At 41.0% G+C, this 71,441-nt stretch overlaps 2 protein-coding genes and 3 pseudogenes across 3 annotated transcripts; 3 read left to right on the top strand and 2 right to left on the bottom strand.

Moving 5' to 3' along the window:
* Positions 1 to 14,805: 14,805 nt before the first annotated feature.
* tor2a (torsin family 2, member A) lies at positions 14,806 to 22,114 on the bottom strand. Its single transcript, XM_074639479.1, has 5 exons — positions 21,918 to 22,114; positions 19,417 to 19,682; positions 19,158 to 19,333; positions 18,903 to 19,030; positions 14,806 to 18,215 (listed from the first exon to the last, which is right to left on the bottom strand). Exons 1-5 carry the CDS (start codon positions 22,036 to 22,038, stop codon positions 17,971 to 17,973), a joined length of 936 nt encoding a protein of 311 aa, XP_074495580.1. The 5' UTR covers positions 22,039 to 22,114; the 3' UTR covers positions 14,806 to 17,970.
* Positions 22,115 to 23,236: 1,122 nt separating this feature from the next.
* On the bottom strand, positions 23,237 to 70,017 carry LOC141769944 (SH2 domain-containing protein 3C-like). Of its 2 annotated transcripts, XM_074639477.1 has the most exons (12): positions 69,892 to 70,017; positions 65,539 to 66,265; positions 54,865 to 54,907; positions 53,538 to 53,666; positions 51,195 to 51,577; positions 49,682 to 49,785; positions 30,214 to 30,656; positions 29,979 to 30,094; positions 29,247 to 29,418; positions 27,320 to 27,431; positions 27,017 to 27,223; positions 23,237 to 25,201 (listed from the first exon to the last, which is right to left on the bottom strand). In XM_074639477.1, the coding sequence occupies exons 1-12, from the start codon at positions 69,908 to 69,910 to the stop codon at positions 25,032 to 25,034; spliced, it is 2,625 nt and encodes an 874-aa protein (XP_074495578.1). In that variant the 5' UTR covers positions 69,911 to 70,017; the 3' UTR covers positions 23,237 to 25,031. The 2 variants fall into 2 exon arrangements, with proteins under 2 accessions (XP_074495578.1, XP_074495579.1); XM_074639478.1 differs by lacking the exons at positions 65,539 to 66,265; positions 69,892 to 70,017 and adding an exon at positions 64,360 to 64,661.
* Positions 31,961 to 41,862, top strand: LOC141769946 (UDP-glucuronosyltransferase 2B31 pseudogene; annotated as a pseudogene).
* On the top strand, positions 31,978 to 36,833 carry LOC141769947 (UDP-glucuronosyltransferase 2A2 pseudogene; annotated as a pseudogene).
* On the top strand, positions 45,305 to 48,520 carry LOC141769945 (UDP-glucuronosyltransferase 2A1 pseudogene; annotated as a pseudogene).
* Positions 70,018 to 71,441: the final 1,424 nt, after the last annotated feature.

The following is a 71,441-nucleotide window of genomic DNA, read 5'->3' as shown; positions in this document are numbered from 1 at the left end:
TGATAATTAAGTATTTTACAAGCTGGGGGTATTTTTTCTAAGTTGTTGGAGTGAAACTAATATTTGTGAGGCTCCACAGCTTCTCTTCTTTTATTCTCACTTTTTCCTGCTGGAAACCCTCGCAGGGAAGGTTTATTGTCGCTCCACTGGTGAGCTTTTGTTGCCGCCTTTTGTTGGCGTTTTGGGGATTATAATTAGCATAATTCTTCAGGAATGTATCATTTTAATTTTGTTTAACAAACCGTGACCTTTTCCAAGCCCTTTATCCTTTTGATAAAGGGTGCCATTACAAGCCAATAAAGACGGAATTCGTTTGTACTGATTCTAATGTTGGTGAATAATAAAGAATTAATAATCATCATTGGAAGCATCAGATTTTCTTTTTCATTTCTCATCTTTCATCTTTTTTATTATCTCATGTGCATGCAGATTTCTTTAAACAAAAGATAGCCTGTTATTTTTATTTAATTCATTAATTTAATCATTTATAAGGGCAAAAGTTAAGGAGGTTAAATGTTTAAAAAGAAACAAATTAGTGTGTGCATTTAGTAAGTGCATTTTTTTTAATATAATCTTATTTGGGAAAATGTCTTCTTGTTGTGGTCTAACAGGATCCACATTTTAGCCATGTGACTTCTATTCATCAGAAATCAAAAGAGACATAAAACGTGATATTCTTTGGTTTATTTTAAGTCATGTGCATGCAGATTGTTTTTAAAAAAAATAGCCATTTCATTTATTTAAATTTTATTTATTAGAGAAAAAGTTAAGCAGGTTAAATGTTTGAAACGAAACAAATTATTGTGCATTTTTTTTATATAATTTTATTTGGGAAATGTCTTCTTGTTGTTGTCTAACAGGATCAGACATGTAACTTCTATTTATCAGAAATCCAAAGATAGTTTTGGTTTATTTTATCTCATGTGCATGCAGATTTCTTTAAAAAAAATAGCCATTGAATTTATTTAAATATTATTTATTAGAGCAAAAGTTAAGCAGGTTAAATGTTTGAAATTTAATTGAATTATTGTGTATTTCTTTCAATAATTTTATTTGGGAAAATGTCTTCTTGTTGTGGTCTAACAGGATCAGTCATGTGACTTCTATTCATCAGAAATCAAAAGAGGCATAAAACGTGCTATTTTTGGTTTATTTTATTTCATGTGCATGTAAAATTAAAAAAAAAATAGCCATTTAATTTATTTAAATATTATTTACTAGAGCAAAAGTTAAGCAGGTTACATTTTTGAAATTTAAATGAATTATTATACATTTTCTTTCTAGAATTTGATTTGGGAAAATGTCTTCTGGTTGTGGTCTAACAGAATCATTCATGTGACTTCTATTCATCAGAAATCAAAAGATGCATAATTGGTTTATTTTATTTCATGTGCATGCAGATTTCTTAAGAAAATAGCCATTACATTTATTTAAATATAATTTATTAGAGAAAAAGTAAAGAAGGTTAAATGTTTGAGATTTAAATGAATTATTCTGCATTTCTTTCTATAATTTTATTTTGGAAAATGTCTTCTGGTTGTGGTCTTTTACATCTTTTTTTGATTTCTGATGAATAGATGCATAAAACGTGATCTTTTTTGGTTTATTTTCCTTTTAATTCATTGTTTTGAAATTGAGTTTCAGTCCAGGAAATGGATGGATAGATAAAAAACTGATATATACAGTAAGCTACGATTAATATATTTTTTTAAAAATCTTCAAAAAGTTTAAAAACTTCAATAATGTGTCACACGGAAATCCACTTTTTGGGGATTTATTTATCTATTTTGTTTCCTGAGAATGAGTTTGATTTTATTTAATTAGTCTCAGTTTTGATTGAAGCTATTTGCTGAAGATATTAAATGTGCTGCCAACATGTGAAAGCTGTGACATGACAGGAATGTGAGAAGCTGTCAGCAGCAGAGTAAACCAAACAGCCTCAGTTTGACTTTGGCCTCCTTGAGTCTTCTGAGACAGGGGTCTGTTTGATTTTCACACCAGAGCATCAGCTCGGCTCGGATGCGGCGGGTCTTCCTCGCACTAATTTGCTGCTGTAATCCGCTCTCAGCGTGTTGCCTGAGGAGCAGAGCAGCTCTGGGGCCGAGCTCACACTCACAACACTGGATTAAAGACTCGGGGAGGTGTGTGTGCCGAGTCCAAACACCACCACCACCCAAGTTGGGGGGGAAACACACAGGTCGTCTGTTGACCGAGTGCCATTGAATGCCCCATCGTGGCTGGGTCAGAGAGGTGACCCTTCTCATCTCTCATTGAAACCCTAGAAATAAGAGGTTCAGTAGCAAAGACATGCGTTTTGTGGAACTCTTTTTCTACAACATCAGCAATAATTGAAAAAAACAAATCAATTATTTTAAACAATAACTTTTCCCTGAACAGAATTCAGTCTAAAATTGGCAATTCTTTGGTTGAAGTCTGGAACTAGCAGATTAATGTCAATGCAAACTTTCAGTTCTTAACAGTTTTCAATACTCAGCGCTTTGTTGAGCGCCAAAAGCGTTTGATACCAGCTCTGTTTGTGAGTCCAAAAATGTCAAAAAAAGAAAAAAAGAAAGAAAGAAAAGGGTCCTGGTGACTTTGGTGTCAAACTGTAATAACGTGAAGAGTTTTAAAGTTTTCTGAAACAAAATGCAATTGCAAAATTTTAATCTAAGGTAATAAAAGGTCAAATAAAAAATGTAAAATCTTATTATCTGGTTCCTCGTGGCTGTTTGAAACCCTAGATATGAGACTTTCAGGAGCAAATTTCTAATTTAAGGTAATAAGACTTATAAAAACTAAGGATGCATCGATCCGACTTTTTCAGTCCCGATACCGATAGCGATACCGGGGCTTTGGGTATCTGCCGATACCGAGTACCGATCTGATACCAGTGTTTAATTAGTCAGCTTCACTGTGTGGAAGTGACTGGGATCATTCTGTTATGTGTAAGGAAACATCAGACTTGACTTAAACATTGGTTTCCTAACACTGAAAAACAAAATGTAACAAATAAATATATAGATATAAATGTATTTAATTATTAAAATAATAAATCGTACACCAGAAACTTGGTAAAACATCTCAAAAAAGGAACAGGAATTATTTACATTAATTACAATTCAAGTGTAAACCGTTTTAATGCAACAACAGAATGGTCAAAACATAAACAGGAATCAAAATTCCTCTTCTATAATATATATAAATATATAATTTAATTGAATAGATCGGGCCCCATTCCGGTATCCGGTATCCAGTATCACCGGTTGCGACTTATCCGACCAAAGAGTGATCATTTTATTTTTTTATTTTATTTTTTAGAGGCCTGAAGAATCTAAATTGAATCCGTAAATCTCCAGACAAATTCTGAAAAAATAACTACAATTTTGTGGAGCAGAAATATCATTTTTCTGACCCCTCAGATTTATCCTGTGACTCCTCCTAGGGGTCTTGACCCATAGGTTGGGAACCACTGTCTTAGGTTTAGTTTTTAATCATTTATATTTTAAAACTCAAAAACTGATATTTGAAAAGCTAAAAGGAGATTTCACGTGACTGTTTCTGATCTGAACATTTGATGAAAAGATTCAACAAGAGAACTTTTTTTTTTTTTTTTTCAGCAGCTTGGATCAGAACCAAACTCTCATTGATGTGAAAAAAACAAAAAAACAAAAACAGTCTGAATTCCTGGTTTATTTCATCATAAACGCTCCGCAGCAGCAGAAGTGCTGATGCCAGCTGAAGCTCTCCTCCAGGCTCTGACTTCAGGTGCAACTCGCAGCTCGAGCGCCTCAAACGAGGAATTGATCGTTATCGGCAGCGATATCGATGACAAAGATATGTTGAGGAAACAATTAGGAGAGCAGTGTAATGATTAGAGAGATCATTACGGCCATTTAACCTCGCTGGCATCTGCTGATGAGGAGCAGACTGATCGCTGGGCCTCCTGCAGAACCTCCTCCTCCTCCTCCTCCTCCTCCTCCTCCTCCTCCTCATCATGTCTTTACGAAGCCTCTGCAGCATGTGTGCGTGTATTCAGGGTTACATTTTGCAATGTTCTGAACACGTTGTCAGCCTGAATCTTTTCCTCTTTGGCGCGTTTCTCAGTAGAAAAGCACAGATTTATCTCTGTCTTCATCTCCATGTTGCTTCAGAGGTTAAAGTGTCTGTTGAATGGAGATAAATGGGATTTCAGATGTTGACGCAGCGTTAAAACATTCGCTTCCTCTTCCGGTTTGGGCCTCCATGTTGGACGCCGTCGAGCAGCTCTCGTCCTGCTGTGTTCTGCTCCTCCGGGTCACTCACTTCCTCCTCCTCCTCCTCCTCCTCCTCCTCCTCCCATCCAACACCACCACCTCCACAGTCACATGACCCGGGCTGTGTCATCACTGTGACACATACACGACCGCCGCAGAGTGGAGGATGGAGAAGGACATGGAGGGAGGGGACCGGATGTGGGCGGTGTGAGGAGGAGGAAGAGGAGGAGGAGGAAGAGGAGGAGGAGGGTGTGGGAGCATCACAGGGGTGATGTCACATCACGACCTCCTTCCTTCCCAGCATCCCTCCTTCCCTCCCTCCCTCCCTCCTCCCCATCACACACACACACACACAGCATCATCTCACAGGCGTCGTTGTAAATGACCTCCTGACTTCCACGAAGACGCGTGACGTCTTTGTTAGCGACGAGCGGAGAGGCCGTTTGCGTCCAGTTGGAGGCGAATCGCCACGCAGTGCTATAGCGAGGCTGAAATGGGTCAACGTTGTGAGGGCTGGGGGGTGTGAGAGGGACTGCAGATCGTCCATATGATGTAGCTCTCCCTCCCCTTCTTTTACTCGACCCATCACCTCCTGAAAAATGTCAACGCCGCGGCGGAGACAAAAAGAGGCGGCCATGTTTGACGCTCAAAAGCTGACAAACGGCTCCTTTACGACGCACATGAAGTGTTCATACGGGACTTAAACGCGTGTGAGAGCGGGAAATGACATGCTTATATCCTCCCTGTCGACGCCGGCTAGAGACGTCTCTGACCCCCCCATCATCAGCCGGTCACACTGCACCACTGTTCAGCCCCAGCTGCAAACGCACAGCTGCAGTTCTCTGACATCACCGCCTCCTCCACGGCCAATCATCTGCTTTGTTTATTTTAAGCAACACTTACTGAAAAGGACATGTTGTTTTTGTTTTTTGCAGGAAGTTGCCGTGTATCAGCAGAGACACTTTAATAGACGCAAAAACATCAACGAGTTTGAGAGAAAACACTGGCTGCAAACGTAAAGATCTCTTGGTTCCCCGCAGACAGTGGGTGTGAGTGTGCTGTATTACATTGTGGTGGCAGCAGTGCATGCTGGAACTGCACCTTCTCAATGTTTTTTGTCTAAGACAGGGTTCAGAAACCTTTTACTATGCAAAGAGTCATTTTTGCCAAAAAATAAATTTAAAAAATCTGTCTGGAGCCGCACAACGTATTTGAGCCTCATAATGGAGGTAACAGTCTAATGCAGAGAGGACTAAAGTGCAGACGAGAGGCAGGATGTTGAAGAATTGTCTTGAGGAGATTTGAAGCTCTTCTCAGCATCCAGTGAGCTTCCAGTGTGTTTGTTCTGGAAAATGTCTTTCAATTACTTTTGTTTTGTTGTTTGCTAATTTTTCGCCGCAGAAAGCAAACAAATCTGTCCACGCACTATTAAATCCTACATTTTCCTGTAAGAATTTTCTTTTTTTGGGGGGGATTTGGAAACCTGCTGTAGCTAGGGGAAACTCAAGACTAGACAACGCCGTTGACAATCAGCAAAATGAGAGGATAAGTGCCGGGCCGTAGACGTACGTAGGCTGTGACACACAGTTTAGTTTACTGAAATGTTAAAGCTTATTTTATTATTCAGTGTAAACGCTAGGGATGCACCAATCCCACTTCTTCAGTGCCGATACCGATAGCGATACCTGGGCTTTGGGTGTCGGCCCGTTGGTATCGATGCATCCTGAATATAGGCTACACATTTTTTTGCAGTTGGAGAATGTAAGAATCACTCTCGGCCTACAACAATGATTAATGAAAGTTCAAATGTTTCTATTGCTGACCTCTGGACTAAGAGACATGCGTTCATTATGACTACCAGACTGCAGTGCACGGCTGCTTACATAGACAATGAATGGGAAGCTTTGAAAGGACGGATCCTGTGGACACGTACCTTTAGTGTGTTTTCTGGCAGCTATAGACAAACATTTCTTGGTCGGTTAAATTATGCTGAAGGGGAATTTCAATTTATGACTTCTTCAGTATTTCAATAAATTGAGATATTCTTTTATTTCTACCAGAAATCTGAATCTTTACTTTTGACTTTGAAGACATCTGAGATGTAATTGCTGCATGCAGAAGCCTTAAACTATATATGTACATGTAAGAAGTAAACACGTGAGGTTGTGATTCGGTTGTGTTGGGAGGGATCAGAGAGTCGGAGCGGAGCAGCTGCAGAGTTGCAGAAGCCTCTTCGCCTCTTTCAACATTATTACCATAATTTGTGGTGGGAAAGGAATCGCTCATCAATCAGAAGTGTTGGGAAAGTGACCACGCCAAAGACCCGGGGCCGCTGTTTGAGCAGCGGCGGGCTCAGAGGGGTCAGCCGGGGTTTTCTCAGTGTGTGTGTGTGTGTGTGTGTTTTGTCATTAATCACTAAGAGAGCGAGAGGCGTCGCAGCCTTTATCCTCCGCTGCTCTTCATCCTCCTTCACGGCCGGTGGCCTTCGCACCCCATCTGACCACGGCACAGAGGCCAAGGTCAACCTGACCCCCCTCCGCCACACACACACACACACACACCATCTCATCTCCCATCAGCCCTCTCCAGGAGTCACCCTCCACCTCCCCTCCCTCTCAACCTCCCTCCTCGCCTCACATTCCCCCCGCCGCGTCCCCTTTGTCCACCTGTTGTCCTGGAGACTCGATTGCCACCGAGACCACCCCTCTATACGATGGCTGTGTGTGTGTGTGTGTGTGTGTGTGTGTGTGTGTGTGTGTGTGTGTGTGTGGCAGAGGTCAGGACAGAAGCTAAAACAACAGATAATCCCACAGAACACCGGTCAGGCCATGACACCACGGAGGCCACTCAGCGACAACGTCTACTTAAAGTAACGCCACAGAGCTCAACATTTATACACACACACAACACGTCATATTGTCACATAACATCACACGCGTTAACGTCAAGTTACCTCAAACAACACAGGTTGAATTAGCCGAATGTGGGACTTTTCTGCATTTCAGACTTCTGGAATATTTTGCAATATGAAGCCAAAACATGAAATCCACAGCCAGCACCACTCTGAAATCTCCAGGAAGAGTCCTAATCTAAGAAATGGTAGACATATCAGTACTCTTAATGCCAAGATGTTTCAGACAAATCTTTATTTCCTAATGTGGGACAGTCATGTCCAAAATGTGTCTGTTAATCCCCTGAGACCGTTAGAAAACCTTAAAGGCCGTGTAAAGGAAATTCAGAGATTTGTTTCTAAACACATTATAAATGTTGGAAAGTAATGACTGAAACATGTTGCAACGACTGTGAACATTGTAGTACTGGATTGTGGAGTTAGACCGTTAAACTGTTTTTTTTAGGCGGGGCTGAAATCATGGCTCGATGACGCACTGAAGCCATCCTTAAAGGTCCCATATTATAAAAAGGTGAGATTTTCATATTTTTTTTTATTATAAAGCAGGCTTAGGTCCTATATAAATACTGTGAGAGTATCGAAACACTCAATCCACAGGGAAATACACACAGCCCGTATTCACAAACTCTGCATTTGAAACAAGCCGTCAGGATTTCTGCCCATTCGTGATGTCACAAATATACAATATTTAGACCCTTGACACAATTTTAAACGTAAACATTCTAAATGTGTCCCAGTTTATTCCTGGTTGCGTTGTACGTTAATGACATCAGCTGACAGGAAGTACACATGGACCCAAGCTGTTGCCTAGCAATGCAATTCTGTTGCAATTCTGTCAAAATGTGCTAAAACGGAGCGTTTCAGACAGAGGGTGAATACAGGTATATTCAGGCTGACAGTACGAGGAAAATAATGTTTTTTTTTAACATTACAGCATGTAAACATATTCTAGTAGAAACACAAAATACAAGTATGAACCTGAAAATGGGCACGATATGGGACCTTTAACATAACTCTACCCATCTTCACAAACCTGAACCTTTTTGAAAGGCAAAACAGAAACCCAGCAATATCATAAAGGTTATTTTGGCTAGCTCAGTTGATAGAGCATGAGACTTTTACATCCAGGGTCATGAGTTTGAGCCCCATGTTGGGCGCTGATATTTCAATTATCGTATTGTATTTCTATGACTGTAATCCATCCCATGTCCGATGTTTATTTATTCTTTTTCTGTAAACTTGTAAAAAAAATGAATGGTCTTTAAAAAAAAAAGAAAATGACAAAGTGTCAGAGTATGGATTACCAGGGCCCAGTTGTCTTTGGGACTACCAGGACCACAAAAGCAAGCACTTTGTCCACGGGAAGCGAGGTACCATTGGTACCAACCATGTCATACTAGCTTGTCAGGAAGAGCCTAAATAACGCTCCAAATTTGGGCTGAATGTTAGCTTTAGGTTTCACTGCCCAGCCTCGGTGTTTGTTCTGGTGATTCAGTTGCATCAGTTTATGTCAGATAATTAAAAAGGTCATATAATTAAATATACAGTCATCATAAAACAGCCATCAACTCGTCTCCGAAAATGTCAGTTTATAAACTACTAATTTGAAACTGAAAATATGTTTTGTAAGAAATATAATACCGACTGGATTTTGTCAACATAATAAACATTTTTATCGTATCTGCAAAATGATCAATGCAACCTTTTCATTTTATTTGACTACACCACCTGCATTAGTCTCCCTGTAGTCAGTTTGCCACACCAGACCGTGATATTCCCTCATCATCAAACAGCTCTTCGCACCACCTGACCTGATTCCCTGATTCCCTGAGACACCTGATCCTCATTCCTCTAATCAGCCTCCTCAGTATAAATCCAGACACCACTCACTTCTCTGTAAGGTTGTCTTCTGTGTGCATCACCGCAGCATTCAGCCCTCCTGGTTTCTTTATTTTCCCACACTTTGTCCTGCCTACAGCCTCTTGCCCTGTGCTGTGTTGGCCTGTTTGGACAGATAAATCCTGTTTTGAACTGCTAACACAGTAAAAGTTGTTAGTTGTAATCCAGCCTGCCTGCCCCTGAGCCATGCATTTGAGCCTGTTCCCTGCAAAACTGAGCCTTTGGAACAATATTCAATCATGGCAACTAAAGCATGATTGGCCCTTTTATTTCACCCAAAACACTGAACGGTTGGAAGAAATTAAATATTTCAACATGACAGTGACTTGATGCTCGAGACCAACCCTGCAAAAATTACATTCTCATACAACTAAACTGCATTCTCAGTTACGTTTCGAGGGAAACTTATTTTCTCCCGGATTATGGTTGCAGTTTTAAACACGTGGTTAACATTGAAACAAAACAAAAAACACAACAAAGCTACTTCGTTAGTTTTAGTAAAAAAGAACATCATGGTTTGGTTTTAAATTGCTGTTTATGTTATTTAAACTAACGTAAATTAAATAAAGTGAACATTGACTTTTAGTTTCATGCGACACAAGCAGCGGTCCTGTGTTTGTTTGACCCATCCACCGCCATGACCTCCTCTTTACACGCACTTCCGCGAACTATCATATTGTGATACGTCAAAAACAAAAACAAAACAATAATCCGTGACAAAATGTTCCATTACTACAGGCCACGCCTTTGAAACAGTTGCAGATCGGTTTGGTTTAAAATGACCACGTTTGTTTCGTTATTTAAACTAACGTAACTTAAAATAAGTGAATGTTGACTTGTAGTTTCACACGAGACACAAAGAGCGGTCTCCTGGGGTAAAGGTCCTGTGTTTGTTTGACCCATCCACCACCCCGACCTCCTCCCTACAAAGACTGTCATAACCAACGTATTTGTGATACTTCAAAAACAAACATAATCCACGGCAACATACGTTCTCTTGAAACGTTATTCACAATGCAGTTTCACGGTACAGGAATGTAATTTTTAGAACACATGGCTTTCTAGACAGCACAAGTTGACTTCTTCAAGATTTAACCGAAACCATGAGGCTTGTTTGAGACGAGGCAGACCGACGCACATCGTATTGATGTATTTAAGAGAAAAGCGTTGGAGGCAAATCCAATTAAAATGTCTCAGTGACGCACAAAGCCAAAATGGCTCGACTGCCAAGTATAAAATTCAAGTTGGTCTATCTGTGGGTCCACTGTACTACGGGCCACGCCCGCATGACACGCCTTCGAAACGGTCGCAGATCGGTTTGGTTTAAAATTACCACGTTTTTTACGTTATTTAAACTAAAGTAACTTAAATTAAGTGAACATAATTTCAGCTCCGCTTACAGGCCTAACAGTGCGCAAGTAAAGCTAACATTCGGAGTCGACTAACACCAACAAATAACCAGCTCCCACCACAAGTCAGACTCCAACACAAACTCCACGGATAATTCCGGAAACAAAGTCTCTGAAACTCAAATCATTCTGGAGGAGGACCTCCAGACCCCCCGCTCTGGTTTCCAAATCCTCCCTTCTTTTCAGGCCTCAAGGTTGGCGAGTGTGATTTGGGTGTATGACCAAATGCCTTCAAAACTAGTGCTAATTGTCAAATGTTGGCATGCTAACAGGCTGAATTAAGATGATGAACCTTGTAAATATTGTTGAAAGCATCAACCTGTTGCCGGAGCACCTGTTGCGATGGGGCCTCACTGTTGCATGCTATGGATTACAACGTTGTGCTCTGTTATGCTATATGCTAAGGGCCTCTCCACACATCCTCCTACACGTTGAGCTTCCACTTTGGCCGTCCCGTCCTCTGCGTCCTCTCCGTCCTGCCGGGGGGGGGGGGGCGGCCGGCTGCAGGAATGCGAGGCGAGAGCTGGGCCCGTCCCAACCGTCCCAAATGACTGCACACACAAAAAAGGATTTAACTCTTTGTCACAATTGTCCCCCCTCACACTCTGGCCTGCAAGAAAAAAAAACAGCACAAGGCTCCCTAAACCAACCCCCCCCCCCCACCCCACCCCCAACCCTGACCCACCCCCTCATTGTATCCAACCCCCCCACCCTACCTTTCTCCTGACCCCGGCCGCGTCCATAAAAGACCCATCAGAAGTATCGCTGGCCACATTTACAAGTGAAAGAGGGCCAATAATGGAGCGGTTAGGGAGAAGAATGAGGAGACAGAGGGGCACTCACAGATGTGGAGGTGGGTGGGGAAGCGGGGGGGGGAGGAGCAGCGTCCCATTGTTGCCACCCCCCCACCCCCGATGGAGGGGAGGAAGAAGGGAGGGCTGGGAAGGGGTGAGGAGGTAAAGTAGGAGGTGAAAGTGGCTTTTTACACCCGATTTGTGATGGGGGGAGCAGAGGGGAGGAAAGAGAGGGAAAAAGGGGGGAAAGTGAAAGTAAGAAGGTGAAAGGAAAGAAGTAGGAAGCTGGACCAGCTTCTCTATCCTCCCTCAACTGTCCTCCTCTTTCTCCCTATTCCCACCGACCCTCGCTCCATCAGAGAGAAGTGAGGCTGGTCCAGCGGTTCTGCAGGGAGCGTGTGAAAACAGGCTCAGAGGTCAGAAGAGGTGTGTAGGCCTATATCTATATATATGTGTGTGTGTGTGTGTGTGTGTGTGTGTGTGTGTGTGTGTGTGTGTGTGCGTGTGCGTGTGTGGGGGGGGGTGGTCATCCCGACATTATTATGTATGTGTGTGTGCGTCTCATTGTCCAGAAGGATGGAGATGGCGATACAGCAGCTGGGGTGAAGAGGCCTCTAAGCTGACCTTCGAACCCCTCCTCTTCCTCACACCGCCTGCGTGGTGGTGCTGGTGGGTGGGTTGTTGGGTTGTTTTGGAGGGTGGGGGGGGGGGTTAATGAAGTCATCACGGCGGGATCGTGGAGAGATGTGGCATATATAGGAGGCGACGGGATGCCGTCAGAGGACGAGGAGATGTTGGCGGGCCGGTCACCTCCAGCAGGTAGTCGACATTTAGACGTTGGCTGAGAGTCATGGTTCATGGTGAAGTTTAGCAGGAAGTTAAAACGTTTACGTTTACTGTCGTCATTTTACTGCGACGAAAAATGACGAGAGAGAGCGACCGGAGGGATGAAGGGCAACGCAGATCCCTGGAAGGGCTTGAACCTGGGATGTTGCAATTACATGGTCAGTGTCTTAAACCTATAGGAACCCCCAAACCAGTCTACAGATCCAGTAAGATTAAGGAGAGCGGGGTCGGTTGGGTTCTGCAGGTTCCCAAATAGGGGGACCAAATCTGTTCCTGTTCCTCACCGCTGAGATCCCACTTCCATCATAATAACAAAATATAACAACCCCATTGAGGAATGCACTAAAAAATGTAATTCTCAAACTTTCACACCTTTTTTTGTTAAAGGTGTAATTCACACTGCACCTTTAACAAAGGTAGAGAAAACGGTAACAACGGATTACAATTTATTCTAGCCCCTTGCTCAGTTCTTTATTTTTATTATTTTCATTTTCTTTATTTAATTGGCTCAAATTTCTCTACTTTATATTTGGTTATTTAAATATTTCAATCCTGCAAAAAACAGTTGCATTAATTAAAAATAGGGTGCTTCTTCCTGCAGCATTCGGACCTGTGAATATGTTTAAAGACATATTTTGAATCTTGCACAACACATCATTTTCACTGTGAGCCTGACAGTCCAGCCTGTGCTTTCAACTTACTATATTCAGCTCTTCATTTATAACCAGAGTAACAATCATTTATTTATAATTTATAAATTATCTAACAGGAAAAGACTTCTAAAATCATCTTCCTTCTGCGTGAACCACGTGAAATGTCCTCACAACCCAGAGGACGTTACATTGACTTACATTCATTTCCGGGAGACTTACCCTAACCCTACCCTTACAAAAACTAACTTTACTTCAAGTTTACTTTATGAAGTAAACAAAGTAAAGTTCAAGTGTAATCCCAAGTATACTTTATGTAATAAGTATATACTAATATCAGTGTACTAGTAGTATACTTGTAAATGTACTACTTCAATACTTCTTGGGACTAAATTGGTCCACTTTTTCGTTTATGAAAGTATACTTAAAAGTATACTCTCCGTAAATTACTAGTTTAATAGTTTTATATATATACTTATAAGTATACTTATAATTTTTCTTCAAGTGAACTTATAGTACTTAGCCAAGTATACTTTTCTGCAAACCTTTCAGTATAAGCCAAGTACACTCAGACTTTTCTGTATACTTGTCAGTATAAGCCAAGTAGACTTTTGTACATAAGTACATAAAAAGTAAACTGAAATCATATTCTCTTATTATAAGTTTAAAAGAAGTTTACTAATAGCACACTTGAATAAACTTCTTTTTTGTAAGGTTAACCACAACCCTTAATTCAACCTAACCTTAAACCAAGTTAATGGGGACGTGCATTTTGTCCCCAAAAGGAAGGCGAGTCCCCGCAAGGTGACTTGTGTAAACAGACTCAGGTTCCCACAACATGAGGAATACAGGCCCACTCTCACACACACACACACACACACACACACACACACACACACACACACACACAGACAGAATACTGAAGACCTCTGACACCTGTTCATTTCCGATGGAGAAACCATTAATTTCCTGCTGAGGGAGATAGCGGTGCTACGTCTCCGTCTCAGAGATCACATCTATTCTGCTTCCTGTTCAGAGCTGACAAACAGCAGCTCCACTCGTTCTCCACCAACAACATGCATCAATACTAACACCAGTTTTCATGCATCAAAGTCACTTTTAAGTCCTGATAAAATACAAAAAGTCAGGCCGATGGAAAAGCTTTTTACCTATAATATAACTTAGTGCAGGAATCAGCAGCCTTTACTATCAAAAGAGACATTTTAGGCAAAAAAAAATCTGTCTGGAGCCGCAAAACATTTGATCATTGAGATGAAGGTAACACAGTTTATAGTCTAAGTATATAGTATATAAGTCTAATGCAGTGAGGGCCAAGGAGCAGATGTACTACAGAGTATTAGGGCCACATTGAGGGAAAAAACATCTGAGATTTACAGAATAAAGTCGTAATATTACGAGAAAGAAAGTCGTAATATTACGAGAATGAAGTCATAACTTTAAAAGAAAAAAAGGTCGGAAAATAATACAAGAATAAAGTCATAACTTGACGTTGAAAAAAGACGTAATATTACGAGAATAAAGTCAAAACTTTACTAGAAAAAAGAAAATAGCACGTGAAATTACTACTTTATAAAATTACTACTTTATTCTCGTAATATTATGACTTTATTCTCAAAATCTCAGATTTCTTTTTTTCCCTCAATGTGGCCCTAACACTCCGTCGTACCATAGATCTACAACAATGATAAATAAAAATGAAAATGTAAACAAAAACCAGTTATTCATTTCCATTTTTAAAAATCCACAGGGAGCCTCTGGAGAGGAGCTAAAGAGACGCAGGTTGCTGACCGCTGACTTAGTGTATATTCCACCTGTTCTTATATTAATAATGACACTCTGTGAGGTTTCTGGCCACTAGTGGTGCTATAGTAAACCTGTCTTGCCTATATAAAACATTGATAATGGACGATTCTGTAAAAACTGATTACATTACATGATGTTTTTTTTTTTAAAATGTGGCCATGCAATGTATGTGTGTTGTGTTGCAATGTGCCAAGAAAGAAGTAGTCCTCAACGTAAACAATGCAGGTTTCAACATCCTTTTAAAAAGCTTCGCAAATGTTTTGAGGTGATGACACAGAACAACAGTTTGGTTGTGCATTTCAGTTTTATTTTTTTTAATTCAAGTTGCATTTGGCTTCGGTCACCACCAACATCCAGGCACTTCAGTGGCTGAAACTGGAAACATAGTGGCCTATATAACTATGGAAGAAGCCACACAAACAACCCTGTAAACACTGTCTGCTTCTGAGAGTGATTGTTGAGGCTTAAAAAGGGAGATCATGTCTTTTATTGGCAGGGTAAGAAGTGGTAATACTGGTAATACTCTCACTGACTGGCCTCTGAAGGCAGTGAAACCTACAGACTAAAAACGACTGATATTTGCATGGAGTCTGGTGGTAGAAAATAAAACACTGGAACCAATAGCTGTACTTGTAAATTCAATTAAGCTTGATTTTCAGAGTATTTTAATAGTCTGACTTGCTGCCGCAGGTCTTCATACAGCCATCAAGTAATACAATCATTAATTAGTTGTAAACAATTCAAACTTGTGGCAATATTTCCGAATTACAGTATTCATTTTGTCTGACAGACTCTTTATCTCAGTGATACATCAGCTCCATTTTTATCCTCCATAGAAGTAAAGTGCACTTAGACATTTTTACATTAAAGAAACTAAATAAAATATCTTTTTTTTTTTTTTACAACTGAATTAAAATGCACTGAGCTGCTGGTGAACTCTGCTTCACCTCCTCCAGTCTTGGCAAAATGAAGTCTTTACTGCCCCCTGATGGCACAACGGAGGATGTGCTGGACAGCAGCAAAGAAGCTGTTTTCAAGTAAAATCTTTCTTCCTTCATTTAAAAAAACTAAAATAGTCTTCCAGAAGACAAATACTTACAGATATGGTATAATACAATACTTATTGTATGTAGTTTGGTACGACACGTTTAATTGAAAGTCACAAGTCACTGGGTTCTTATTGAAGGACTTGTATTGGTACATATCATTATAATTACTGTATATTGTTGCATTATATTTATTAGATTTGGTTCAGCGCCAATGACGGCATGAGCCAAAAACATCTGTCCTATTTCATGAATGTCTCACATGGAATCACATCCCAATCACTGAAACTTGTATTTCTTATTCTAGTGTTTTTGACACTTTCACACAAGTTGAGTCACTTTCCAGCTGTTTTTAGATGAAGCCCAAATGTGCTGTAATCCTGCTAAAATACACATTATCTCAGCTTCTGAAAGGTTTAGGAACTCTTTGCAACTTTGTGTTGAACATAAAGATTTTTTCTCACACAAATTAAAACATTCAGACGTATTAAAAATCAACAAAACTTGTTTGAAACTTTTGATCCCTTTTAGTAAAAAAAATCTATCAGTGAGAAAAGAGGCCGAGCTGCTTTCTACTGCTGTTCATCAACTAAAGATAAGTTCACACTACATGACTTTCAAAGTGTTCACATCTCTGTACTGGTCACACTACTTCCTGTCTTGTAATCAGGAGTCTTTAAGTCGTCGTGGTTTTCACGCTTCATGACTGACCGTTGACACTACATGATCTTTCACCAGGAGGAATCCCAGATGACGTCTCCAAACTACGTTTTGTCACGTTAAAAACACGCAAGAAATATACATTTAATGACGTGATACCGTACACGAGACACATTGCTGATGTTGTTGTTGGTACGTGTTCACAAAGTAGCCTGTTTCCACCAGTTTACACACGTCTGGTTTACTATTTATTCCTCTTGGTACAACAACAACAACAACTTTGCTCCGCATTGCAAATGCAGCACATACAGTGAAGCTTGGTTTATGCTCGCCGTAGTAAAGGCGGTGCGAGGTGCACAAGCGCCAGAAAATTACGTCATGTTGGCTTTTCGCGTGGTGCGCAAAGGCTCCGCAAGTTGAACGGTGCTCTGTTGTGCACCTCTGAATTTTTTTAAGTACGCACCGAAATGAACGCCTTCGAGGGAAGACTGACCGAGCAGGTTGGCCTGTACAGACGACTCTACGACTGTTCATTGAGAGACCACAGGGACAGTCACATTACATTAAATACTTGGAAAAGAAACAGGCAACACACTGTGGGAAGGTTGTGAAAGAATCTGAGAGATCGTTTTGTAAAAGCTAAAAAAAAAGAAGTAGTAATTCAGACTTGGAGGTAAGCGACAGTAATAATTACAGTACACAAATGCAATGTTTGGCGGTACATACGTCAGAGTTTAGTGTTCACTACTGTTGCCGGGCAGCCTACTTTCCTTCCCGGTACCACTCGTTGACTTCTTGCTTATCCACAGAATATTTAGTTTGTACGCCTCCTGGCGTTTTCGGAGCATATTGCAACGAACAACGCGCTGAGCATAAACGCCTCTGTGCATGCTCGTAGTGCGCTTGTCATCCATGGAGACCCGCGCAAGTATAAACAAAGCTCAAGTTCCTGTTGTTACAGGCGACCCCTCTCATTGGCTGTAGCTCGTGGCCGGAGTCCCCGACAGGTCCAGATGTTTAGCATGATAGATATCTGGGATGTGACGGCGAGCCTCTCGGCGAGCGTCTTTGAGCAGCTCACACATGAGAATCGAGCGCCGATTTGTGAGCGCCAAGCCAACGCTGATTTTCCTCTGATCTGGAGCTTTAGTCGGGGAGCTGAAAATCAGGGCTAAAGTCGTGCAGTGTGAACAAGGCATAACAGGTGAGCAAGGCACCGGACCTGCTGTGGACACCAGTGGGTGACCTGTGAGACTGTATGAAGGGTGGTGTTGAGATAAAGATAAATAAATACTGAATAAATAAACTTTAAAACAATTTAACTGATGGCATCTGCAGCTGAGATATGAAAGCACCCTGTACCGAGTTCATATATTAAAGGTAGAGCTGGGTTTGAGGTAGAGCGCTGCATGTCTCCTGGTTAACGCTCAGGGAATAAACTCTCCTGTGCTCACTGTTGGACGTGTACCGACGACGCCTTCAGGGAACCTCCGCATTGACAGAGCTGCTTCCCCTTGATTCCAAGTCCACGAGGCGTCCTTGCTCCAGAGATGCTGCTCCGACCTCCACGTGGGAGAAACCGATCGACTCAGAGATCTGTTTCTCTTCACCGACTCACCTCAGAAGGAGTTTCCCTTTCAGTCCTGAAAAACACCATCAGTTCCCCCCCCCTCTCGGCTCACAGGAAGAGGTTGATTTTGGCGGGGACGCTCTTACAGCCGGTGGTGGAGAAGTAATGTCCCTGGACGGGAGTGTAGGTCATGTCGCCGCCCACCGCCTCCACCACGTCGCCGCGGCCGCAGCTGCCCCGCTGGCAGAGCTGCGAGCGGACGCAGCGCTCCACGTGGCGCCGGCTCAACGGCAGGAAGGGCACAAAGCGGGTGATGAGCTTCTGCTGGATGATGCTGGAATGGAAGAATCCGCCTGGAGAGAGAAACTCACGTCAGTTTCCTTCATCTGACACCGTCGGTGTGTCCGACATGTAGCTCATTACTGTGCACCGCTGCAGAGCGCTGAGTATCGTCTCTAAAACATTATGGTAATGTAATTATTGAACGTAATGTAATTCATAACATTTTACACCTGTTCCAGTTCAATCCTTAGCCCAAATGATGTTACAAATAATGAATACTGCACATCACAATGTCCTCAGTCCAAGGTGATCTCTTCAAGATGCATATTTTATCTGGCCAAAAGTCCAAAAGATATTCAGTTAAGAAAAGCAGCACATTTTTTCCATAATCAAGACTAATTTGTGGCTCTATAAAAGGAATATGAAAAACTACATGCAAACAACGGAGCTCTAAAAATTAATTAGCATAGCTTTGTGAGTGCACATAAATACCCACATTTTTCAAAATAGTTTTCTCAGATTAATGAAAGAGAAGACAGAGCTTTACGCAGACTGTGCACCAGTAAGATATAAAGATTACTACAAGATAAACACCAATTAAACCACTCATGTTTGTAGTAGCGACCGTAAAAAAAAGTGATCAATGATCTTTTGTTATCATTGGAAGAAGGAACATTTTCAATCCGCACTTTGATACGTGACTTTAAAAATAGAAAAACAAAGCGTTGTAGCAAATATACAGTCAGTAAGACACTCACTTTTTGTGCTGTTGTAAACCGTCCGTGCGATGGCGTCCTGCATGTCGATCAGCTGGATCTCCTCTCTGTCCCGTCCGGCCTGCCGGCTCTCCAGAGCCATCTTGCTGATCACCTCCTGTCCTGCTGTGCTGCAGAGAAAACACACACAACACATTCAGAGGCCAGAAAAAACTGTCTTACGCTGACGTATTGTTTGTGGACTTTAACTGGACTTCCTGGATGTCAACGCTAAGTAACGTGTGCATGTGTGCGTACCCGATGAAGACGTAGATGGCCTTGCGGTAGTTAGTGCGAAACACGACATGGGAGGGACCCAGGAAGGGCTCCAAGACGTCGATGAGACCTGGAGGCATCTTCTCCATCTCGTCAAAAAAGAAGACGGAGCGAGCGCACTCCGTCAGGTTCCCCTGCACCCAGCTCTTCAACTCCTTCTGCAAACCAAAGATTTAGATTTAGTCACAGACGACGTAAACTACTGCTAAAATCAAGATTACCACGATGATCCCTAACTCACCCTGTACTGCTTGACCCGGTCAGGTGAGGGGAAGTGCAGAGTGGGGACAAACTGGTGGACGAAGGGGCTGCTCATCGCCGAGCCGTACAGGTGATTTCCCAGCATGGAGCTGACCAGCGTCTTTCCCGTCCCAGAGGGGCCGTGGAAGGACAGCACCAGGGGCCGCTCGGGGCTTTTATTCCGAAGGAACCTCGCCACCTCCTCTGACACGATCTCCTGGGCCAGATGTTGTCCGTAAACATTCTTGTAGAGGTCCCACTCCAGGTCTGGTTGTCAGGAAATAAAGATGTTGTAATGTTACCGACCATCCTCCACACCTCAAATCCCTCAAATGTAATGACTGTACCTTCCACAACTTCCCAATATATGGTTGTCAGATTTTCTTACTCTCAAATGCCAATATGAAACCTCTGGAATACAGCAGTGATGTATTCTAGTCTGTCTATTACCATGTAATTCCCATGCAAGTTACCACAGATTGTTACTGTCACATTTTAAACTGCATATTAACAACACGGTTCAGAGCTTGCAACTTGCAAAACAATGATTTGTTCCAACCTCTTTTACGTGACGAACTGTTAAAACACTGCCTTTAAAAACTCCATAAAATGCTGTGGTGGTCTTTTTTCTGAATTGTTTCTAAAAGACGAGGCTTATTATCTAAGTTTTACTTGATCATATTTCATTATTATAATAAAACTACTCCATTTGGAGTCAAAATCATACAATTTAGTTGTTTTTTTATTGATTTTATACTGTGCTCAATGGTAGAATGTGATGATGCTCAGGGTAAAGGTCATGGCCAAAGGCTCCATTATGTGCACGTAGCCTCCTGTAGTGGATATCAGGAGTATTTTAGAGCTAGATTCACTTTCAAGAGGTAGAAAACCCCATCTGGCACACTTTGGGTATCCAAGTGTGCCAGATGGAGAGTCCTCCTGGTCCTATCCTGACTAAAACCTTTATAGAATCTATGTGCTTTGTGTTATTTATATCTGCTTTGGCTCAGTTGTAGTCGAGGAGTTGCTGAATGAATTCAGTTGCATATCTGTGCACGGCATCATTGCTATAATGGTCCTATCCACTGTCTGATCTAGAAAACAATTTAGGACAGGATAAAAATGTACATTTTTCCTTTGGTTCATCCCAGTTTACTCAGGCAGAGTAACATTCACAATGTTACTGACACTGATACTGTTTTTTGTTTACATTTTCATTTTTATTCATCATTGTTGTAGGTCTATGGTACGTATTAGGGCCACATTGAGGGGAAAAAAATAATCTGAGATTAGAAGAGAATAAAGTCATAATATTATGAAAATAAATTAAAATGTTTAAGAGAAAATAAGTTGTAATATTACGATAATAAAGTTAAGTTTAGTAAAAAAGTTTTATGAGAAAAACAAGTTGTAATATTACGATAATAAAGTCATAATACTATAAAGTAGTAATTGTACGTGTTATTTTCTTTTTTTCTCGTAAAGTTATGATTTTATTCTCGTTATATATATATTACGACTTTTTTTCTAGTTAAGTTACGACTTTATTCTCGTAATATTCTGACTTTATTCTGTAAATCTCAGATGTGTTTTCCCTCAATGTGGTCCTAATACTTCGTAGTACATTGTCTCTTTAACCCTCACTGCATTAGACTTATATACTATATACTGAGACTATAAACTGAGTTACCTTCATCACAGTGATCACATGTTTTGCGGCTCCAGACAGATTGTTTGTTTTGTCTAAAATGTGTCTTTAGCTAGTAAAGGTCGCTGAGCCCTGGTCTGAACCCTGGTCTGAACTAGGTCTGAGCCCTGGTCTGAACTAGGTCTGAACTAGGTCTAGAGAACCACTGAGCCCTGGTCTGAACTAGGTCTAGAGAACCACTGAGCCCTGGTCTGAACTAGGTCTAGAGAACCACTGAGCCCTGGTCTGAACTAGGTCTGAACTAGGTCTAGAGAACCACAGAGCCCTGGTCTGAACTAGGTCTAGAGAACCACAGAGCCCTGGTCTGAACTAGGTCTGAACTAGGTCTAGAGAACCACAGAGCCCTGGTCTGAACTAGGTCTGAACTAGGTCTAGAGAACCACTGAGCCCTGGTCTGAACTAGGTCTAGAGAACCACAGAGCCCTGGTCTGAACTAGGTCTGAACTAGGTCTAGAGAACCACTGAGCCCTGGTCTGAACTAGGTCTGAACTAGGTCTAGAGAACCAGTTTCCATAAACCTTCTTCAATGTTTATTAGTCACTTCCGGTGTTACGCTAACTAGCATAACAGCTAACTAGTTAACTAGCAGAGCAGGGAACTAGTTAACTCTTCGTGAACACTGTGGACTAAAAACACCAGTTAGTTAACTCTCTCTGCACACCAACAAAACATGTCACACGTGTTTAAGCTATTGGACAAATCACGTGTTTCACTTTCGCTCTGTTTAGCCAGTTAGCTTAGCTTAGCTAGCTAGCACAGAGCTAACAGTGCGCTACGTCATCATCAGTTCTTACCTCTGATATTCGGCTTGAAGTCGCAGTCGCAGCTCTCTGATATGCTGCAGTAAAGTGCCTGAAAAACGCCACAAACCGGATTAAAAAGATATAAAAGCAGCACAGACAGGATGGCCAACATGTTGGCTGCCTGCTGGCAGACAGAAAACACTGAATAGACCTCCTCCTCCTCCACAACGACGACCGGTCAGTTTGTAGTTTTTATACTTCGAAGTAGACGTCCAGACACACGTAACGAAGCGACAGAGGGGACTACATTTCCCAGAAAGCACCTGGCACTAGGCGTAGTGTGTGGGACACGTTGGAGGATCACAGTCCAAAATAAAAGCACAACATCTGGAACATGTTCTTTTTATTGCTGTATATGCAGTATTTTATTAGAAATATATTCAAATAAGAATTTATTCAATTATACTGGACATACTTGCAAAACGTAGTAGAAAAGAATAAAATAGAAACTTTGGTGTAATAGCAAAAAACTGCTGTTTTATTAGCAAATAATTCAGCGGAAAATAAACTTTTAGACACATATATTAGACATTTACATTTGTAATGAAGTGTAATCGTGTACAGAAATACAGAATAATAAAAATAAAACATCATAGAAAATGTCATTTATACAGTAGAGGGTGCAATTAAGTGTATTTTTTTTTGTATTTATAGAAAAACTGAACTAAAGAAACTTTGTTTGGTTTAATTCAATTAAATTTAATTTAATTTAATCAAATAAATAATAAAAAGCACCTGGCATTAGGCGTAGTGTGTGGGACACGTTGGAGGATCACAGTCCAAACTAAAAGCACAACATCTGGAAAATGTTCTTGTATCGCTGTATATGCAGTGTTTTATTATAAATATATTCAAATAAGAATTTATCTAATTATATTGGACATACTTGCAAAACGTGGTAGGAAAGAATGAAATAGAAACTTTGGTGTAATAGCAAAAAAACATCTGTTTTATTAGCAAATAATTCAATAGCAAATAAACTTTTAGACACTTATATTAGACATTTACATTTATAATGAAGTGTAATCATGTACAGAAATACAGAACAGTAAAAATAAAACATCATAAAAAATGTAATTTATACAGTAGAGGGTGATATTAATGTGGTAATGGTCAATTAGGGAACCATGGTGAAATTAATTGTATTTTTTTTTTTTGTATTTATAGAAAAAATGGCCAGATCGGAAAAACTGAACTGAAAAAACTGTTTAATTTTATTGTATTTATTTATTTTTTCATTCATTCATTCATTCATTCATTTTTTAATTTATTATTATTTTTTAATTTATCTATTTATTTATTTAATGTATTTATTTATTTATGTTATTTATTAATTATTATTTTTAAATTTCCAGCCATGACACATGAGAGTAGGGGTAATAAAACTTTTTTATGGCAGCACATCTGCTATCTGTTTTAAGGTTGTTGTGATAAACTTACTGCATGCTCCTTCACAGCTACATTTACGATCAGACCATCTTGCACCAAAACACGTCAGTTTGAGACGTCAGATTTCATAACACCTCGAAGAACATTAAAAAAAAAAAATCCCAAATGTCTTCAAATAAGTGAGAGGATGAGTGTGACAGTTTCATCCAATAAACTGTGACAGTCAGGTAAACATGTTTATTTAACATTTCACATTTCAGATAAATATTAGATATTATATAAGGTAATAGAAATGCTCTGTACCTGTGTGGTTAGGGTCAGTTCAGTAACTCCAGTTCACATAGTGATAATGAGAGATATGTGAGATATTGTGAAGAACTGCACAGCTTTCATTTTGAAGGAAACAGGAAGAAAAAGAAAAGTTCTGAACTGACCCCAGCACTGATTACATTAATCATTTAAATTAGAAAATCCTAATGATTAACACATAAACATAATACAAAAAAATGGAAATGTATATACAATGTTATTCTGTTATTGGGTTGTACAATATGACATACAGTTGGTAAGAGTTATTTAAGGAAGGTCCAGCCTTCAGGCAGACATAAAAACATCTCTAACAGACCGAAGCACGGCCTCGTCTTCATCAAAACATCTTCCTGTTGTCTTTTCTGCAGAATAAAAGCAACAGAACCTGTTGCACAGTACCGCTTATTTACACCGATATCTTCCATTCACATTTTGGTTCATTGTGGGACAGATGAAGTCCTCATATTAAATAAAAGATGCTGGAAGGATCAAGTTGCTTTCTGACTCTGGCAGTTTGAAACATTAACGTCATGCAAATCCTCCGTAAAGGAGCAATATGTCAGCTCTAGTCTGATCGTGTCGGAAGTTTTTCGGCCGATTCAGCGTGCTGAATGTGGGAATGAGTGGTATGAAAGTGGTCGGTAGACGCTGCTTTGATTCATGTACGTATCATAACAACGTCTTGTATATCCTCCGTCCTCGGTCTTCCTGTTTCCCTTTATGAATGATGAATACAAACTACCGCCGCCTGCTGGTGTGGTGAGTTATTTCCTCTCACGCAGGCGTCTTGTCGGCCAAGACCACGGCGACGTGAGGCGATGCGACAGTCGGCCTTCATCGCCACTCGTTCTCTGATGTCGTGTTGGTTTTTCTGGGCCTTTACGTGAACGTTATCTCTGTTGATCCAGTTGGTTTGCTTGCTTCCATGGCTGCAGAAGGCTTTGTTTGAGTGCCACTTTGTTTCATATGTGGCAACGGGGTGTTGAAATGGTCAGTGGACGTGATCACACCAATCCAAAACAAAAACAGACGTTCTGGACCGGAATGGAGAGGTTGTCGGAGGAGCCAGTATTTCAGTTCAGCATGTTTCCGTAATCTCTGATGACATATCATGGTCATTTTATGATTTATTATAATAAATATATTACATATTGGTCCTTTAAGAATATAGATGTTGGTGGTAAATGAGAATAAAGTGAGTTTGTGAGAAAACAAAGCACTGAAACAGGAGCTGTGATGCTACTCGACTGAACATTTTGCAGCGTCTTGCTGTTGCATCTTTAGTCCTCCAGGGAGCTGTACTACCTCACTCTTCCAGTGCCTCCACCATCATCTGCATCTAGTGTTGTCTGAGCTCACCACCGGATAAAGAAAATTAAAACAAAGTCATTAACAACAGGTCTGGGGTCAGCGCGGTCTGACAGGCGGCTCCAGCCTGTTGGACAAGGCGGTCAGCACCTGGTCAAACTTGGCGTACCGGAGAGCCTGGCTCTCCTCGGCTCCCCTGCTCCCCCACAGCAGCCTCATCTGGAAGTCGGTCAGGAAGAGCTCCAGGACCTCGGCCTGCTCCTGGAAACCTGCGACATCAACATCAACAGCAGAGTTTACAATCGGTACCAACCCATGTCATACTCTCTTGTGAAGGAGGTTAAATAACGCTCCAAAGTTACGCTACATTTTGGAGAGGAAAAACTGTCATGACCATTTTCAAAAGGGGTCCCTTGACCTCTGACCTCCAGATATGTGAATGTAAATGGGTTCTATGGGTACCCACGAGTCTCCCCTTTACAGACATGCCCACTTTATGATAATCACATGCAGTATAAATGTGTTATTGTCTCCTATTCTAAAATGGTGTATTTGAATATTTCTGCATACTGGGGTCCCTAAACAGTCTTGAATCACATAAACAGTCTATCACTGTAAAGCTGAGACTCTTGTGGATCCAATGAGCCCAACTGTATTCATGTGTGATGATGCTAGTCCCCATAGGAGACATTTCATTGACCTCACTGTATAAAATTAACTGTGGTGACCTCTAGGATAATCACAGCCTCATGAAACTTTACAGCCACAAACTACAGACCTAGAGCATTCAGAGGATGGATGGATCAGACTAGAGACCTAGAGCATTCAGAGGATGGATGGATCAGACTAGAGACCTAGAGCATTCAGAGGATGGATGGATCAGACTAGAGACCTAGAGCATTCAGAGGATGGATGGATCAGACTAGAGACCTAGAGCATTCAGAGGATGAATGGATCAGACTAGAGACCTAGAGCATTCAGAGGATGGATGGATCAAACTAGAGACCTAGAGCATTCAGAGGATGGATGGATCAGACTAGAGACCTAGAGCATTCAGAGGATGAATGGATCAGACTAGAGACCTAGAGCATTCAGAGGATGGATGGATCAAACTACAGACCTAGAGCATTCAGAGGATGGATGGATCAGACTAGAGACCTAGAGCATTCAGAGGATGGATGGATCAGACTAGAGACCTAGAGCATTCAGAGGATGGATGGATCAGACTAGAGACCTAGAGCATTCAGAGGATGGATGGATCAGACTAGAGACCTAGAGCATTCAGAGGATGAATGGATCAGACTAGAGACCTAGAGCATTCAGAGGATGGATGGATCAGACTAGAGACCTAGAGCATTCAGAGGATGAATGGATCAGACTAGAGACCTAGAGCATTCAGAGGATGAATGGATCAGACTAGAGACCTAGAGCATTCAGAGGATGGATGGCATTCCTAGCTAGATTGACAGTAAGGGGGTTTCTGAGCAGTTTACACACAGAAGTGCTCGCCATCCAATCGTCGAAGAATTATGCAATTCTTGCAGAAATCTCCAAATGTCAAAACGTTTTTGATCTCAAATCACAGCATGGCTTTTTCTATGGTGTTCCTCAAGGTCTTGGTGTCTTAATGTGGTATTTTGGAGGGATTATTGATCATTTTTATCAATTCTCCAGTGGTAAAAAAATGGTTAAATTTAGCAGCAAATCTGTGTAACAAATGGTATCAACCCAAAAATTGCTGCAACTATTTATGAGACATAATAGAGCATGGGGATGACCATCATATACTTCTATCATAATGGTCTAAACCCTTATACGCTTTTACAATTTATTTTTACGTGTTTATTTCTGATTTATGACTAGAACAACTTGACACACAGTGCTGAGCAGCGTCTCAAATTAATCTCCAGGTTCTCAGCTTTCAGATGATGTACACCACTTCTCTGTGACATCTACTGTTGACCTGCTATCTCCTCCTAAACACCCCCTGGACCCCCCTAAAAAAAGACATCTAGTGGTAACTTATTCAATCTAATGCAGGTATAACGTCCCTCTGATCACCAACCCACCAAGCAGCCTCTCACCTTGTAGTTTGGTCTCAGCGTTGGAGCGGTAGATGCCCCCCAGCTGGGCGATGGTCCTCGCCGCCCCCAGGTGGAGCATGACCACGTCCACCCCGACTTCCACCGTCTCCCACGGCTCTGTCCCCTCACCCACCGCCATGCTCTTCTCCAGCAGAGACAGGAGTGGTAGGACGTGGGGGAAGGTGGTGCTGGACAGTGGACAGCTCTCTGGAGGACAGACACACAGACACAGTCAGTGGGTTTTTTGTTTAAAGGGAAGTGTGCGCTACAAATGGGCCGTGAAGGACGACCCCCCATCCCTACCTCTGCCGTCGTTCAGACTCTTCATAAATGGCCTCAGAGTTTTCTCGTAGAGGATAGCGCCCTCTGTGTGTCGCTGCCGTAACGCCGTCCAGGTCTGCTCCAGACGGGACACCTGAGGGACAGAAAGACATCACCATTAAGACCTGGCAGTAATGACAATTTAATTTAGCTCACACTGGTATTTCAGCCGATTAGACTGTTGTCAGACTATTAAATAGGCGTTATCAGTTGCTAGCGACCTCTACATGCTTTTTTTGCCTAAACCTAAAAAAGTTGTAGTTTTGTTGTCTAAACCTAAAGAAGTTGTAGTTTTGTTGTCTAAACCTAAAGAAGTTGTAGTTGTGTTGTCTAAACCTAAAGAAGCTGTAGTTTTGTTGTCTAAACCTAAAGAAGTTGTAGTTTTGTTGTCTAAACCTAAAGAAGTTGTAGTTGTGTTGTCTAAACCTAAAGAAGTTGTAGTTTTGTTGTCTAAACCTAAAGAAGTTGTAGTTGTGTTGTCTAAACCTAAATAAGCTGTAGTTTTTTTGGCATAAACCTAAAGAAGTTGTAGGTTTTTCTAAACCTAAAGAAGATGTAGTTTTGTTGCCTAAACCTAAAGAAGTTGTAGTTGTATTGCCTAAACCTAAAGAAGTTGTAGTTTTATTGCCTTAACCTAAAGAAGTTGTAGTTTTGTTGCCTTAACCTAAAGAAACTGTAGTTTGTTTTGCCTAAACCTAAAGAAGTTGTAGTTTTGTTGTCTAAACCTAAAGAAGTTGTAGTTGTGTTGTCTAAACCTAAATAAGCTGTAGTTTTTTTGGCATAAACCTAAAGAAGTTGTAGGTTTTTCTAAACCTAAAGAAGATGTAGTTTTGTTGCCTAAACCTAAAGAAGTTGTAGTTTTATTGCCTTAACCTAAAGAAGATGTAGTTTTGTTGCCTAAACCTAAAGAAGTTGTAGTTGTATTGCCTAAACCTAAAGAAGTTGTAGTTTTATTGCCTTAACCTAAAGAAGTTGTAGTTTTGTTGCCTTAACCTAAAGAAACTGTAGTTTGTTTTGCCTAAACCTAAAGAAGTTGTAGTTTTATTTGCATAAACCTAAAGAAGTTGTAGGTTTTTCTAAACCTAAAGAAGTTGTAGTTTTATTGCCTAAACCTAAAGAAGTTGTAGTTTTATTGCCTTAACCTAAAGAAACCTTTTTGTTTGTGTTCAAAACATGATGTTTCGTTCAGTTTTACGTTAGAACGTGTTGGTCTTAAGTTTCACTTTTGCAACGTAGTAATGGCAAGTTTAATACAAGTTTTCTGAAACGTGAGGTTTAAATATGCAAATGAGGCATTTTCTAATGCTACCTTTTGGTGAATTGATGAGAAATCTACAGACGCAAATAGACAAAGTAGTAAAATAAACACCTAACTGTGTGTTCTTTCCAATAGTCTGAAAGAAGACATGTTATGGATGCAAAATAGCCCCAAATCTCTAAATTGACCAGTGCATGAAACACAATGTTTTTCTGTCTAGGATGTTTATTCTGACATGGAATAAACTAAAAAAGGTAATTTTACATGATATTTCTTTATCTCTTTCTTTCATCTTTTTATCTGCTGACATAACCTTGCCATGTCATGCTGCCCACTTTGACATGAATAAACATTATAATATAGCGGTTTTATAGCACCAATCAAAGATATATAGTGCTGCAGTATTACGTACAGCCGTGCCCGTTATTGGGTTAGGGGTTATTCTGCAGGTTTTATTGCAGATGACTGAACTTGAACGAGGTTATAGTTTATGATACTGATACCTTAGTCAGTCAGGGACATCTGCTGCACGTTACGCCCCCCCTCTCTCCCCATCATTTCATAACTCCAGTGTGTGTGTGTGTGTGTGCGTGTGCGTGTGCGTGTGCGTGTGCGTGTGCGTGTGCGTGTGCGTGCGTGATGCATGTTTACCTGCGGCAGCTCTAAAGCTCTCATGACGGCTGCGAAGCCGAACATGTCGCCCATGGTGCTCTTGAGCTCGGCTGCGATTTGGATGATTTTGTGCAGCAGGCCGGCCCGCTCCTCGGTCGTCCCCGTGCAGCCCAACACGTCCACCGCCAACATGATCGCCATGGTCTGGAACCTGCAGGAGGGTTCAACGTTAAAGTTTAGCCTTTATTACAATCGTGTCGTCATATTGAACCTACTGTATATCACCAGCGATACAACAATCATATATTGCTTTAGGAGGTAAATTATAATCTCCTCTCACGAAAAGTCAACACTAACAACTCCATAACACGTGGATGAACAATAGAGAGACGACTTTGCTCCTCTTAGATTTTTACTATAAGTAAGCACCAGAGGAAAGGTCATGCTGTTACCTAAATCCTCTGTACAGCTTCGTTTTACACCATTCACCTGCACTCAAACTGCTAACGTTTAACATGTGACATGACAGCTTTTTAAATCTAACACGCCATCACATTTTTGTTTATAAGCCAACGTTAGCATGTAAACATGAGTGCACAGGGCTCTACAGTGTGAGTTCTGATGCCCAATACATTTTCATGAATCAATAAAAACTGCAAGTTTTTGTGTGTTTTGTAGGTGTGCATGTGGAAAACGCGAGGACATATTATACCTGCGCCACCCTTTACCGTTTAGCAAATGTCTTATCATGTGAAGGCAGCTTTAACTCACCTCTCCAGCAGGTCCAGTCTCAACTGTTGGCCATGTGGCAACGTGAGCAGCTCCATCCCAGAGCTAACTCCCATCGTCCTTTGCACCTCCGGAGTCACCTCCAGAATTCTAGCCACCTGGGAAACACCAGTCAAGTATACTTAAGTACAATTTCGTTAAGTATATCCCTGATAAGAATATTCTAAATAGCTCCTGTTAATCTAAAACTATCGATCACAGCAGCTTTAAACGGTACCATGCAGTCAGCCTTGGTGATGTGTCTGGCCGCCGTCCTGGGGTCGACCTCGACCAGCAGCTCCTTCACCCTCCGCAGGATGCCCACCTCCAGCGGCTTATTCTCCTTGGCCATCAGCGGCGACTGGTACCTGCTCGGTCTGAAAGAAGAGGCAGTCTCCACCACCGGCGAGAAGTACACGTTCCCGTCCTCCACCCTCAGCGGGTCGACGACGCCCACCGAGCCTTCCTCCACCCGCAGCCTCTCCACGTAGCTCTGGGGGCCGGGGTACAGCTCCGTGTAGCAGCTTCCACCTGCATCAGAGGACAGAGAGTCCAGGTCCAGGTGAGGTTGGGGTCTGTGGAGGGTGCTGCTGGGGGAGGGCAGGGGTCGGGCGGTATCCGAGCGCCTGGAGAGGGACGGGGATGGAGCCACGCTGCTGCTGGGGCTTCTAGACTGAGGGGCTGGAGATGGAAGAAGAGAGGGAAAAGCAGAGTTTATGAACTCTATAATAATTCAGTCCACTTTTACTCTGTCGGCCCATCAAATGACTAAAGTGTTAGTCAGTAGGGCCTAAGATGACGCCCAAGATGACGTCCTCAAATGTCTTGTTTTGTTCACAACTCAAAGATATTCAGTTTACTGTCATAGAGGAGTAAAGAAACCAGAAAATATTCACATTTAAGAAGCTGCAATCAGAGAATTTAGACTTTGTTTTCTTCAATTTTTCCTATAGTTGGTGATAAATTTAATAGTTGACAACTAATCGATTAATCGTTGAAACTCTATTTTAACTCAGTTTTCAAGAAAAGCAGAAGAAAATGTCTTTAATGCATTAACGCAATCTAATTTTCGGAGATTGTAGTGGGCTCAGTTGTAAAGCTAGAGTGAAGATACTGGCATCATATGAAACTAGAAAACCTGACGAATCCATCGGTACCAACCATGTCATACTAGCTTGTCACAAAGGAGTTCATAGTCCTGGAACACACACGCAGCAAAGTTGGCTTTTTTTGTAAAAGGCAGTTTGTCCTTTTTTCCTGACAAAAATCCTTCACCTCCGCTTCTGTGTGAAACATATTTGTTTTAATGTCTCAGGAGAGAACATATCGACTGTTTTAAAGTCAGTGAACAAGGTCATGTAGTTCATGTAGTTCATGTAGTTCATGTGTTAGTACGCTGTTTGGTTACACGCTGATAACCTTCAAATTACATCACACTGTCGTAACAACCATGACTAAGGATATCTGTCTACTGTATGTAGGTGCAATGTAAAGATGATTAAATTCAACTGCCTTCTCTCCACATTCACATTTTATTTCTATGTTTTTTTTGTTGGTTTGCTGTATAATTATTTTGTTAAATTTTTCATTAGATTTTTTTAAATCAAATTTTTTATTTCCTCTGGTATTTATCATAACATCAATATATATTTTTTATTATTATTATTTTACTTGTACTATTCAGTGTTTATTATAGCTGCCTCTGAATACTTTAAGGTCACTGCTCACCAAAATAAACGCTGCTGGAAATGTGATTTATTAAGGATTAAAACAAACAAACAGGTTAAATTTTCCTTTGTTCCATATTAACCTGCTACCAGAGATCAGTCTTATCTCAGCACTACACCTTGCGGTCGAGGTCCAAGTTTGCCAAGTGAGAATCTCTCTGATTCAGATTGTGTAATCAACCTGCTACTACTGCATACTACACACACACACACACACACACACACACACACACACACACACACACACTGAACTTTAGAGTCCGGTTCAGGCTAACACCCTCCGAGCTGCTCTGACCGTTTAGAGCTACACGACACTCACTCAGCCGTCTGCAGTGAGGGAGGCTGGACGGACAAACAGCAAGCTTGTAAATCGGTTGACTGGGGACGGCTCTTAGGTGAGTTTAGATCAACGAATCGAGAAAGTGTTTTATACAGGCTAAAATCTTGGGGTTACTGCTGGTGGTGTGTTAATTTAAAGCTAAAAGCATGTTTACTGATGTTTCAGCGCAGGTGTTTTGTGTTCGTGTTGCATGAGTGTTACAGCTGAGTACTTGCAGATGGACCGTCTCTAGAGACTTCCAGATGTTTTCGTATTGACAAGCTCAACAGCAGCAGGCAGGCTGCTCTTTATGAATGTAAACGGTGCTCATTCACAACTCCTAAAGTTCATCTTATAAACTATGAGAAGAAAATCTGATTTTAAGAGGTTTGGATGAGCCGACTCACGGCAACAGGAAACCACAAATCAGTCAACGTTAAATTAAAGCAAGAACATTGAGGAAGTATTTTGGGAAGAGATGCGTATCGGAGTACAAAAAGTGCCTCGGGTTTCCTGTGAACAGAAATGTCAGGGTCTTTCCTGCACTTGTATTTATTACAGGTAGTCCTGGCTATTTAATGCATTGCTCTCAACTCTCACATTCACAGTAAAAGTTATAAATTGTTTAGCTAAGAAAACAGCCCACATCATTAAGTGATGCACCGGTCTCAAGGTTTGTTTGAAGCACTATTCTTGTTAGCACCATATGTGAGAAGTGAAGGAATTCTCCCTCAGAGAATCGTCACCTTCATGCGTGTTGGTTTATCTTCTAGGCAGCTGCAAGCTCAGAGTTAAAATCATAAAAGATTACAAATTAGGTTATCAATATCAATTTATTCCGCAGATACATTCATCAAAGTTGCACAGAGTTATTACAGAAGTTCTGGATTCATCAATGTGTCCCTGATACCATGTAATACAGTGTTCAGTTCGCAGTGAATGAACCCCGAGCTCTGCTATACATTTACTTTTATACACATTAGCAGGCGAACCCTGGGGGAGGGGTCAGGCTTTCTGCAGACCCAGTACTTTTCCATCCTATGTCACAATACATCTTCGTGTCTACCTACATCTGACTCCATCTTACACAACATTGTCTGCATCAAACATCCTGTCCCTTCCCCCATCCGCTGTTAACCCCAATGCCCTTTCATCCTTGTAGCTGTTCTTTTTACAGGCCCACTCAACATTCCATTACGAGATCATTTCATGTGATCATTCTTGCCTCGTCTTACATCAGTCACTTATCTGTAGACAGTCTAAGCCTAGTAGTTAACACCAAACTCGCTAAACTCCCAACATAATCAAGTTTGTTACACAACAACAGTTTTATCATGATATATTTCCAACAGAAGCTTATTCGACCTTGCTTGGACCTTGTAAGTACAAAAGGCAGCTGATATTACACCCCCCTTTTTATACTTCGACACCTATCATTACTGAGCGATACATGAACACAAAGCGGTGAAACCAGAGAGAGGGAAACATCTACCCAATCCAAACAGCTTGTTGTACTGTAAACCTCCTGGGAGTAAGTGGCAGGAATTCCCACACTGCTTGTGGTTGTGTAATCTGGAAGTCATGTAAGTCTTGGAGCAGTGTGCGTCCGTTTTGCTGAAAAAATCCTTTGTGGAAGGATCTTACAGTGCTTTGCATCCGCTTCTGTTTTATCTGCACTACTGAAACGATTAACAGTCTTTGCTCTCAACATGTGAGTAGGTGGAGTTTGTTCCTCTCAGAGCCGGAAAAATGATGCTGTTGTGTAGAGAATATGACAATAACCGTGTGCTCTGGTGCTATTTTGCATTGCCTATCACACAACAGTCTTACTCACCAAAGTCAACTGGACATTTGGCTTTTATCTTAATGGATTAAACAAATAAATGATGATTGAAAAGTCATTTCAAACAAGTGGTTAAACATTTGCATACGTCTTACTGCAAGGATCCACGTAAATATCGTTATCTGCCCATGTCCACAAAGGTCCATGTGGACCTCTGTGTGGAATGCGATCCAAACTTTAAGATTGTGCACGCCATCAGTGCATGTGAGGACACATCAGCAAATACCCAATGCAGTATAAACAGAAACCACATGCATGCCTGCTAATTATACCGGGCCCTTTACGCTTGATTAGATAAGCGTCCCTTTCCTTTGACCAACATCATCTTACGTTGTGATTTTCAAACTAGAACAAAGTACTTTTTTTTGAAAACTTGTTCCAAACTCCCCACCAAAATTAGTTGGAAAGACTCTGTGGTGATAAAAAGACCATTTTACATCTGCCGTACTTACAGTACATCTCCAGTTTTTTTTTTTTTTTTTTTAAGTTTGTTCGAACTGTCAACCGTCCTCTTCGATATGACTGTCCTCCTGCAAAACAGCTTCCAAATACCGGGCTGCACCGATGAGACTAAAATGAGAGGATCTAGAACGACAGGTGTTGCATGATAAAGATGAAACATGTTTCTGCAATTGCATGGTGCTTTTAATCTTAATTGATTCTAATTTTATATCAGGTAGTCTAATCTACAGTTTTAATTCTTCATGAGGTTCAACACCTGTGCAACACAGTAAGTCACCTCATTTTTATAAACCATTAATCATACTTTGCAAATGAGTCCAGCTTCCAGATTTATGTTCGGTTAATTGTTAAATTGCATACTTTTGAATTCAACAAGCCTTGTTGAGAGAGACAGATCTAACATTCTTACAATTGTTGTCAGAATCTCTTCCAGAGATGTACCGACCAATCTTGGTGGCACTTGCGGTGCTGCTCGGCTCTTCACCCTTGGTAAAAGGAGGGAAGATCTTGGTGTACCCTGTGGATGGAAGCCACTGGATCAACATGAAAGTCCTCGTCGAGGAGCTCCACTCCAGAGGCCACGAACTCACAGTTATGCGGTCATTGGACAGCTGGTACATCAAACAAGAGTCCCATCTCTACAAGTCCATCACGATAAATTCCTCTTCTGGTTTTGATGAGGAAGGCTTTGGGATGTTTGTAACCAAAATGGTGAACATGCGGCAGCAAGGTGCTTCGCTTTGGGCTCGTATATCTGTAGAGTATGAACTGGTGGAACAGTTCTATCAGATAAATAAACAGTTGATTCAGTTGATGGGGGAGATGTTTGAGAATACCAAACTGATGCAGAGCCTCCGCGACGCCAAATATGATATGGTTCTGACGGACCCTGCGATTGGTGCAGGGGTGCTTCTGGCTCGCCGTTTGGGTCTTCCTCTTGTCTTCAACGTGAGGTGGACTATTCAGGGCGAGGGACATTACGCAATCGCACCTTCCCCACTGTCATATGTCCCAATACCTGGGTCCGAACTGACTGACAAGATGACGTTTCCCCAGCGGATCAAGAACTTATTTTACTTTTTCTTCACACGTCTTCAAATTTGGTATGTCACAGAACCGAACTACACACCATTTGTCCATCGTTACTTTGGAAATGATGTACATTACATGGAGCTGTTTCAGGCAGCAGACATCTGGCTGATGAGGAACGATTTCACCTTCGAGTTCCCACGACCCACAATGCCAAACGTCGTCTACATGTCAGGATTTCAGTGCAAACCCTCCAAGCCCCTGTCTAAAGAACTAGAGGACTTTGTCCAGAGCTCCGGTGAGCATGGCGTCATCGTTATGACATTGGGAACCCTGGTAGCAAAACTTCCCGAGGACATCACTGAGGGTATTGCCGCCGCTTTCGCCCAACTTCCTCAGAAGGTGATATGGAGGCACAAAGGCAAAAGACCATCCACCCTCGGCAACAACACCTTACTCTTGGACTGGCTGCCTCAAAATGACCTCCTGGGTCACCCAAAGACCAGAGTGTTTGTGGCCCACGGAGGCACCAATGGAATCCAGGAGGCCATCTACCACGGCGTCCCCCTGGTCGGCCTGCCCCTCATGTTCGACCAGCCTGACAACTTCTTCAGGATGGAAGCAAGAGGCGTGGCCAAAGTCCTGGACATTGCAACTGTGAACAAAGACAACTTCCTGGAGGCGCTGAAGGAGGTGCTCTATGACCCAACCTACAGGGAGAAGATGAAGACGCTGTCCAACCTGCAGAGAGACCAGCCCATGAAACCAATGGACCGGGCCATGTTCTGGATCGAGTTTGTCATCAGGCACAAAGGAGCGGCACATCTGAGGACTGAGTCTTACAAGATGTCCACAATCCAGTACTATTCGATTGACGTGGTGGCGTTTCTATTGGCAGTTATTTTGCTAGTATTTACCGTTTTCATTTATGCAGTTAAGTTTTTGTGGCGTAGAGTTTTTTCTGGAGGCAAAATCAAAAAGGAATGATGGATGCGCTGCAGGATGCGTCACATTTTCTGGATCCGGATTTCTTGTAAAAAAAACAAAACCAACATTTGTAAACTGTTCTGTAGAGAGCAGGATACAAACAGCCTTACACTGGTACCACAACATGCAACATGAGTGCAGCTGAATGCGCTCACAAACCTCATATTGTTTAACGACTTCAGCTAAAGGAGGTCATGTTTCTGTTCTGTGTGTTTGTGTGTTTGTTGAGTGAAGCTTTCAGCTTTTAGTCAATATCCAGGAATATCTTTTGAAGGATTTCTTTCAGGTTTTTTGAATAAAGTATTCTCACAAACTATTGCTCTTGAATGAAATCAAATGAATGAACAAATGGCATATGTATCTTGTGATTGTCTATCACTATGATGAGTCAATAATTGTTCATGATTTTTGGTGAGTATGTTGATGTTCATGTTCCACAAATTCATGTTTTCCAAATAATGATTTCAGGCTGTAAATAAAAACTAACAAAATGATTTAGTGAAGTTTTTGTTTTACATATATTAAGAGTTTGGTCTAATGCATTGCATAACAGTGGAATCTTTTTTATATATACTTTCGCATATATTCAATGACTCACAGTATTACATAAATAGTGTACAAGTATACAATAAATACACAATGAAACATGGAAAATATCCCTATTAATGTCATAAAAATGATTCCAACTATATTGTATTTTAAAAAATACAAAACAATTTTCGCAATTAAATATTTAACTAATCACCTGTACAGATCTGATTAAGGTATGTGTTCTGTGACAACTTTTTAGTTTTTAAAATGTCTCTTCCTTTTTGCCTTATTTTCAAGAAGGAATTGAAACAAACATTTCATAAATTAACACATTCTGTACATAGTTTACCCAACCCGCAATTTCTGTTGTCATCTTTGTCCAGTTATGTATCAAACATTTTATAATTTGTTAGGAAAGTGACAAGGTACATTTATTCAAGTACTGTACTTAAGTTACATTTTGAGATACTTTATGCTACTTTATACTTTTACTCCACTACATCAAATATTCTACTTTTTACTGCACCACATTTGTCTGTTAACTTTAGTTTCTATTTACTTTTGAGATTCAGATTACTAGTACAAAATATATTCAACAAATAAATTATGATGTATTATTATGGATAAAGATAAAACATTATTGATCCCTTAGTGAAGTCCACAAACTACCCAGCAGTATATTCTTTATACTAAAATATAAGATCACCTTTACCAGCTGCAACATTATACACTCTAAGAAAAATCTGTAAAAATACGGGCCAATGCACCGCGTTAATATGAAGGAATTTTCTGTTTTACCTGTATTTTTAAAACCGCGTTGCATTGTGGGAACAATAACCTCCGCTAACGCGAAAGTTGGAAGAGGCAGAGACCATCACACACGGCAAAGTTTAGTTCAAATTTCGGATTTGGAGAAACCTTTTCTCACACTTCTGTGGTAAAAGAAAATCAACAATTAATGTCTAACCAAAATGATTTATGTTAAGGACTTAACGTTAGCTCAGTATCGATTTGGTTGGAAAGATGTTTTTGTTGTTTAGTTCATCTGTTGTCGACCATTAACGTTACCAGATACGCCAGGAATGTTTTGCTGACTCATTTTGAGACTAACGCAAGTTTGGTATTATAATTTACGTTTTACCAAAGCTTATATTTTAGACTTCAGTGGACGTCAGGTAGAGTTAGCCCCAGTTTTAGCTTCAGGTGGTCCGCAAAGACTGATGACGTACAAATGCTAGCATTAGTGTCTGTTTTCCCTCCAGAATGTAGAGGTTGAGCCTGCTATTTGGCTCGGTACGGAGGATATACTGTAAATTTACATAAATTTCCATTTTAGGGTTGAAGAAAATGTCCGTAAACATAACGGAAACGTACTGGTAATTTTCTGCCAGGACGTTATCTGTTTTTCTACGGATTGTTTTCTTAGAGTGTAGGGATGAACACATTAATGCATCAATAATTATAATATCTACTGTATTATTCTGAAAAAGGCCGTTCTGTATAATGAATACTTTTACTTTTGGTACTTTAAGTATATTTTGATGTTGATACTTTTGCACATTTACCTAAGTAAACATTTGATTCCAGGACTTTTACTTGTAACAGACTATTTCTACACTGTGGTATTACTACTTTTTATTGAAGCAAAATATTTGAGTATGTCTTCCAACACTGTTTGTTAAAATGTTCACTCTCAAAGTTGTATTTTCGGCCTTAAAAAAGAAAACAATGGACCATACAACTGTAAGTAACATATAGATGCTAATAGAGTGCTCCAGGGATGGCGTATTTTTATAGGCCAACCAGGAAGTTAGCATCCTCCTGGTTCCATCGACAAAAAGCCGATGGGATTGTTCCATTGGGTTCTGGATTATTGCAGAAAATGAGATCTGTGACAAACAAACGATTATGACATTTACACATTTTGTTCAGCAAGATAATCTTCACAAATGAAAACCACTTTAATGATTGAAATACCGCAGCGGGTGTTCTATACAGTTCACACCTGCCTACGACTTGCAGTTAGTACACCGATCAGCCATAACATTATGACCACCTGCCTAATATTCAGTAGGTCCCCCTTTTGCCGCCAAAACAGCCCTGACCCGTCGAGGCATGGACTCCACTAGACCTCTGAAGGTCTGCTGTGGTATCTGGCACCAAGCCGTCAGTAGCAGATCCTTTAAGTCCTGTAAGTTGAGAGGTGGGGCCTCCGTGGATCGGACTCGTTCGTCCAGCACATCCAACAGATGCTCGATCGGATTGAGATCTGGAGAATTTGGAGGCCGAGTCAATACCTCCAACTCGTTGCCGTCCACATGATGTAAAAGAAAACGTGATTCATCAGACCGGGCCACCTTCTTCCATTGCTCCGTGGTCCAGTTCTGATGCTCACGTGCCCATTGTAGGCGCTTTTGGCAGTGGACACGGGTCAACGCGGGGACCCTGACCGGTCTGCGGCTACGCAGCCCCATACGCAACAAACTGCTCCTCACTGTGTGTTCTGATACCTTTCTATCAGAACCAGAATTAACTTTTCAGCAGTTTGAGCTCCAGTAGCTCTTCTATTCGATCAGACAACATGGGCCAGCCTTCGCTCCCCACGTGCATCAATGAGCCTCGGGTCTGACCCTGTCGCCGGTTCACCGGTTTTCCTTCCTTTGACCACTTTTGGTAGGTCCTGACCACTGCAGACCGGGAACATCCCACAAGAGCTGGAGTTCTGGAGATGCTCTGACCCAGTCGTCTAGCATCACTATTTGGTCCTTGTCAAAGTCGCTCACATCCTTACGCTGGCTCATTTTTTCTGCTTCCAACACAAGTTCAAAGTTCAAAATGTTCACTTGCTGCCTAATATATCCCCCCCACTGCCAGGTGCCATTATAACGAGATAGTCAATGTTATTCACTTCCCCTGTTAGTGGTCTTAATGTTATGGCTGATCAGTGTATATCTTTGTTATTCCTCTTTTGAGAGGTGAGCTAAACACTTGTAGAAAATAAAAATTTGACAGGTTTGTGCGGTAGCTCTATGGAGTTCCCAGTGTTAGCCGCCCATCACTGTTTGTCACTGAAAACTATCTATAGTCATCAAAAACCTTTCTAAAACTATAAGTGGCTGAAATTAGACAACTCTGTGTTCTATTTTTAAGTTCTTTATGTTCAGTTGTTTAAGTTGATGCATACTCTTGAACTCAAGAACTGTAAAGCCTTGTTCAGAGAGACAGATCTAACGTTCTTACATCTCTTGTCAGAATCTCTTTCAGAGATGTACCGACAGGTCTTGGTGGTACTTGCACTGCTGCTCTGCTCGTCACCCTCGGTAAAAGGAGGGAAAATCTTGGTGTTCCCCTTTGATGGAAGCCACTGGGTCAACATGAAAGTCCTTGTTGAGGAGCTTCACTCCAGAGGCCACGAACTCACGGTGATGCGGGCATCAGACAGCTGGTACATCAAGCCAGAGTCCCCTTACTACAAGTCCATCCATATGGATTCCTCAGGTGGTTTTGGTAAAGAACGCTTTGGGTCATTTGCAACCAAACTGATGAACATGCGGCGGCAAGGTGCTTCACTTTGGGCCCGTACATATCTGGAGTATGAACTGGTGGTACAGTTCTATGAGATGCATAAGAAGCTGATTCAGATGGTGGAGGAGTTATTTGAGAATACCAAACTGATGCAGAGCCTCCGCGATGCCAAATATGATATGGTTCTGACGGACCCTGCACATGGTGCAGGGGTGTTTCTGGCTCACCGTTTGGGTCTTCCTCTTGTCTTCAACGTGAGGTGGACTATTCAGGGCGAGGGACATTACGCAATCGCACCTTCCCCACTGTCATATGTCCCAATACCTGGGTCCGAACTGACTGACAAGATGACGTTTCCCCAGCGGATCAAGAACTTATTTTACTTTTTCTTCACACGTCTTCAAATTTGGTATGTCACAGAACCGAACTACACACCATTTGTCCATCGTTACTTTGGAAATGATGTACATTACATGGAGCTGTTTCAGGCAGCAGACATCTGGCTGATGAGGAACGATTTCACCTTCGAGTTCCCACGACCCACAATGCCAAACGTCGTCTACATGTCAGGATTTCAGTGCAAACCCTCCAAGCCCCTGTCTAAAGAACTAGAGGACTTTGTCCAGAGCTCCGGTGAGCATGGCGTCATCGTTATGACATTGGGAACCCTGGTAGCAAAACTTCCCGAGGACATCACTGAGGGTATTGCCGCCGCTTTCGCCCAACTTCCTCAGAAGGTGATATGGAGGCACAAAGGCAAAAGACCATCCACCCTCGGCAACAACACCTTACTCTTGGACTGGCTGCCTCAAAATGACCTCCTGGGTCACCCAAAGACCAGAGTGTTTGTGGCCCACGGAGGCACCAATGGAATCCAGGAGGCCATCTACCACGGCGTCCCCCTGGTCGGCCTGCCCCTCATGTTCGACCAGCCTGACAACTTCTTCAGGATGGAAGCAAGAGGCGTGGCCAAAGTCCTGGACATTGCAACTGTGAACAAAGACAACTTCCTGGAGGCGCTGAAGGAGGTGCTCTATGACCCAACCTACAGGGAGAAGATGAAGACGCTGTCCAACCTGCAGAGAGACCAGCCCATGAAACCAATGGACCGGGCCATGTTCTGGATCGAGTTTGTCATCAGGCACAAAGGAGCGGCACATCTGAGGACTGAGTCTTACAAGATGTCCACAATCCAGTACTATTCGATTGACGTGGTGGCGTTTCTATTGGCAGTTATTTTGCTAGTATTTACCGTTTTCATTTATGCAGTTAAGTTTTTGTGGCGTAGAGTTTTTTCTGGAGGCAAAATCAAAAAGGAATGATGGATGCGCTGCAGGATGCGTCACATTTTCTGGATCCGGATTTCTTGTAAAAAAAACAAAACCAACATTTGTAAACTGTTCTGTAGAGAGCAGGATACAAACAGCCTTACACTGGTACCACAACATGCAACATGAGTGCAGCTGAATGCGCTCACAAACCTCATATTGTTTAACGACTTCAGCTAAAGGAGGTCATGTTTCTGTTCTGTGTGTTTGTGTGTTTGTTGAGTGAAGCTTTCAGCTTTTAGTCAATATCCAGGAATATCTTTTGAAGGATTTCTTTCAGGTTTTTTGAATAAAGTATTCTCACAAACTATTGCTCTTGAATGAAATCAAATGAATGAACAAATGGCATATGTATCTTGTGATTGTCTATCACTATGATGAGTCAATAATTGTTCATGATTTTTGGTGAGTATGTTGATGTTCATGTTCCACAAATTCATGTTTTCCAAATAATGATTTCAGGCTGTAAATAAAAACTAACAAAATGATTTAGTGAAGTTTTTGTTTTACATATATTAAGAGTTTGGTCTAATGCATTGCATAACAGTGGAATCTTTTTTATATATACTTTCGCATATATTCAATGACTCACAGTATTACATAAATAGTGTACAAGTATACAATAAAAACACAATGAAACATGGAAAATATCCCTATTAATGTCATAAAAATGATTCCAACTATATTGTATTTTAAAAAATACAAAACAATTTTCGCAATTAAATATTTAACTAATCACCTGTACAGATCTGATTAAGGTATGTGTTCTGTGACAACTTTTTAGTTTTTAAAATGTCTCTTCCTTTTTGCCTTATTTTCAAGAAGGAATTGAAACAAACATTTCATAAATTAACACATTCTGTACATAGTTTACCCAACCCGCAATTTCTGTTGTCATCTTTGTCCAGTTATGTATCAAACATTTTATAATTTGTTAGGAAAGTGACAAGGTACATTTATTCAAGTACTGTACTTAAGTTACATTTTGAGATACTTTATGCTACTTTATACTTTTACTCCACTACATCAAATATTCTACTTTTTACTGCACCACATTTGTCTGTTAACTTTAGTTTCTATTTACTTTTGAGATTCAGATTACTAGTACAAAATATATTCAACAAATAAATTATGATGTATTATTATGGATAAAGATAAAACATTATTGATCCCTTAGTGAAGTCCACAAACTACCCAGCAGTATATTCTTTATACTAAAATATAAGATCACCTTTACCAGCTGCAACATTATACACTCTAAGAAAAATCTGTAAAAATACGGGCCAATGCACCGCGTTAATATGAAGGAATTTTCAGTTTTACCTGTATTTTTAAAACCGCGTTGCATTGTGGGAACAATAACCTCCGCTAACGCGAAAGTTGGAAGAGGCAGAGACCATCACACACGGCAAAGTTTAGTTCAAATTTCGGATTTGGAGAAACCTTTTCTCACACTTCTGTGGTAAAAGAAAATCAACAATTAATGTCTAACCAAAATGATTTATGTTAAGGACTTAACGTTAGCTCAGTATCGTTTTAGTTGGAAAGATGTTTTTGTTGTTTAGTTCATCTGTTGTCGACCATTAACGTTACCAGATACGCCAGGAATGTTTTGCTGACTCATTTTGAGACTAACGCAAGTTTGGTATTATAATTTACGTTTTACCAAAGCTTATATTTTAGACTTCAGTGGACGTCAGGTAGAGTTAGCCCCAGTTTTAGCTTCAGGTGGTCCGCAAAGACTGATGACGTACAAATGCTAGCATTAGTGTCTGTTTTCCCTCCAGAATGTAGAGGTTGAGCCTGCTATTTGGCTCGGTACGGAGGATATACTGTAAATTTACATAAATTTCCATTTTAGGGTTGAAGAAAATGTCCGTAAACATAACGGAAACGTACTGGTAATTTTCTGCCAGGACGTTATCTGTTTTTCTACGGATTGTTTTCTTAGAGTGTAGGGATGAACACATTAATGCATCAATAATTATAATATCTACTGTATTATTCTGAAAAAGGCCGTTCTGTATAATGAATACTTTTACTTTTGGTACTTTAAGTATATTTTGATGTTGATACTTTTGCACATTTACCTAAGTAAACATTTGATTCCAGGACTTTTACTTGTAACAGACTATTTCTACACTGTGGTATTACTACTTTTTATTGAAGCAAAATATTTGAGTATGTCTTCCAACACTGTTTGTTAAAATGTTCACTCTCAAAGTTGTATTTTCGGCCTTAAAAAAGAAAACAATGGACCATACAACTGTAAGTAACATATAGATGCTAATAGAGTGCTCCAGGGATGGCGTATTTTTATAGGCCAACCAGGAAGTTAGCATCCTCCTGGTTCCATCGACAAAAAGCCGATGGGATTGTTCCATTGGGTTCTGGATTATTGCAGAAAATGAGATCTGTGACAAACAAACGATTATGACATTTACACATTTTGTTCAGCAAGATAATCTTCACAAATGAAAACCACTTTAATGATTGAAATACCGCAGCGGGTGTTCTATACAGTTCACACCTGCCTACGACTTGCAGTTAGTACACCGATCAGCCATAACATTATGACCACCTGCCTAATATTCAGTAGGTCCCCCTTTTGCCGCCAAAACAGCCCTGACCCGTCGAGGCATGGACTCCACTAGACCTCTGAAGGTCTGCTGTGGTATCTGGCACCAAGCCGTCAGTAGCAGATCCTTTAAGTCCTGTAAGTTGAGAGGTGGGGCCTCCGTGGATCGGACTCGTTCGTCCAGCACATCCAACAGATGCTCGATCGGATTGAGATCTGGAGAATTTGGAGGCCGAGTCAATACCTCCAACTCGTTGCCGTCCACATGATGTAAAAGAAAACGTGATTCATCAGACCGGGCCACCTTCTTCCATTGCTCCGTGGTCCAGTTCTGATGCTCACGTGCCCATTGTAGGCGCTTTTGGCAGTGGACACGGGTCAACGCGGGGACCCTGACCGGTCTGCGGCTACGCAGCCCCATACGCAACAAACTGCTCCTCACTGTGTGTTCTGATACCTTTCTATCAGAACCAGAATTAACTTTTCAGCAGTTTGAGCTCCAGTAGCTCTTCTATTCGATCAGACAACATGGGCCAGCCTTCGCTCCCCACGTGCATCAATGAGCCTCGGGTCTGACCCTGTCGCCGGTTCACCGGTTTTCCTTCCTTTGACCACTTTTGGTAGGTCCTGACCACTGCAGACCGGGAACATCCCACAAGAGCTGGAGTTCTGGAGATGCTCTGACCCAGTCGTCTAGCATCACTATTTGGTCCTTGTCAAAGTCGCTCACATCCTTACGCTGGCTCATTTTTTCTGCTTCCAACACAAGTTCAAAGTTCAAAATGTTCACTTGCTGCCTAATATATCCCCCCCACTGCCAGGTGCCATTATAACGAGATAGTCAATGTTATTCACTTCCCCTGTTAGTGGTCTTAATGTTATGGCTGATCAGTGTATATCTTTGTTATTCCTCTTTTGAGAGGTGAGCTAAACACTTGTAGAAAATAAAAATTTGACAGGTTTGTGCGGTAGCTCTATGGAGTTCCCAGTGTTAGCCGCCCATCACTGTTTGTCACTGAAAACTATCTATAGTCATCAAAAACCTTTCTAAAACTATAAGTGGCTGAAATTAGACAACTCTGTTTTCTATTTTTAAGTTCTTTATGTTCAGTTGTTTAAGTTGATGCATACTCTTGAACTCAAGAACTGTAAAGCCTTGTTCAGAGAGACAGATCTAACATTCTTACATCTCTTGTCAGAATCTCTTTCAGAGATGTACCGACAGGTCTTGGTGGTACTTGCACTGCTGCTCTGCTCGTCACCCTCGGTAAAAGGAGGGAAGATCTTGGTGTTCCCCTTTGATGGAAGCCACTGGGTCAACATGAAAGTCCTTGTTGAGGAGCTTCACTCCAGAGGCCACGAACTCACGGTGATGCGGGCATCAGACAGCTGGTACATCAAGCCAGAGTCCCCTTACTACAAGTCCATCCATATGGATTCCTCAGGTGGTTTTGGTAAAGAACGCTTTGGGTCATTTGCAACCAAACTGATGAACATGCGGCGGCAAGGTGCTTCACTTTGGGCCCGTACATATCTGGAGTATGAACTGGTGGTACAGTTCTATGAGATGCATAAGAAGCTGATTCAGATGGTGGAGGAGTTATTTGAGAATACCAAACTGATGCAGAGCCTCCGCGATGCCAAATATGATATGGTTCTGACGGACCCTGCACATGGTGCAGGGGTGTTTCTGGCTCACCGTTTGGGTCTTCCGTTTGTCTTCAACGTGAGGTGGACTGTTCAGGGTGAGGCACATTATGCAATCGCACCTTGCCCATTGTCATATGTCCCAGTACCAGCTTCAGAGCTGAGTGACAAGATGACGTTTCTCCAGCGGGTCAAGAACTTTCTTTGCTTTATCTTCACACGTCTTCAAATTTGGTATGTCACAGAACCAAACTACAAACCATTTGTCCATCGTTACTTTGGAAATGATGTATATTACATGGAGCTGTTTCAGGCAGCAGACATCTGGCTGATGAGGAACGATTTTGTCTTCGAGTACCCACGACCCACAATGCCAAACGTCGTCTACATGTCAGGATTTCAGTGCAAATCCTCCAAGCCCCTGTCTAAAGAACTAGAGGACTTTGTCCAGAGCTCCGGTGAGCATGGCGTCATCGTTATGACATTGGGAACTCTGGTGGAAAAACTTCCTGAGGACATCTCTGAGGACATTGCCGCTGCTTTCGCCCAACTTCCTCAGAAGGTGATATGGAGGCACAAAGGCAAAAGACCATCCACGCTCGGCAACAACACCTTACTCTTGGACTGGCTGCCTCAAAATGACCTCCTGGGTCACCCAAAGACCAGAGTGTTTGTGGCCCACGGAGGCACCAATGGAATCCAGGAGGCCATCTACCACGGCGTCCCCCTGGTCGGCTTGCCCCTCATGTTCGACCAGCCTGACAACTTCTTCAGGATGGAAGCAAGAGGCGTGGCCAAAGTCCTGGACATTGCAACTGTGAACAAAGACAACTTCCTGGAGGCGCTGAAGGAGGTGCTCTATGACTCAACCTACAGGGAGAAGATGAAGACGCTGTCCAACCTGCAGAAAGACCAGCCCATGAAACCAATGGACCGGGCCATATTCTGGATCGAGTTTGTCATGAGGCACAAAGGAGCGGCGCATCTGAGGACAGAGTCTTACAAGATGTCCACGATCCAGTACTATTCAATTGATGTGGTGACGTCTCTGCTGGCAGTTATTTTGCTAATATTTACTGTTTTTATTTCTGCAGTTAAGTTTTTGTGGCGCAGAGTTTTTTCTAGAGGAAAAGCCAAAAAGGAATGATGGATGTGCTGCAAGATATTTGTGTCACAGTTTCTGGTTACTGATTTCTTGTAAAGAAAACACTCCTAAACTGTTCTGATCTGTATTCAGAGTCCTGAGCAAGATACAAACAGTCTCACACTGTAAGGTAAAAAGGTCATGTTTCTGTTCTATGTGTTTGTGTTAGGTAGTTAAAGAGACGTCTAAAAAAAAAAGTTTGGTGGAAAGTTAGACCTTGAGTCAAGTCTTCATGTTTTAGTCCAGATCCAGGAATGCTCTTTCAGTTTTTAATCAGAATTTGTCTTCCTGCTTTGCATTTCTGAGAGGTTACTGAAAACAAATATTCATGCTTAGTTTGCTTAGTGTCCAGTTCTGTATCAAATATCTTGACTCTGAATGTTGGATTTTCAGCATTAGGGTTAGCCTAAGGACAAGAACATTTTGAGTAAATTATTAATAATAGTTATTGTCTCTGTTACATAAAGGCTAACTACATTAAATGGTGACATATTAAATTACAGTTCTATTCCATGAAGCAAAGCCAAGCAGCTTATTGGTATCTTCTTACACTACTTGTAAAGCTGAATTAGTTTTGGGTTATTGTAATCAGATGCAGCACTTGTAGGGTATTGCCACTGTCTTTGAAGTTTCTGTTTATTTCTCACATTCATTTACAGCTTTTTAACATGTGATTATGTTGAGATATAATATGCAATGATATTCTTCCATTGAGTTGTTACTGATTTTTTAAAGATTTTTATTTTTCGGCATGTTGCCTCTATTTGAGAGCCAACAGTGCCTCAACCATTAAGCTATCTGCTTTTTTAAATATATAAAATAGCAGCTTTACAACTATAATGAACTACTATGAACAAACATTTAATGAAGTAGTGTGTGTGTGTGGTGTGAGCACGTCTTTATTTTGAACATTAAAATAATTGTTTTATCTTTTGGCACTTATGTACTGCAGTAATCTTGTTACTTATCACCTGACACATACGCCAACACAAATATATCTGTGATTAACTCAAATCATCTGATAACATTGGCCAAGTCACTGAATTGGTCGGGCTGTATTTGAAACAGATAGAATCAAAGGAGCCTAAAACATTTTACGATAACCCCAACACCTGTGCACCAAAAATGTTGAATGTAAAATGTTAGACCTTGAGTGAAGTTATAAGTTTTAAGTACATATAAAGGAATGTTTGGAAGGATGTTTTGCACTGACTCATGTATCTTGTGATTGTCTATCAATAGGGCTGGGTGATGAATCAATAATATGACTTTCAGTGATGATATGATGTTGTCATGTTATCGTTCGACAAATGAATGTGTTTACTGGAAGGCACAAAGACAAGAACATTTTTGTGTAAATGATTAATAATGGGTATTTGCCTCTGTTATATTAAGGGAAAATAAAATAAATGGTGACATATTAAATTACAGTTGTGTTCCTTGAAGCAGGTGTTGTCATTAACTACCAAAGCCAAGCAGCTTTGTTTGGTATCTTCTTACACTATAGCTGAATTAGTTTTGGGTTGATGTAATCAGATAGCACTTGTTGGACATCGCCATTGTGTTTGAAGTTTCTGTTTATTCCTCACCTACTTTTTTTACATCACAGCAGGTATCCTTTAGAGATAATTGTTGGCATGTTGCCTTTATTTGAGAGCCGAGAGCCGTGTGGAGAGACATGAAACCCAGAGACAGAGGGAGTATGACAACAAAGGTCCCCAGCCATAATCAAACCATGGACCTTGTGGCTGTGCATTAACCATTACGCCATCTGGGCGCCCCTCATTTAGTTGGTTTTAAAATAAGATTCAGAAATATTGTTTATATATTTTTCCAGCAAAAGAAAAAACAAAATATAAAACTGCATCTTAATTTTGCTAAGACTTTGGAGGAGTCTAAAAACTTCTTAAAAAATATAGAATTGAATGGGATTGAATGAGTCCAAAGGGTTTGGGAAAATATGGACAAATATAATGCATAACATGACAATCTATGGCACAAGAATCACAAAACATTCTCCTGCAATCGTATCATGTAGGCGAATAAATCAAACAAACCATAATATTGTCAGTAAATATAACAGAAACAGTTATCTTCACTGGAAATGTAATTATTATAAATAACAATTATCAACGACAACTAATACAACAAGCTGTATAACTATAATAAACTGCTATGAACTATAACAAACATTTGATGAAGTAGTGTGTGAGGTGTGAGCACGTCTTTATTATGAACATTATCTCGATGTTTCATCATTTGACATTTCTGTACCGCAATAATCTTGTTACTCATCACCCAACACATATGCCTACACAAATATATCTGTAATTAACTATAATCATCTGATAACATGAGTCAGTCGGGCTCTATTTGATACAGATAAAATCTATAAAACTCAAAATATTTGGCTATAACCGCACCACTAACTGTGCACACGGTGTACTAAAGTAAAACTAACACGAAGGGCACATTAAGAATTTGAAGTTATCCTAGAGTAATTGGTCATTAACGATTTAACAACTCTTATGGGTTCAGGGAGAGAGCATAAGAACAAAGAGGAGAAAGGGTTTGTATTAAACTCACTGTTGTTGTACGGAGTAGAGAGAGAGGACTCTCCAGCAGTGAGCAGACGTCGGTCGTCCAGCTCCCTGTTCACGTCTGCCTCCCTGTGGTGGAGACAGGAAGGACTGCATGGAGACACATAGAGACAGAGATGTCAGGCGGTTATCAAGATACAGGAAACAGTCATGTCATTTTGAATTAGTTTACTTCACTCAGACCAATAACGAGGAGGTTATGTCTGTGTATAATGGTGCTGCCAAATGAAGTTTCATCACAAAAGGACTGCAAAAGAGGAGCACCGTGTCGAAACTTTCTACACTATCTGAGACACATACATTGTATTTGCCCAAACTAAATTCATGCATAGGAGTACAGTCATGAAGGAAAATTAAAACTTAACACCTATTTATTCTGTGAAGCTTTTTTAAAGTGTGTCGAGAAAATATATCCTTGTGCATGTGCAAACAAACACAGTCATCAGACAGTACAATACTATCATCGTTTTTTGACAGATGATTGTATGATGGTTTATATATATATTAGGCATGGTTCCATCCAAAATACCTGAATGGAAATGCCAGGGGAAAAAAAGCTGAAATATTGCAAGTTTCTACTATTGAACTCTATATTGAACAAGAGAAGATGCAATAAAATCAGAGAATCATAAATAATACATGTAGAAAATATGACAAATATTTTAAAAGTCTAGTCGTTGTCTTAATCATTTGGTGCCATGTGGATAATCAGGTCCAGGCTCTGGGAAAGTGTAGTGGACATTTTTACTTTCACTTTATAGACAATTAAATTATAAATGAAAGATTGCAAACTGCAGGTATGACTTCCTTGTGCATGTGCAAACAAACACAGTCATCGGTCAGATGATTGCACAATGGTTGTTATATAAATTATATTAGGCATGTTTCCATCCAAAATACCTGAATGGAAATGCCAGGGGAAGTTTCTACGATATTGAACAAGAGAAGATACGATGAAATCTGACAAATTTGGCAGCTAAATTAAATCATAAATAATATATGTAGAAAATATGACAATTATTTTAAAAGTCTAGTCGTTGTCTTAAGGCTGGTGCCATGTGGATAATCGGGTCCAGGCTCTGGGAAGTGTAGTGGACATTTTTTAACAATTTTCTGACACTTTATAGACTATAAACAGTTTAGTCAAAAAAAGTACTTGACAGATTAATGAAAGTAATCATTACTTGCATCCCTTGAAATTATCATTTTCTTTTACCGGGCGGCCTAGTGGTCTATGATAAATACAAATGAATGGCAACATGTGTCTTATTCTGTCTGAAAAGCTTTGTTTCCTGTCCATGTTTCCTGCCACTCTCTACAGTGAACTTTCTAATAAAATCTAAATGTCTAATATCTAAAAATTAAATATCAATCATGTCATTATAAATCTCCTGTGACCCTCATGTTGTATTACTGAAGACAGTTTTATCTCATAGTTTGTGCTCCTCTGAATAACACAAAATGACTCGTTCTTGTATATATTCCCAGTGAAACCTTACCTTCTCGGACAGACCTTCTCCTCTCCGCTCACACCGCCGTTCTTGCAGGACGGCGGCCCGACGGCGGTGCAGAAAGCCGTCTCCAGGTAGCTGAGAGGCAGCGTCCTGTTCACCGGCCGGTGAATCCGAGCTCCGCTCCACCGGGTCAGAGCCTCCTTGCTCCCCACGTAGAAGTGAACAAGAGCCGGTAAGGAGTCGAAGGCCTCGCCCTCCAGGCCGAACCGGACCCGAGTGTACGTCTCGCTGGACTGAACCGCCGTCCTCCTGATGACGAAGTGAAGCGTTTTCTGCTCCCAGTGGTTGGTGAGGACGAAGTCGCCCTGACTGGACTGAGAGTCTCTGATGAGGAAGTCGCCGTGGTTCACCACCAGACTCTCGGACACCTGAGGGGGACATTGTGTTTTGTAGGTAAAGGATATGTTTATGTTGAGGTTAGCGTGAATCATTTTGGATGATGTTTTGCTTTCTTTACTAGACAAACTCAGTCCATGCTCACAATCTACCCCAACAACAAAAACATGACATTTATTTTCAATTAAATTAGTCCAAATTGGGAAGGAGGCTGACATAAATCTGTTTCTAATTCTGATTTACAATACAATAAAGAAGTACTGTAATGTCCAAACTATTAGCTTTCCCAGTTTGTGAAATGTTTTACAAATGCTGGTCTCATCTCTTTCTGGACACACAGGAGATGATGCATTTTTCCAAATAAAGGCGAGGCCCAATATTGACGTCAACCCTCCACCCTGTGAGTGTTGAGCCATCAAAGATTGTTGAATCAATCCAGAGAGCAAAGGCAGATATAAAATGAGGATTTCAAAGTGCAATTTTACAGCTCTCTAACATCTAAACTACAGCTGCTTATAGAGGAATAGTATATGTTCATCCTAACGCTGTTGTATTGTATCGCAGAATAATATTGTATACATTCAATCATTCCTCTATTTGTCTAAATAATTACTTTTTACTGTATTAACAATGCTACTGAGAAGGATTCCTCCTTTTTGATTTTTTGTTTTTTTTCACACATTTTATGAATATAGATTTCCTGAACAATATTTTGCCTTTAAACTAAGACTCAGTTGAGCTGGAGTTTGAACGGAGCTCCCTCTTGTGGTTGAACTGCTACATGACTCTGATTCCTGAGACTTTAAATGGTAAATCCACTCTAAAATACAATTCGGATGTTTTAATTTAATGTAAAACTCAATTTTAAAGTAAAGTCCAAATAGCCAGTTTTATTTTGGATCAAATTCCTGCTTTCATTAATCTCTATTTCTTAGCAAAAAGCACATCATTCAGGTAGTAAATTAACTAAATTGAAATTGTGAAACTTAACTGTCAAAGACTTGAAAGTCCTGTGAAAGACTTTTTTACACTTTGCTAGCTTTAAAGCATGAATGATTTTTTGGTGTATTGGTGGCTAGCTTTCTATAGCTAACAAGCTACGACATTTACAGCAAAAATGCAAGAAAAACATTTAAAGTTTTGTGTTTTCCAAGTGTGTGTGTGTGTGTGTGTGTTTACTTGTATTACAACGTGGGGACCGGCAGTAAATCTGGTCACTATGAGGACACACTTCCCATTTAGGGACAAAAACAAAGTCCTCACATGGTAAAAGACGAAAGTTTGAAATTGAGACTAAAGGCTTATATACAGCGGGGGCATAACGAATAAACAACACGAAAATGTGAAATACTCGTCGGCAAATATTTTGCATCAAAACTATTCATACCGACAGCGATGCAAATTTGCAACAGTAGCCTAAACCAGCTATTCTCAACCACCGGCCGCAGAGATACTGCTGCTATTCTGTCTTTCAGAGGTTGTAGCGGCTCAGTTTTAAAGCTAGTGAGTGAAGATACTGGTATCACATTAAACTAGAAAACCTGATGAATCCATCGGTACCAACCATGTCATTCTAACTTGTCGTGAAGGAGGTTAAAAAACGCTCCAAACTTACGCTAAATTTTGGCGAAAAGGGTCCCTTGACCTCCAGATCAGTGAATGTAAATGGGTTCTATGGGTACCCACGAGTCTCCCCTTTACAGACATGCCCACTTTATGATCATCACATGCAGTTTGGGGTCAAGTCATAGTCAAGTCAGCACACTGACACACTGACAGCTGTTGTTGCCTGTTGGGCTGCAGTTTGCCATGTTATGATTGGAGCATATTGTTTTATGCTAAATGCAGTACCTGTGAGGGTTTCTGGATGAATTGATAAGAGGATTAAATACTTGACAAATCTACCTTTAAGGTACGTTTTGAACAGATAATTAGGCTATGTCCTCCTAAGTGACATAAAACATAAATATTGTGTGAGTGTTTAAGGCCGACCTCCCAGGGGATACGTCCGTGGTACCAGGCGTGGCTCTTCAGGTTGCTACCGCTCAGCTTCAGCTCCTCCTCCAGCTGCTTCCTCAGTTTGTCCGACGGCAGCTCCAACCAGAACTTGTCTTTGGAGAACTTAAAGGGCATTACAGGCGCACAATCAGACACAAAAAAACCAACAAAACCAACACACAAGAACAAGAACATCAGTTTACACCATTCATGTAGCTTCTTCTGGCTTTGGGTTCAAATCCCAACTTCGCCTACTGTCTTTCAACCTTCCTGTAAAAAAGCAAACCTCTCTCTTCTTAAAAAAAGCTGCTTGAAATGTTTGCCCTCTGAGAGAAAAAAGCATTGTGGGTAAATCTAGTCAAGCTGCAGCCCTTTTTCAGCTCTGTTTTTGTGTGAATGTGTGCACTAACAAGAGGACAGAGGAGGGAGGACGGACAGCTCTGGCATTCCCACACTGGCATCCACACTGGCGACACCAAGGGGCCCCGAGACCCAGACCCCATGCTGGATGGAGTCTTGGCCTCGTCGCCGTGGCAACGTCATTGTGCGACGGGGGTCATCACTCAGCGGCGCTTTGTCTGACGCGTCTTTACACAAACAGACGAAGATACTGTATATCAAGAGTTTGCACCGACGACGGGCTGGGAATGCTTTTGTTTTCACACACTAGTTACTGTTATTACGCCGTTTTATAGGTGACATGTTGTTTTTCTTCTCCAGGACGCCTCCCTACCCTTCGCTTTTTTGGCATAATGGTTTGTCCCACTGGACTGTGAATCAAGGGCTGGGCACCGGGCCAGGACTACTTCAAAACAACATGAAGGGGGGTGGAGGGGGAGACCTGGAAGCCCCTAATGAATAGCTTTAATTTTATTAGCATTATCATTCATTGCCAGCTTGTCCCTTTCAGACAAGTGTGTTTGTCAAGTATCCAATTATAAGTCAATGAACTGGAAATTCTCTCGCTCTCGGCGTCCACCTTTTCCAGGCGGAGCCGTCGGCCGAATCAAGGCCGTATCGAGGCCACCGCCGCGGTTGCCAGCAGCAACCGCAGCAGCAGCTTCAAAGTATTTCACCGCATTCCCCGAGTCCTTTCTGTCACCCGGTCCTGATTGAATTAGAGCCTGAGTGTCATGTGTAGAGGATCACAGCAGCAGCAGCGGAGTTTTAATTTAACCTTCGGTGCAAAACAGAAAGTGTCTTGTCTCACAAGAGGAAGAGAGAACAGCAACATCGTAGCAAAAAAAAAGGAAGCCACGCATTTATAAGATGCATAAGTGTGAGATGAAAATAGATTTGTAAAGTAAAGAGGAAGTTTTACCTTCACATATTCTCCACTGCTGCTGTCTGTCAAGTCCTGCTGGCTGAAAGACAAAAGAAACATTGCTTACATATAAGGATTTACTGTTACATGCATCTTCTCAATTCTTATATATTTGGTAGGGCTGTCAAAGTTAACGTGACAATAATGCAAATTCATTTAAATGCCACTAATGACAGATACTGGTATCATATGAAACTCGAAAACCTGATGAATCCATTGGTATCAACCATGTCTTACTAGCTTGTCGGGAAGGAGGTTAAATAACGCTCCACACTTAGGCTAAATTTTGGCGAGGAAAAAACGTTGGTTAAAATAAAAGTTAAATCGTTTTTTTAAATATATAATTTTCCTCCACAGAACTATGTAATTTAGTAATAATGTGAATGAAAATAAATAGTCATTAACTTGAGAGAACAGTTCTAATTAAACAAAATAAATAAGACTCTAAATTACAGAGCAATTAATTATAATCAATTGAAATTAGAACCAATTTAACAATGTAAGCGTTTGCCTTTAATTAGCATCAGATTACATCGTTCTTTCCAGGAGACTTCCAAGGACATTATTATTAGGAGGTTGTGGAGCTCTTAAAATAAATATGATACAGGCAACAGTCTTCAGTAATGATTCATAGTTTAACACTGATCTGCTTCTTCAGGGTTGTGTTGGGTGTGGTTTGGTCAGATTTGAGTGACGGTGGCATCTCCGTGGTAACATCAGCAAACAACCCAACAACTGATCTGATTCAGGTTTTTATATTACTCAAATCTGGGTGGTGTGTGGGAAGTTCTCAAATGATAAATAGTGTCCAAACACAAGAACTCAAGACCTAATTTCTTTAACGCATTATTAACGCAAATGTGTTTTTTTGGGTTATAGCGGGCTCAGTTTTAAAGCTAGAGTGATATTGATACTGGTATCATATTAAACTAAAAAAAACTAATGATCCATTGGTACCAAACTAAAAAGTTTGAAAAATGTAAAAAAAAAAAGTCTGAAACATTTGTAGAAATGTCGGAAAAATGTCAGAAAAAAGTCTTAAAAATATTCGAAAAAATTTCCCCAATAATTCAGAAAATGTCCTAAAAAAGTCCTAAAAATTTCCGAAAGAAAGTTTGAAAAATATATGAAAAAAAGTTTGAAAAATCCCCCAAAAAATCCAGAAAAGAATCAGAAAAAAAAAAAAAGTCAGAAAAAATATTCGAAAAATGTCCAAATATAGTTTGAAAAATGTCTGAAAAAAAAGTCTGAAAAACATAAAAATAATTTTTTTAAAAAGTTTGAAAAAATGACACACTGACAGCTGTTGTTGCCTGTTGGGCTGCAGTTTGTCATGTTATGATTTGAGCATATTGTTTTATGCTAAATGCAGTACCTGTGAGGGTTTCTGGACAATAGTTAGTTGATTTCCAATAATAAATAAAGTTGCATAAAGCAGCATATTTGTCCACTTCCATGTTGATAAGAGTATTAAATACTTGACAATACTTGAAGAGATTTAAAAATGTATGTTGTGTGCAATTAATCACGATTAACTATGGACAATCTTTATTTAATCAGGAAATCCCCTGAGATAGAATCTCTTTTACGAGCTGGGCCAAGACAGCACACCTTACCGTTTAAATAGACATAAAACAAGTCAGGAGATCAAATCATCAAACACACAAAGGAAGAGACTAAAACCAGCTCACATGAAGCAGTTTGATAGAGAATAAGTAAACACGATTACAAATCTGACCAGATATTTGACGCCAACTTTTCAGTGCTTTTCATACGTGATGCTGCAGACACATTTTGGTTGCTAACGAACAAGTATTGAGGTTCAGTACTCAGCCCTAAGTACTGTAATAGCATTACTAATAGTAGTTGTAGTAGCAGTAATAGTATGAGTAGTACATTCAAAGCAGAACATACTGTTTTTCTATCTGTTGCACAACTCTCTGACAGCAGCAAGTGTGTTAATGTGACACCACCCAGCAACCGCTTGCCACACAACAAACTCCTCCGGAGAAGGACGGGGGGGGGGGATATTTCTGCTGCTGTGTGAAACCTCATAATCTGTTAAACAGTCTGTTCTTCAGGACTGAAGCAAAGGAAGCGTCTTTTCTCTCCCCCCACCCACCCCCCCCGAAAACTCAGCTGCACATTAACAACTTTCAACCCATGTCAGAGAAAAAGGGGAAACTGCAGTTGCGTGGTTTCTCTCTGAGGGCAGGGATGTGTCGCGTCAGTGAAACCGCACATTGGCAATGTGTAAGTTGTTTTGGGGTCACTCTGCTCTTCCTCTACGTGCTGCATATTTCCATGAGTAACGTCGAGGGAGGCGACCTTTTGTTCCCAAACACAAACCCCTCCGAGAGCAAACACACACACACACAGATGTGAACACACAAGTAAAACATGAGAAAACTCCCCGACAGTCAGAAGCTCATGTAGTCGATTTACTATTTGAGCTCATCGGGTGACATCTAATGATTTCATGATTAGGGTAAACTCCGGCTTAGGACGCATTCATTTATGACATTTTCTTTTCTCATAACATTTTTTGTTTTCCTCTGATTATGAAATAATAATTTCATCAGCACAAAGATATTATATCGTGCTATAATGAGAGCTCCAAAAGAAAACAAGTTTGATTTATTGAGATCATGAAGTAACTTCCTCATGACAACGAGAAAAACTATCTGACAACATTTCATCATCTGGCCGTCATCACAAGTGAAGCACTGGTCCAACACAGAGTATTAGTTCTCTGGTCCGTTACGTCAGGTAACGGTTCTCAAACTTTTTACACCACGTACCACCTCAGTAAATATTTGACTCTCCAAGTACCACCATTATGACCAGGGGTGGGCAATACATTTTCCTGGGGAGTCACATGAGAAACCCAGATTGTTGCCGGGGGTCAAACAAACTACATTTTACAAGATTACTTTTGAACACATCATGATAAAGTTGCAATGTACCTTCGCCCAATAGTCATTTTTCCTGAGCCGACTTTGAACGCCTCATAACAATAACTCAATGGCACCTCCGTTAACGTTCGTATCTCCGGTATTTATCCAGTCAGGACAGTGCTGCCCACCAGCTGCTAACAGCTAAGGTTACTAACTCTCCTCTTGCTGATTTCAACACAGGTTTGTTGTTCACAGTGTCGCATTATCATGGATAAATAGGGTGCGTCCCCCTCAGGTTTAGTAGCGCCACCTTGGTGAGCGCTTTTTTTTCTCTTCACCGTGGCTCCGGTCCAAAACAAACTGAAACATGATACAGCGTGCCTATGCGTCATTGTGCAGCGTAACTGTGGGAAAGCCTTAATACAGAGGAATTGATAGTCAGAGATTTCCGCGTACCACTAGAAAGAACATGCGTACCACCTGTGTTTTGAGAACCATAGTTTGAGAACCACTAGGTTACGTTGAATACGTTGAATGTGGACATTTTTGCATTCGGTCAGAACAACAACGTGGTGTATCGAGCGGGCGTTATTGAAAGTTTTCACCCAGCAGACCGCTGTTTGTGTCCCGTGTAAAACCAAAAGTAAATGTTGCGTTTACGCTTTTAATGTAACTTTGCGTAAGAAAGTCCGGCGGGTTGTTAATTATCAACGCTAAGTTACGTTGTTACGTTATTATTTGAACACAAGCCACGGTGTTTTTCTAACCTTAACCAGTAGTTTTGTTGCCTAAACCTAACCAATCGTTTCACAACTTTAACCGCGTTGCATTGTGGTCTTCTTAACCCCTTGAACTCTGATACCCTGAAGTTAGAAATGAAATAGGGAAATGTCATTATTCAAGATGCCTGTTTTTAACAGCTGTCGCATTAACTGTATATCAAATGGAAAAACTGTATTTTAGAATTATTTTAGCATGATTTTATACTTTTAGTTTCCTTAGTCTACCTTGATATGTTTGAAAGTATTTTTTGTATATTGTCATGTAGGATATCTAGAATATTGTGAAGCCATTCACATAAACAGTCTGTCACGTTGTGAACTTTGATATGGCACATAACATCTCAGATTTTAGATTATGAAATAATTATTTTATCAGCACAAAGATATAATATCATGCTATTATACGAGATAACGTAGGTACGAAGGTAACTTCCTTATGACCACGAGAAAAAGTATCTTACAACATTTCATCATCTGGCCCTGATTACAAGTAAAGCACTGGTCCAACACGGACTATTAGTTCTCTGATCACGTTAAACATTGCTGCACTTTAAGTATGTGATCTTAAAGGGGACATTTGATACTTATTTTCAGGTTCATACTTGTATTTTGGGTTTCTACTAGAACATGTTTACATGCTTTAATGTTCAGAAATCACTTTATTTTTCTCTTCCTGTCTGTCTGAAACGCTCCGTTTTAGCTCCTGTCTCTTTAAGACCTCCTCCCAATAAAGCCCAGTCTGCTCTGATTGGCTTGCAAGAAAAATATGGTGCACCTTTGCAAAGGTAGTTCTCAAGGTCGTGTCTAGAAAGTAACTCTTGCAAGATGGTTAAGTTTAGGCATTGCCCATAAAGATTGAAGCAGCAGTGGGTAGAATTGGAGCAAATATGATAAAAAAAAAGTTGTTTTTAGAAAACAGTCGCAGTATTCTCACAAGTAGTACATGAGAAAAAGTTATGTTCCTCCGTGTCCTCCGGTGCTCCTAACGACCTCTGCAAGATTTTACAGTCCGGAGGAAAACAACCAATCAGAGCCGAGCTGGAACATTACCGTCTCTGAGCAGCTGTCAATCACTCGCAAACTCCGACCAAACGGTCAAACTAGGCAGCGCTCATCAAATATGAATCAATATTCTATTACGTTAATGTCTATTTCTCTCCTCAGATGTTCTCAGAATCATCTTGTAGTGCACGGTTAAGCTGTAAAATTAGAAAGTTTGTGAGCGGGCAGCCATGTTGAGATCGCTTGAGGAAACACCAAGTACCGCAAACGGGTCTCTTACTCACAACCTCAGACACCTAGGGCAAGTCATGGTGAGCTTACTGCTCGGGGGAAACTACCACTTCACACTATGACGTCGCCAGGGTTGCATGTAAAGGAACATTTCAAACTACTGTCAAAAATTCAGTTTCCGAGACAAAATTCTGAGACTTTGCTTCACTTTTCTTCATCTAGACAACACAGAGATGTCAGTCATTTATTTTAATAAAGATTGATTGCTCCATAAGTGACAAACTAATGTTTAAAAATGATTGATTTCTGCAATGGTTCACATGAAGAGAGAATTCAAATTACTGTCAAAAATGCAGTTTTTGAGATAAAATTCTGAAATCCCCCCCCCCCCCCCCTTACATCTACCATGACCTCGACATTTTGTCAATTATTTTCATCAACATTGGAGCTTAATTTAGCGAGAATTTGAAGTATCTGTGTACAGTCCTGATTACACTAAAACATTTTGATGCACTGTGGGCTCAATTTTTGATAATTAAACGATCTGTGTGGATGGTTTGTGGAGGACAGTCTGAAGATGCAGCGTAGAAAGTTTGGTGTCAATTAAGCAAACGGCTGATTTGTTTTGAAAGTTTTAAACTTTAGGCATTTGCTGCAGCGCCACCATCAGGACTATCGGCACCACAAAGCCGGCTGAGGAAGCTCAGCATCTGACTTGACCTATGTGAAAAGTTGGGTTTATTTTCACGTATGAGAAGGCAGATTTTCCAAGGAAAATGAAGAACAAAGACGAGTGATGATCACTCCTTCACAGGTGCAACCAGGAGGGGGGAGGAGCCTGTCCTGAGCTCTAATCAGCCACAACAGGTGATCACACCTGTGTGGTGGAGGTGGAGCAGCTTTTAAAAGCTCAACCCTGGGAGCTCACACGGGAGATGAAAGCTTCACTGTGAACATGAAGGTCTAGAGTCCCGCACGGTCGCACCAGAATTTAACATTCAATCAATTGAATTCACTTTTTTGGGGGTGGAAGTTGGTCAACCTTTGGTGAACTTTGACGAGTGAATTTGTGCCGCTGAGCGACAGCAAACAGAGAGACCTCTCTGAGGGAACACAGAGGTCGTGTTGCACCATCCAGTTTTATTCAGCCTCCTCTGTGGGAGTACAAGCTGCTCCACAAAAGAGGCACACAGTGATGAGACACAAGTCAATGGTACAAATACATCTTTTGAATGAACTGTGTGAACTTATTGTCCCGTCCAAGTTCCTGTTCCTGGCCTACTGGTGCCAGACCTTAAAAGTTTGTTGTTACGTCTGCTAATGGACGGCAATATTTCACAACTTGTTCAGCTAATAAGATTTATTGGTGAAGGACAGCTGTAGATATCGGCGAACCACAGCCACAGTGAGCCTCTCCACTGCTAGATAACATGTCGTGGTCCAAACGGTCCAGCGAGGGGGTGAACTCCCTCCGCCTGGGGGCCGCGCTCCCCCCAAAACCAGCATCACATTTTTACAGCACTTCCTGCTCCTTCAGCCAGCAGCTCTTACACCACCGCATGAGACTCACTCATAACATCCACAAACACACAGCGGAGGAGACACACTGGCTGTGGTTCAAAGCTCCCATCATAACCAAAAACAAATGTGACACCTCCACCTCCACAGAGCAGAGCAGAGAGACTGTTGAGGTTTACTACACAGAAACAAACCAAGTGGAATAAGAAACACAGTCGGTGACTTTCTAAAATGAAGGTCAAGGTTAAACCTCCACAACCACTTCTGCTTCACTAACTGGAAAACAGAAGTCATGAAAGTACAGGTCAGGAAACCACCAGCTCAGCTGCTCCGAGTCCAGTCAGCGACAATCAAACTGTGAACTAGTGAATGCTGATCTGCTACCTCTATGGTGACGGTTTGGTTTAGGCAAGAGCGCTTTTGGTTTCACAGAGACCAAATAAAAACATAAAGTTGCTGAGGTGTATAAATTGATCTTTTCCATCTTGAAAGCTGCCACTTCCATGCAGAGAATCGCAAAGTTGCTTTCACTTTGACTCGGCACACGAATCCCTTCTCCTCCGGTTCAATGACTTTATAAACGTCACCATTTATGTGGACTTTATTTACCATATTCTGTAGGGTCTTTTTGGCCCAGATGTCAACAAACATCAGTCAGTCCTCTCACGTTAACCTGTCCATCCCAACAAATGCCCACACAGGCAGTCTGCATTTTTGATATCTTGGAAACAGTCCGAGATCACTGTACTCGCAAGCCCTCTCGGATCGGTTGTTTTGGTCCGCACGATTACTGCGTTCACAACTGCCCAAACGAACAGCACCTGTGGTTGAAATGCAGCGGAGCTCGATTAAATCTGAGATAGTAAAAAGTCTCTATATCCTGACAGTAGTGTATGAGACAGGTAATCCGAAAAAAATAAATCATGTTCCTCCGGTGTCCTCCGGTGCTCCTAACGGCATCTGCAAGATTTCACAGACCGGAGGAAAACAAGTGATTGACAGCTGCCGTCTATTAGCAGCTGTCAATCACTCACAAACTCCGATCAAACGGTCAAACTGAAATCTTATAGTTGAGACCAAAACGAGTAGTCGACTAATCAACTTAAGAGGCGGCATTTCTACAAAATATAAACTTAAAGTCGACTGAAGACATTTACACACTAGATTTTCCAGAAAATGATTAATTACAGTGAATATTAAAGTAGTATTAATCTACGATCAATCAATCAGATACTGATCCATCGCATTGGATTTATACAACTACCTTACTCAGTACATAGTCTTTGCTGTAAGATGAAGCGCCACGACTAATCTTCCCTGAAGCTTAACGAGTCTCATATTTTATAAAATGTCACAATATTTAATTAAGAAGGTGTTTGTTTTTTTAACCTTTTAACAAATATTGCAACACAGTCTCACGGCAGGTTGTGAAATAGTCACGAAATTTAATTGATTCGTGTACATCGTGAAGATCAACACGACTTTCAACAACTTCATTTGTCGTGCGTTATCTTACGAATGTCCAGCAACACGTGATGCACGTGTCAACTTCTGCTCCAGTCTTTTCAAAATAAAACTATTATTACCTCCACCAAGGCCGAAGACCTAGGAAGGAGTTTATGTGTTCACCGGCGTTGGTTTGTTGGTTTGTCGGTTTGGAGGATAACTCCAAAAGTCCCTGATGGATTTGAATGAAATATTTTGGAGGGCTGTAGCAGAATGAATAATCCATTCGATTTTGGTGGCGATCCGGATCATGATCCGGCTTTGGGATTTTTTTTTCAATAACTCGGCTCAGCCTGTGCAGCAACACAACAGGCTTTAAGACATCCACAGTGTGACTGATGACGCGTTCATGAAACCTGCCTTGGAGGAGTTCTGCGCTCTCCGAGTGCACTTCTAGTTTAGGTTTAGGAATAGATTGTGGTTTTGGTTAAAACAACACCAGAAGTGGCGTAACTTAAGTACGGAAGTTACGTGACAAAAACTACTTAGATAGCTTTAGGAAAAGGTTGGGATTTGGGTTTTAATAACACGCGACACTAACAGCGGTCTCCTGAGTGAAAGTCCGGTGTTTATTGACCCACCCGTCCAACCCGACCTCCTCCCTACGCAGCGTTCGCAGCTCTTTATACTTCCCGGTTCACAATTACATGGATTACATCAGAATTGATTTAATGCTAACTATCACGAAAAAAATGTGAATTTTGTGTCTATGTTCATGAATAAATACATTAAATGTCCTGACTATTTCACAAACTGCTGTGCGACTGAGCTGAATATTGCACCTCCTGTGATTTGAACATTAGCAGCAGGCCATATTACAATTTCGATAAAAATTTTAATTAATTGTGCAGCCCTCTTTTTCGTCAGTCCAAATCCCCATATTTAAAAGGCTGAAAACTGATTTTTATGCCATTTTTGCATGAAAAATAGTAAGTAAGAGGAGCTCTAGCCTCCACTATGACACACTGCAGGACACCCTGGACTTATTGGACATATATGTTATTGAAACAGTGCAGATATGATGATCAAACAAGCAGCAGTGAGGTCAGAAAACTGTCTCATGTTACAGCCTGAAGAAGAAGAAGACATTTAAGATGAGATATGTGGTATCAAAAGGCTTCCTATAACAGTCCCAGATCAAAGTCAGGCGTGAAATAGGTCAGACTGACAGACAGACAGTCAGGATGAAGTGAACCAGGCTGCTGCATCTCTGCCAAGAAAACAGCCTCTTATCATGTAAGATATATTCTGACTGGGAGCAGAGCAGCAGATCAAATTCCTCCTCTTATGTAACACCCACATAGTCTACAGTACACAGACAGACTGCTGCTAACCATAGACTTCAAACACAACTCTAGTTGTTGTAAAGGTTTTTACTAGTCAGGAGCTTTTTAATTATCACATCAAACTAACTGGAAACATGTTTCTGCTCTAAAAACATCAAGTTCAAAGTTCAAATATTAAAACAGCTTATAGAGCAGATCCTGGATCAGTTAACAGATTCCTACTGACTTTATATTAATATTATTAATTAATGAAGTTATTATTAATCTCACCGTCTGTGTGGCTCCCTGCAGCGGAGAGACGGACAGTTACTGTCCCGGACTGAACACATGTTTTCCCGCAGAGTGAGCTGCTCTCTGCCGCTGACTGAGAACCAGCTGACTGACTGGACCTCAGCAGGCAGGAGGGGCTCTACTGCGCATGCTCCAACTACAACTACTATATACTGTATTATAATCATGATGCATGCTCCAACTACTATATACTGTATTATAATTATGATGCATGCTCCAACTACTATATACTGTATTATAATTATGATGCATGCTCCAACTACTATATACTGTATTATAATTATGATGCATGTAATCAGGTTTAGGATAGAATAATAGGGGAACTCTATACTCTTATATTATCATGACTTTTTCTTGTAATATTAAAATATTCCTCTAATATTAATAATTTGTTATTATTATTATTATTATTTTATTATTATTATTATGTTGTATTATTATAATAATAATAATTATTATTATTATTATTATGACATTTTACTTAATAAGATTAGTACTTATTTTTTCTTAAATATTACGATTTTTTTCTTGTAATTATCATAATTATAAACTGTAATAGTAACACATAAATAACAAAAAATATTTTAAAAAATGTTAATTATTTTGTTTAATCAAATCTATGACTAGTAGTAAAATAATACGCATACGGTTTTTTTTTCTTCTTGTAATTATAATTATGACCTGTAATAGTAACACATGAGTAATAACAAAAATAATTTTAAAATATGTATATAATTTAATTATTTAATCAAATCTATGACTAATAGTAAAAAAATATGCAGGTTGATTTTTTTTCTTGAAATTATTATTATTATAAACTTACAAAGAATAATACAAAGTATTAATTATATTGTTTAATCAAATCTATAGTAGTAAAATAATATGCATTAGGGTTATCTTATAGTATGTATTTAAATGTTATTGGTGCCAGTGCGATAAAATTAAAATTAATACAAAATAAACTTGTTTCAAACGTTTTCTGAAATCTGAAAGTGTCTTTTTTCTGTATCGTGCAGCAATCTGCCTTATTTTGCTCCTAAAACTGGCTGATATTATTTTGCTTTAAACCTTAAACTGAAGTTTTGAGGGCAGGTCTATTTTTGTGTCCGTCGCTGCATCTCTCTGAAAGTGCACTGATAAATAAATCCACTTCCTCACCTGCCAACACGCTCCACTTCCTGCGAGCCGCTCGTAGTCTTCGTGGTTTCCTGTGTACTGGTGACGCCTCGCTGTCTCTCCGTTTGGTCGCCCACGTGTCTGCGGGCAGCTTCGGCTATCGGATCCATCGGCACGTAAACGTCCTGCGACGAAGCCGCTCTGGGGCCGTTAGTCGCCATGTTCGAAGGCTCTCTTGCAGGTCTACCGGTTTCTAAAGCGTCCATGCTCCCTGACTTGCTCTTAATGGGGTCATTGAAGCAGCTTGCAGGTGCTGAGGTCAAAGGTGACGCCCGGCTGGGTGGCGGGGTGGCGGGCAGCGGCCGGGCCGGTGCAGGAACAGGACAACGGTCCAGACTGTTCAGACTGAGGCTGGAGAGGGCACTGAGCAGGGGGGAGTCTCGGACATGCTCCCCCGCCCTCCACTGGCTCTGCCCTCCACTCCCCTCCTCCTCCTCCTCCTCTTTCTTCTTCTTCTCCTTCAGCCCCCTGAAGCTCTTCTTCTTCTGCGTCTGGCTGCGGGGCACAGTGCCCACATGTGTGTACATCTGGCTGGAGTGGGCATAGCCGGGGCTGCGGAGGCAGGTCTCCAAGTCATCCACCGATTGTTCCCCCGCTGCTGACTTGGCACCGCCGAAGCTCCCATCATGCTCTGGGGCTGCGTTGATGTTGACCTTCTCTGACGGGCGGCGGGTGGACAGATTGGTGAGGCTCCCGAACCATTTGAAACCTGGAGGATGGTTTGACAGAAACGTTTCTTTGTCAACATCATTAATGGGAAGTTTTGATCATGAATTTTGTATTTCAATGTGGAGGGAAAGACGTAATGAAAGAGGGGAATCAGATATAGTTAAGTACAAAACTTACGTACTTAACTTGGTACCCAACTTACATACGTAACTTAGTACGTAACTTACGTACCTAACTTATTTATTTAACTTACGTACTTAACTTAGGTAACGTACAATTTTAACCCAAAGCATGATCTCTTACTAAACCTATCCAAGTAGTTTTGTTGCCTAAACCTAAGTGACGCCAAACGTCCATATATGACGAGTCGAGAACGAGAACGGGTTGATATCTCAAACTTCTTTACACAGGGCCGGTGGGCGCCCTTCCTCATTTTCTGCGTTGAGGTAACAAATGAACAAACAAATAAATAAAGAAATACACTTGTCACCCTGTAACTTCATCTGCCTGGCTGCACTTATTTGTTGATAAAAGTGTAAATTGTAGTGAAACTGACTAAACACTTTAAAGCCAACAAAATCCGTTGTTTATGAAAATAAGAATCTTAATTTTTGTCCTAAAACCATTGTGATGTGTGTTGCGGTTAATGTTGAACTCTAACCCTGGAGTGGCGCCGCCGGGGGGGGCTCCTAGTCCGAATTTCGCCTTGGGCGCCAAAGGGCTAGAGCCGGCCTTGTCTTTACAACTTCACTCCACGCAGCAAAAAGCCGTTAGATATAATGTGTCTCAGAGGGCAGCGGTGCCGTTCTGTGTGAAAGGCCTTTAACTGGCTGTGAGACGTCCGTACATCCGGCTGCTCTACAGATCCTGACCTCACCGTTGAGACACTCTGATCTGAGATATTGTAGGATGCAGGAAATGACTTACTGCTCTTTCAAAAGATGACATGTTGCATTTAGTAACAGTGGGAAATACAACAACTATGACTGTTAACGTTGTTATCAGAAGAAGAATCTGACATGGTCTCCATCATTACATCAGTCAGGTAATACAGTATGTTATCCCCTTTGTGAGATGTAGTCGTGCATTTTAAAGACTATTAAAGAATAATAAGTCACCAGAGGAACCAGCAGCTGCAAACATTTAATTTTCACTTTGTCCTGTGAAACACAAAAAAAAAAATCTGTTTTCTTTGCGTTGGAGTCATCTGAGGAATGTTGTTGTTCCCTCATGTTGCTGAAAGTCTCATCGTTTCTATTCTGAACCGCGGACCCCTCCAGCTCTCAGCACTGTTTGATTATGTTTCTGCCTCCCCGGGGGACCTATTAGACTCCCAAAACACCCACAGATATTTATTTCCTCAGCTAAATTTAGACTAATGGTTTTGGAGAAGGAGAGAGGAGGGAGATGATGGAGGTGCAGATGCAAAGAAACTGCATGTTTTTTTGACAATGTTCACTGAATGTCTGTTTTTGTCCTTATTCCAAAAAAGACAATATTCCTACTAAGCTGTTTACATGGGTAATGAAAGTGAATATTCCACTAATATTCCTGTTTACATGCAGCCGTGCATACTCTGATTAACGTAACCGGTGGTGAACTCAGCCTCCCTTTTTCATTCCTTCATTCGCTGTGATATTTGCACATCCAAGTCTTTCATGATGTTCATGATGTTTAACTGTAAGTGTGTTTCTCCTTCTTTTCTTTTGGTCATGCATCTCTGCAAACTGTCGGCTACTTGGTTCGTGTGTAACACGCAGAGCTGACCGTAAACAGGCAAGAGGCCGTGTGACGCCAACTGCCATAAAAAAAAACAAATTGAGACGCGTATTTTGAATGCGCTGCCCAAAGAATGTTCCTAAAAACCTGAATGATATCAGCATATCCCACATGTCTTAAAGGGACTGCTACGCTGCTCAGACTCAGACTCCAACACAAACTACAGTGAAGCACCAAAACCTCTTGGTTGTATCTAGTGAAGCCCGTCTGTTAAACAAGTTGGCCGCGGTCAGAGGACGCGGGGGAGACCGTAGCTTTGATCTCCAGGACCGGAGTCTCTGCTGTACTCTGCTCCTCTGCCTGCCTGCCTTCACTCACACACCGCGCTCGTTCTCGCTCCACCTCTCACGTGCATGCGCGCACACTACACACTGCAGAAGAGTTAGTTTAGCTCTGAGAATATCTAGTGAATGTTCAGTGGACGTTTGTGCAGAAATAACTGCTGCAGCTCCTCCAGACCAACAGAGGTTTCCCGTGTCTTGTGAAGTGACGGGGCTCCGCAGAGAGAAACGTTATCGTCTCCGACCAAAACTCCGGCGTCTCCCCCGTTCCCTCCAGCCGCGGTCGGGAGGCTGAGGCAGGAAAAGCCAACACTAGGATCAGCATTGATTCATGGAGAGACCTTTGTCTGGTCAGCTAACATTACTGCCAAGCAGCTGAAATATAGAGTGATGTTGTGGTTTTAGCTGACGTGTGTCGCCTCACTGTGTTGAGCGATGCTCCTTCATGTCTATGTAGAGCGAGCACAAGCGCCAGCAACAGGACGCTGACTTTCGTTGACTTAACGGCCACAGGTGAAGCTGTTAACAAGACATTTCTGATTCTTACAAACAGTCCCTTTAAGTGTCGTATTCTGAATTTTAGTGTGCATGTAAACGTAGTCTGTGTCAACAGTGCATAATGTTTCACGTGGAACAAGTGAGAACTGACTTCCTCCCTGATTCAGAGATATTTCTTTTTCACTTTTTGAGGAAAACGTTAAAGTAAGACGTCGACGTGGCTCTAAAAGTGTTTTTATCATAGATCATATAGATGCACTGATGTGTCTGACAGCCTGTAAAGCTCAGAGAACAGCAGCACAGTGATTTTTTTACGGTCCTATAAAGTTTCTAACTGGACTGAATGAGCGTCCCTTCAGATGCATCATGGGTGAAATTCAGCTTTAGATAGTGAACAACTAACAGCAGCACAGTGAGCTGTGTTGTCTCTCTCAGCAGACTTTTCTTAAACTCTGCTCTCAGCTGGACTCAGCTGTCCATTCACGCTGCACAGAGACACGACTGTGCTGCGTTTACAATGCACCAAAACACTGTTTGTGAGTGGAACAAAGAGTCAACACACAGACACACACACACACACACACACACACACACACAGACACACAGTGAAACAAGTGTCAATAGATCACTTTCTTTTATAGGATTACACAAATAAACTCACATCAGCCTGTTTTCCCTGACTCATCATATAACACCGTCTCTGTCTCTGCTAGAATATTCATTTTCCAGTAGTGGAAAGTACATTTACTCAAGTATTGTATTGAAGTAGTACTTTAGTAGTACTTTAGTAGTATTTTAGTATTACATTTGCTTTATATTATTTATAGTATTTCCATTTTCTGCTACTTTACAGTTCTTCTCCGCTACATTTAAAGTCAACTATCTGTTGTTTTGTCATATAAGAACTTGATTTACCTCCATTTTTTGCATCATAATATACTGTAATTATGTATAATATAATGTAGAAACATGACATTTTTGTGCTATGGGGACTACATAAGACTTGTAACAAGGATGTCAGGTTTCTCCACTGATCATTTGGGTAAATAAACCTCCCAAATATCCCAAATATTGCACAACAGCCTTATAAAGTAGAAATAAAACTTACTCAGTTTTCGTTTGTTCATGGTTCAGACGTTGCCTTGCTGATATGTATAATAAAAACAGTTAGTGCCACTTGTTGCTGCTGTGGTGTGATAATGAGCCGCATGCTGTGACTCTGCTTCCTGTCTTTCTGAACGCAGCGGAAGCGTTGGGGGGGGGCGTGAATTTCGCAGTAGTTTCATGTTGTGTCGATGCAATCAGGTGACGAGTCGCTTTCTGACTTCACACTGGAAATAGTGTGTCTCAGTCTACAAGATTTCCACTGAAAGGCCAGGAAAAGTCACTCTAACTGAATTTTTAAAGGTCCCATATTGTAAAAAGTTAGTGAGACGTTCATTCCTTTTATATTATAAAGCAGGTTTAAGTGCTATATTAATACTGTGAAAGTATCGAAACACTCAATCCACGGAGAAATACACACAGCCCGTATTCAGAAACTGTGAGTTTGAAAAAAAGCTGTCAGGATTTCCGTAATTTTGTGATGTCACAAATGTACAGTATTTAGACCATTTCACAGTTTTAAACATAAACATTCTAAATGTGTCCCGGTTTATTTCCAGTTGCAGTGTATGGGAATGTACGGAGCCCCCCTGGACCTCTAGGAGAAAATTTGTATTAACTCGTTCCCTCAAGCTGGTAAATTGTTCCCTCGAGTTACTAACTCGTTCCTTTGAGTTTGTAACTCAAACGTTCGAGTTAGGTGTCTCGTTCCCTCGAGTTGGTAAATCGTTCCCTCAAGTTACTAACGCGTTCCCTCGAGTTAGTAACGCGTTCCCTCGAGTTAGTAACTCGTTCCCTCGAGTTACTAACGCGTTCCCTCGAGTTACTAACGCGTTCCCTCGAGTTAGTAACGCGTTCCCTCGAGTTACTAACGCGTTCCCTCGAGTTAGTAACGCGTTCCCTCGAGTTAGTAACGCGTTCCCTCGAGTTAGTAACTCGTTCCCTCGAGTTAGTAACTCGTTCCCTCGAGTTACTAACGCGTTCCCTCGAGTTAGTAACGCGTTCCCTCAAGTTACTAACTCGTTCCCTCGAGTTAGTAACGCGTTCCCTCGAGTTAGTAACTCGTTCCCTCGAGTTAGTAACTCGTTCCCTCGAGTTAGTGATGTACGGAGCCTCCCTAGATGATGTACTTCGGTAAAATTGGAAAGATATCGACAGATCAAGGATCCTGGATCCTGGATCAATAACTCATAACAGAAACGTTGATGGGGCCGGTCTGGGCCAAAATGCCAGGGACGATTTTTTTTTTCCCAGTCCAGCCCTGGGCACGACTTCATAAAAAGTAAACTGAAAGTATACTCTCTTATTTTAAGTTTAAACTTTGTAACTTTGAGTTAACTTTGCAGATTCAGATTCTACTTTAACGTACAATGTGCATCTAAAAACCTCAAAATGTCAGCTGTTTTTCAATTTATCTTGATTAAATAATGAAATGATTTGTTGTCATTTATCAGATCAATAGTTGAAGGGATTTTCCTCAGCTTGAAGAGCATCGTGTAATCTTTTAACTGATCTGAGAACAGGAAATAGGATGTTTTCATGACACATATTGGT

This window comes from Sebastes fasciatus, chromosome 6 (assembly GCF_043250625.1).
Source record: "Sebastes fasciatus isolate fSebFas1 chromosome 6, fSebFas1.pri, whole genome shotgun sequence".
In the NCBI taxonomy this organism is placed as follows: Eukaryota; Metazoa; Chordata; class Actinopteri; order Perciformes; family Sebastidae; genus Sebastes; species Sebastes fasciatus.
The sequence above is the reverse complement of the archived record's forward strand: the minus strand, read 5'-3'. Positions and strand labels throughout refer to the sequence as shown.

Bases quoted from the DNA above. Each gene is read 5' to 3' on its own strand.
- LOC141769944 (XM_074639477.1), bottom strand. The intron at 51,578-53,537 runs GTCGGCCTTAAA...TGTCCCCCTCAG, and splicing joins ACGGACGTATCCCCTGGGAG to GTGTCCGAGAGTCTGGTGGT. The intron at 27,432-29,246 runs GTAAACATGCAT...TCTGTCCCTCAG, and splicing joins GAGCTTTAGAGCTGCCGCAG to GTGTCCCGTCTGGAGCAGAC.
- tor2a (XM_074639479.1), bottom strand. From the start codon at position 22,038: ATGTTGGCCATCCTGTCTGTGCTGCTTTTATATCTTTTTAATCCGGTT. The intron at 19,683-21,917 runs GTAAGAACTGAT...CCTGACAACCAG, and splicing joins CTTCAAGCCGAATATCAGAG to ACCTGGAGTGGGACCTCTAC. The intron at 19,031-19,157 runs GTACGCACACAT...TTTTCTCTGCAG, and splicing joins GCCATCTACGTCTTCATCGG to CACAGCAGGACAGGAGGTGA.